At 41.9% G+C, this 72,089-nt stretch overlaps 1 protein-coding gene and 2 long non-coding RNA genes across 3 annotated transcripts; 1 reads left to right on the top strand and 2 right to left on the bottom strand.

Moving 5' to 3' along the window:
- Positions 1-14,049: 14,049 nt before the first annotated feature.
- Positions 14,050-20,156, bottom strand: LOC121064534. Its single transcript, XR_005816536.1, has 3 exons — positions 17,670-20,156; positions 14,731-14,807; positions 14,050-14,280 (listed from the first exon to the last, which is right to left on the bottom strand). It is a non-coding gene; the product is annotated as an uncharacterized LOC121064534 (long non-coding RNA).
- Positions 20,157-20,238: 82 nt separating this feature from the next.
- Positions 20,239-48,613, bottom strand: ZBTB10 (zinc finger and BTB domain containing 10). The gene is made up of 5 exons (XM_040546143.1): positions 47,322-48,613; positions 39,562-40,459; positions 27,468-27,641; positions 25,152-25,327; positions 20,239-22,358 (listed from the first exon to the last, which is right to left on the bottom strand). Exons 1-5 carry the CDS (start codon positions 48,318-48,320, stop codon positions 22,053-22,055), a joined length of 2,553 nt encoding a protein of 850 aa, XP_040402077.1. The 5' UTR covers positions 48,321-48,613; the 3' UTR covers positions 20,239-22,052.
- A 1,055-nt stretch (positions 48,614-49,668) lies between these two features.
- LOC121064535 lies at positions 49,669-59,640 on the top strand. Its single transcript, XR_005816537.1, has 3 exons — positions 49,669-55,171; positions 58,934-59,043; positions 59,514-59,640. It is a non-coding gene; the product is annotated as an uncharacterized LOC121064535 (long non-coding RNA).
- Positions 59,641-72,089: the final 12,449 nt, after the last annotated feature.

Genomic DNA, 72,089 nt, shown 5'->3' with positions numbered 1-72,089 from the left:
CTTTGAACTTTAAGTATATCTCTAGTGGAGACTTAAGGCACCATCAGACTGGTTCTGTAGCATCTTGGTGGGTACAGCAGAAGTGCCTTACCCTCATGTCTCCAAAAGTTACTGCCACCTCTTACCGGAACAAGCAGAGCAGTATAAACGGTGCATTCCTGTCTGAGCTGCTCCCATTCCCAGTTCCTTACATGAGCTTAAACTATTGACAAGAGCGAGCTGATGCTACACATCAGGAGGTGGTTCTGGCACAGCCATGAAGCTGTTGTGGCTTGATACCCTTTCTGCTTGCTCGGGCAATATCACCTCTCCACTGAACTTAGCTACGTCCTCCACCACCACCTGGGTGTGACTCAAGAGGACTCACCTCCAAGTCCCTTAGCATGGCCCGGGCAGATTGTGCCAGAGCCATGGTTAGAGCAGGGAGGCTCCTGGTTGCTAGTCTGATCTTGCTTATGCCCTGACCGGGTCTGCTGTGCCAAAGTGCACTGCGATACAGAACAGGGAAGCTCAAAAGGTTACAGTGTCATTTTACTGTGACACAGGTAAAGGCCTGGAGCACCACTTTTTAATTCCTTTGTTAAGAGATTGGTATTTGTTCTGCACAACATTCCACGAGGACCAACGTCAGTGTGCATTATAAACCTCAAGTGTTTCCCCTCCAGCAATTACAGCAATCCTCCTGTGGGCAAACAGAAGCCAGCAGGCCAAAGGTTCCTCGTTCTGGCCACCCAGAGCTGAAGTGTCACGGTGTAAGCAATGCAGCCTCATTTCTGAGTTCACTTGCCCATGCTTTCTAAATGCCAATCCACTTTTGTCAAACACCCAACTTTGACAAAAAACAGTTATCTTTTATAAACTTTAAGCTTTCTTCAAAAGCAAATTATTAGCTCATCAGCAGAATGGGTATTTGTCTTTGAGCTGGGGACAAGATCATTAGTGAACACAAATGCTGTGGTGAACACAAATAGCACACTGTTTTAAACGCACTGCTGGATTCTGTTTAACTCAGAAAAATAAATTACAAAGTTGGGGCTGAAGTTTAGAAGGAGTTTGTGGTGGAAATGATGACACTAGCCCTTTTTCAAAAAATATACATAGGAAGCGCCGGTAAGTCAGTCGACTTTTATGTGCATGATTAACACATGCATAAATACTAGGAGTATGGAGCCCTTCATCCTAACGTGGTGACAACCAGAGCCCTTTGTCACTGCTGATACATCTTTATATCTATGTGATTGGGAAGAGAGAACACCATCATTTCAGAGACCAATATTTAAGATTATATTGCTATTTATAGTACTGTAACTAAACCTTATAGAGAAAAGTGTCCTAATAGCTTTCAAACTCCTTTACTCCAATAAAGAAAGCATTGTTAAATGTTGAGAGAGCGTTTTTTTTTTTTTTTTTTAACAAGCACTTGGCAGGTCATAAATAAAGTATGAGAACAACAAAGGAAGTAAAATTGTGCCAGCCCCCAACACACCTTAAGGTTCATTTAATTGTTGGAAGGATTTTCCCAGTGAAGGGATCTTGCTTGTACAAAGCAAGAGGCAGAGCAATTGATATTGGCAACATTTGATTTTCCAATTTATCTTATTCTTTTTGCTTTATTCTAGTGTTTCATATTTTTTTAATAATATTAGCAGCTGCATACTGGTTAAATTCATATTAGGTTAGTAATGAACACATCCTCAGATATCCTACATTTTTTTCAGTTGGAGGGACTCACATGCATTATGATTGTAGATGTATTGGATAACTAAGCCCTTCTGATAAATACTAAAAAAAAAAAAAGATGTATATAATATACTTGGAGTTTGAAGTTGGGGAAACATTATTTTTTTTTTTTTTGTGAGAGGGACTTAATAATAAGAATAAGAACTATTAAGAAACAGTGCTTCCTCAGGAGGAAAAATTAAAATTAAAATAAAATTAAAATAAAATTAAAATAAAATTAAAATAAAATTAAAATTAAATTAAAATAAAATAAAATAAAATAAAATAACAAAACCAGCCTTGAGAAACATTTCATAACAGACAATTTAGCCATTTCTGCATCTGTTAAATGTCTGGTTTTTATCCATTTTAATTTTACATAAATTTATATATATCCATTTTAATTTTACATAAATTCCTCTGTTTAGTTTATTCAACCTTAAAGGGAAATAATCAATAAAAAAGATGCTTGTAATAGCCCATCTGTTGAATATCATAGAATAATCCAGACTGGAGAAGACCTTCAGGATCATGAGGTCCAACCATCAACCTGACCTACCGAGTCCCACCACTAAACCGTGTCCCTCAGTGCCACATCCACACGTCTCTTACATACCTCCAGGGATGGGGACTCCACCACTTCCCTGGGCAGCCTGTTCCAATGCTTCACCACCCTCTTCATGAAGAAATTCTTCCTAACATCCAATCTAAACCTCCCCTGGTTAAGACTGTTCTCCCACATCCTGTCACTTGTCTCCTGAGAAGAAACTGACCCCCCTCCTCACTGCAGCCTCCTTTCAGGTAGTTGTAGAGAGGAAGGAGTTCTGCCCTCAGCCTCCTCTTCTCCAGGCTGAACAACCCCAGTTCCCCCAGTTGCTCCTCATAAGTCTTGTTTTCTAGTGCCTTCACCAGCTTTGTTCCCATTCTCTGCACATCCTTGGGCACCTCAATGTCCTTCTTATAGTGAGGGGCCCAAAACTGAGCACAGTACTCGAGGTGCGGCCTTCACCCAGTGAACCACGCACCAGTTCAAGCCATGAGCAGCCAGTTTCTCTGGGAGAATGACGTAGGAAATAGCAGTAGTGTCAAACACTTCACTAAAAAACAGGTAAACAACATCCACAGACCTTCCTTCATCTAGTAAGCAGGTCATCCTGTTGTAGAAGGAGACCAAGTTAGTCAGGCATTTCATAACCCCATGCCAGCTGCTTCTGGTCACTTGATTGTCCTGTACGTGCTGTGTCGTGACATTCAAAATGATCTGCTCCACATCCTCCCCTGGTACCAAGGTTATGACAGGCCTGTAACTCCCTGGAGCCTTCCTTACTGAAGCCTGAAATCACATTCACTAACCTCCAGCCAACTGAGGCCTTCCCAGTTAGCCAGGGCTGCTGGTAAACTGCACCTTGTAAAGCCCGATTCAGCAAAAATATCAATCTATTGAAAGCAGGCAAAGAACCCTCCATCATTAGTCCCTGAAACAGTGCAAAATGCTTTTGGAGAGTTAGTTTGCACATTTATTCATTTTACAGATTTTTTCACCCTGGATCCTCTGGACAGAGAATTGGAAATTCAGATATATAGACCTAAAATCTATCCTCAGCCTACAGTACAAAATTTAGTGGATTTCAAGAGCAAATGAGAGTTAAACTAAACATCCTAGCTTTAAGTCTGTTCTGTAGGCTTGTATTCTGAACATCTTTCTTGTGAATCTGTTGCTGTGCCTTCATTCATGATCAGCTCCTCCAAGTCTGCTGCGAGATATCTGTGTGTTGTGTACCATATCTACTTGTGCAAGATCCAAAACAAAAAACGTGGTGGGGCTTGATAACTACTAATATCTATTTTCCCTGTGAAGCTGTGTGATTTGTTTTTCTGATACTGGAACAGAAATTAAACTCAGAAAGAAATCTGAATCCCAGTAACCGAGAGTTTTAGTTTCCAGTCTAGATCTCCTGCACACAAAACCTGAATTTTTTGCACAGTCTTGGCAAAATCAGTGGGATTAGCTTAATAGACCAAGTGCCTTCCTGCCTTTGAAAGACTGAAAGCGTAATAACAATTTCAATTTGAAAAGGAACGAAGAGCAAAAAATTGTATGTATTTTAACAGTGTAATTTGTTTTTATGACCGCACTGTTACAGACTGCAGTTTCTAGAAGAAATGTATGAGACTGTACATGTATAAGCTTCTTCATTAAGCATTTTATGAGCAGGTATGACAGACTTGACAAGAAATTAATGGCTAAATATAATTTTATAGCTACATGTATTTTTATAGTTTCCTGAAAGTTAAGGTTTGTACGGACTTGCTTTAATTACATAATTATAAGACAATTCATAATGCCAACCAGCTATCAGTTGACATTATCTGTGTATGTCAGCATCAGTTTGTTTTGCTGAGCTTTTGCTTGACTCATGACTCCCTTTAATTATTATACTCTGTGACTCTATCAAAGGTGAGTACAGCTTCTCACACTTGATAGATATTCTGATATTTTCTGCACATTATGATGTTAAGAATATAGTTATAAGAAGCAGCCACTTCTAAAGAAATTCTTATCTAAAGAATTGGATTCCAATCTGAGGATTTCCTTGGCAGATTTAAGATCGCCCAGCTTTCTGTGGCTCTGTTTGCCATGGCTGACTCATACACTTGATACTTGAAAGTTGCCATACCACTTTGTTTTGTGAAATGAAGAATAAAGGACAGATAGTCTTACCCTTTGGCCCAAGTGGCTAACAAAAACCTGGAGTTCTCTGGATTGCTGAAGATGACCGTCAACTGTCTTCTCCGTGCATCCCTGTGCACTTGACAAATCCCATTTCCCTCAACAGAGAACCAGAGGAAGCATCGCAGTACATGCCAACATTTAGCTAACAAAACACTTTTTCCAGGCCATTTTCATGTTCACACACATTTTCATGTTGCTCTAGGTTTTGACCAGGCTTCTCTTTTAGCTTTCAGCCTCTCTGCTGTTCTGCCTCATGAACTTTCAAAAAGGAATAGACATGTCAAATGGAATTGTTACCTGTGCAAATAAAAGGTAGGCATTTGCTCCAGATCAACACACCTAAATACGTGTCTACCTGTCTAAATTGGGTCAATAAGCCTATAGAGTGATTCTGTTTACCCTAAAAAAGACTCAATAACGTGTCAGCTAGATGGCTTCTAGCCTACATCTCAGCCTGAGCTTCCAATGCAGTTGGGGTAGTGACTAGCTCTGTACTGACTCTAATGGACAGATACCTCAGATGTAGACACCTGCATTTGGTTTCTTGATGTCAAACCAAACTACAGCCTATGGTATTAATTCAGTACTTAGGGTCTCCAAAACACCCACGTAGGACTGGCAAATATGATGTGGGATCTTTGAGTCACACATGCTTCTTGACCAGCAGCTGAAGATCAAGTCAGATACCCTAAAACATAAGAAATACCCCTGTTTGGACAGCTGAACTGAGCAGTAGCTCTACTTGAAAGGGTTTTCTTTTGTAGTCATTAAACAAAGTCTAAGTGCTTCCTGGGTTAAGTTCATCTTGTTCTACAGCGGATGTATGGAACAGATGAGATGAACGTAGACAACCAAGGTGAGGTGAGTCTCTGATGCTACCATAAATCCTGCACGTGCCTTTGTTTAGGTGGGAAAGCATGCCTGTGTTAAGGCTAGAGATTATTTATGAATGTTTCATATACGTCATCATAAATTAAAACTAGGAGCTACATTCCCCAGTTCTGATTAAACTTCACTATTTCAGTGAAGAGCATACTAGAGCATGAAATTAGGTTTCTCTTCTTTTAATTAAACATGTTGCCTGCATACTTTTGCTTTGTTCATTTCACTTAAGCTGTTAAGAAGCTTGGTCTCCTCCCAGAAGCAAGTTTTGATGCCTCTTCTGACTGCACAATTCAGAAAAAAAAAACACAGATTTTTTTTTTTTTTTTTTTTTTTTTTTTAGCAGCAGCAGGCAGAAATAAATAACATCCAGCTGAAACTTGGAAAGGGTGACAGCCACACTAAGGTTTTAGGTACAGAAAATCAAACTCTGAAAACATTTGCAAACTCTGTCAAGTATTTAAATATAACCCTGCAGATAGCACCTACCTATGACTGTCACAAAGGCATTTTAAAGGCATTGTTTAAGGATAAGGTTTTTTTGTTTTGTTGTTAATATGTGAATATTAAGATCATTAAGTACAGAGAGGTGAAACTGTTTGAAAATAGTCTATCACAAGGCAAAATTTCAGAAGGCACTCAAAATTCTCTGGGTATTATAAGACTAAGGCATGCCCTACTGGCTCAGATTGAAGCCGTACTCCGTAGTGTCGTGCTCCCCAATGGTGACCAAAGACAGTTGCATAGATAGGAGTGCTAGAGCAATACAGTGTACGCAATACAACCCTGAAATCAAATAGCATCTCGGGGACTGGAGAATTAGAGAAAACACTGAACACTACAGTGTGATTCAACAACATAGTTTGCTTTAAAATCAATACTGGCACTTGGTAAAAAATGTAGATTAAAGGTAAATGTAATCTTGCCAAGGTCTTTTATTGAAAAAAAAAAAAAAGGAAGAAAAAAAAGTGAAGGACAAAGTATTGGGTCTTGCTGCTACTTGACTTTGGTCAAGATTCCATGCAAATCAAATCACATGTGCTTACATCACTTCTCGACAAGGATAAAAAATTCCGAGGCAATACTTGAAGGGGAATGGTGGGCCTACAGGAAGATATTTCCTCTCTAAGAAAGAACTAATTGTTCACTGAAAACTCACTCTTAAAAGTGACTTAAAAAGAAGACTAACATTCTTTGACACATTCTAATTCAACTACAAACACCATTGTGTTTTTATTCTTCTCCCTCTGATTTTCCAAAAGTGTTACTCAATATATAAATTAAAAAAGAGAATACTTTGTGCCAATCTAAAGAATACAGATTAAAATCCACGCAACAGCTATCTGGATGATTGACTATTTTACACAAATGCAAATGGTAAGAAAGTTGTTATTAATGGAAGATGTTACAAGGCTGAAGGTGGCTGATATTTCCATTGAAGACATTTCGTAAAGAAAACAAATACCAGAGGCCCAGCAAGGACTACACAAAACCACTGACATCTTTTGGAAAAAGAAGTGAAGTGATATAAGCTCTTTACCAGAATTTAATTCCTAACTTTGGCTTTCATAGCCTTTTATGAGTTGAAAATAGGATGCTCAATTTGAGGTTTACCAGCCAACCTAATTAGAAAGCACGTGGAGAGCAATGGCTTTCACTGCCGTGCTGGGTCTGGCTGGGATGGAGTTAACTTTCCCTGCAGCCGCCCATACAGTGCTGTGCTCTGCACTTGTAGCTAGAACAGCAGTGGTATCGCACCAGTGTTGTGTCTGCTGCTGCATAGTGCTGGCACCGCATCAGGGCTCCCTCCAACCCCCCCAGAGCCAGCAGGCTGGGGGTGGGCAAGAGGTGGGGAGGGGACATCACCAGGGCAGCTGACCTAAACCAACCAAAGGGATATTCTGTAACACATGATGCTACACTCATCAATAAAAGGTGGAAAAGGGGAAGGAGGGGGGGGGCTCTTGTTATGAAGACGTCTGTCCTCCCAGACAAATGTTATGCGTATCGAGGCCCTGCTTCCCAGGATGTGGCCAAACACCACTTGTTGATGGGAAGTAGAGAATTTTTTTTTTCTCTCTGTGCTTCCACATAGCCTTTGCTTTTTTTTTTCCCCTCTTCCTTCTCCCTTTAATTAAATTATCCTTATCTCAACCCATGAGCTTTTTTTTTTTTTTTTCTTTTTTTTCCAGCATACTTTCTCTTCTCCCCCTCTTCTTTTGAGGAGGGGGAGTGAGAGCGCGGTGGTGGTGGAGCTCAGCTGCCCAACAAGGTAAAGCTGCCACCTTTGACTGATTTCTTTAGCTACTTTTTTCCCACACTAGATTTGCTGTTGTTGTGCATTTGTTTTGTATTAAGGCCATTGCAAACTCTTAAGACTGTCAAGAAACACCCAAAGCTCCAGATGACTTGAAGTAATAAGTGTTTAATTAGGAGTTCAGCATTTATGTTTATACGGTAGATTTCTTTTGAATTGGCCATTATTTTAGCATACTTAGAGTGATGAGTAGGAATGCATCAGACCCCACATATTTACATGAATTAAGACCTAGATTTGTGAAAGTGCTCAAGATAAACATTCTGAAATATTTAGGGCCTAAATGAATCGGGGCCTATAAACTGAACTCAAAATTCAGGAAACATTTGATTAAGCTTCTTCAAATGAAAGAAGTAGCATTTTAAGAGGTTAAAATGAATGAACCAGAATTAAATATTTGTTCTGGATAGTTTGTTTTGAAATCCCCAACTCTGAATTGCAATTGCTAAGAGCAGCAGGTCTGTGTAGGAGCGTACATAGCCAAACAAACTAACAATGGCATGTAATGAAGGGCTACCTGGTCAGAGGCCAAGGCATATCTAATTACATTAATTTGGAGTAAACTGTTGCAAAATCTTACAGGTCTATTAAAAAGCACTTGGACTTAAGTGTTAGAATGCCATTACTAAGTGAAACAGCTCAATATCAGGGTTGCTTTTTCAGAGCATCTCTTTGTAGGCCCTGCACCTGGCCCTTGCTGCTTTAAGGTGATAGCTGCCTTTCCCTGGCTTACATGGGGATCACAAATTAAATTCTGTATGATTTAAAAAAAAAAAAAAGTTAATGCTTTTCCATATTAACTTGGGGTAGTCTTTAAGACAGTCCCATCACACCCGGAGCTGCACACCTAACCCAAGCCACAGGTGCCTGACTGTGCAGGTTTTGCTGGAGAAAGCTTAGGTACAGGTGCTATGAAAAGCCACGCCACTCCTGACGGGAAACTGATCAGCAACAGGACCCTCACCGAGGGTGCAAGCTGAATATGGGACTGAAATTAATCTCCTGCATTCATAGCAGGGTCCATCGCCAAGAAACAAAAGTACTGGCTGCCCTGTTTAAGCAGGGTTCAGTCTCAGCCCCGTGTCTTTGGGAGGGCGAAGGCTTGTGATCCGCTGTGTGAGGGGCGCTCCCACAATTACTTTCTGCTTGCGCTTTCAGTCAAACCTGACAGATGGTGCACGTCAGCTGGGGGGAAGACACCTCAAAAATACACCAAGTGAAGCATTTTATGTTATATCACAAGTGGCTATAAAAGTCTCCACCCATAACTGTTGTTTTTTTCTTTAAATTGCACCAGCTGATGCTGCGCAGGTAGGAATAAACTCGGACGTTGTCTGTTTTGAATCTTAGGCCCCAAAGTTGTCTCTTCCCCCCTTCATTCTCCCGCCCTCACTAAACCTGGCAGCCTGGCCGAAGGCACCGACTTGCTTCTTGCAGCTGGAGGCGTTCCGCCCCCTGTGAGAGGGGTGCGATCGCTCCCTGCTTTGCGTTATCACAGCACAATCAGCATCAGCTCCAGAAGGTGGCTGAGTTGTTGCCACACATTTAGAATACGTTTATAAAACTTGGTTGATGAAGTTGCACACTTTGCATGATCAAGCTTTGATTCGCGATTTTGTGAATGCTGGAGTCATTACGACTGGTTTCCAATCTAACCCTAGCTACGAGCATGTACAATTACTTTTTAAGAAATTGTGTGCAAGAAAAATCAAGTATAGCTTAGTTTTTCATATTTGTTTTCCACTCTGAATAGGCTTCATAAATTTTGTCAGGCTCTCATTAATGTTTAACTTTTACAAACTTGATGAAGATTTGATCAGACTGAAGTAAGATTGCATTCGATGTTACTATGAACACAGTGTGATAGAAGGATGGATAGGAGAATGTTTCTGAACAAGCTTTACTGTATTTAAACATACTCTATTATGCCAGGTGACAATTTATCAGAATACCTACCATAGTTTATTTGTTCTAGGACACCACCTTGCAACTCCCAGAACAGTAAGGAAAGCGTCTGCACTGGAGTAATGATACCTTTCCCAGGGGAAAGGATATAAAAGCCAATGGCAACTTGGGTTTTCTTCAAGAGAAGAAAAAAAAAAAGTGGATCCTGTGCAGGTTCAAATTCAGGGGCCTGAAAAGCTGCTGAGTTTCGGCACAGAGCTAAAGCTGAATGAGATTTACCATGCCATAGTTTCTGCCCACCTGCCCCAAACCGGTCTGCGACAAAAAGTAGGCACTCGGGTCGTGTCTGACAGCTCATGTGTGTGCAAATCTCACCTGGGAGTTTCTTGCACAGCCAACAGAAGGAAAAGAAAAAAAAACAAAACAACATGGTTTGTACCAAAATTAGGATAGCAGGGTATAAGGAAGTCGTATCAAGATTTGGTCCAACGTTCAGTCTCCACAAATTCAAAAAGTATTTAATACACAGTAACAAACGATGGCTAAATAAGTATTTCCAGCATGGCGATAGCTGTTGCCTAGTCAGCCTTCTTCAGTAAGACGCTAACACTGAACATTCATCAGCAGACAGTTTTGTGCCTCAAGATTTTCAGAGGAATATTCTGCCCTAAGAGAGCAGAAGTATCACAATACCCTATGCATAGGAATGAATCTGGAAAGCTCTAGGGCAGTGGTTGTCAGTTTTCCTCTTCTATGATGTTAGAAAGAAGTCACATTAATCACATCCACAATTTCAGAGAGCTAACCTTGCTATAACCACTGCCACTTGCTTCCCCACCCCCCCAAAACCTCCCCCCCCCCAGCTCTCCATCCCCCTCCAGTTTCTGTCTCCACTTCTGGTAGAAACGTTACACACCAGAAAAAAACCTTTTAACAAGGAATTTTTAAAGATACAGTAAACATACTTAATTGTTATTTTGTTGGTTTCAGCTTCATAAAAAAAAAAAAAAAAAAAGAGCAACAGTAGGATATTGAAGCAAAACAAAGAAAATAGGTGAGAACATATGAGACTGCAGGGAGGAGAAATACCCTGCTCATTCACAGCCCGTGCAACATCTCTTTGCTTGTCGTCTACAGCCTCAAGTACTGCCAGCCAGGAGGAAACTCAGAGTTCTTTCTTAAAGCACATTCATTCAGAGTAAGCTGGAAAAAAAAAAAAAAAAAGAGGACTAAAAAAATGGGTTAGGATTGTTTTATGGTTTGCTGAGTCACAGCTATGTGAGAAAATGGGCATGGGTAAGTTTTCAGAAAATTGTTGTTATTCTGAAAATAATGTCTGAGTACAGTAAGTTATAAACAAGCTAGAGCTGGGAGTAAAAGCAGACGTCCTTTTCACAGCATACGTGCTGATTCTCTCATTATTTCTTTTAAACCATGATGACCTAACAAGGTTGATTTGTACTTCACTTAGATTTAACAACAGTAGTAGCAAACTGATAAAGCTTAAGAGTAAAGTAGCTTATTAGCACTGGGAGCTTAGCAGGCAAACATCATAAAAAGGATTTAAATCAGAAATTTAATCCCCGACCCTTGCTCTTTAGCTGATAACAGCAGAAGATATGGGATGTCAATAAATCTATCATATCAGTCACCAACTCCACTAATAGCGACGAGACGCAGTAGTACAGGCTTGACATAAAATCTGTAAAGGTGCAATCTGTCATCCATATCACCTACATAACGTGATCTCTATTAAAAAGAGAAAGCTCGGTATCAAACGTGGACAGCTGAGCATACACCACCTCTCACGACGTAGAGCTTACTGAATAACTCAAGTCTCAACGCTGTCATACTCCTCCCCACATTATTTCAGGAAGGGTGAGAATTAAGGAACAGGGAGAGCTCTCTCTCCTGGAGAGAAAGCGAGACACCTGATGTGCATGTGGGTTTGCTCCTCAGAGGGAACGCTACGGAGAAAATGAGGCTCTATAGGAGGGACACATTACTGCCTCCTGGCAAAGAGCCCTTCATGCCGCAAGGCCGTTTGACAGTGCTTTCCATCTCAGTACCTCGAGCTTTCCTGGTACCTCCATTTCCTCCACTTCACCTGCCCAAAAGATCTGCTGCACTTCTGCAAGACAAGTACATTGTGTGTCATGTTTTATTCATAATTGCAGTTGTGCCTAAAGGCACACATTTTGGCACGGAACCACCGGAGATTGCTTTCAGGCACAGCTGATATTACATTAATATTAAACGCATTAATAAGATATTGCTGGGGCCATCCTGAACACTGAGAGGTCAAATGTCCAGCAACAACCTTTTAGCACCTAAAAGTGTGGCTTTTTTTTTTTTTTCCTCTCTAAGAAATTATTTACAGCATAAAAGTTACCAAGTTTCAAACTGTACTTATCAAATAAGCCAAATGTGGTACGAGGAGACTGATGGTTGATTTGGGACAGGAAAGGCAGCTGAGAGGTGGAAAGCAGCCGCATTTCAAATTGAGTTTCTCAGCTAGCCTCTGGACAGGAACAAAGGACAGCAACTTAAGGTTAAGCTTGCTTATCTGAAGAAACAACTGCAGGATGAAAGCCCCTGTTGCATGTGAGAAGGTACTGAGTATTTTTTCTTTTTTTTTTTTTTTTTTGTATCAATTGCATTAAATACAGACTTCATCCAGGATGTCTTTCATTTGAGCGGATTCTCAAAAGCAGAGTGGAAGCGGGTTTTCTTTTTTTTTTTTTTTTGTTCATTTGCTTTCAAAGTTTTAAATCTGGGATTTAAGTCGGGTGGTTTAAAAACAAAATCTGCGCCTCTCATTGCAACACCAGGTTGCAGACAGAGCTACAGCACAGTAACAAAGCTCTCGTATACTGTTAGAAGCAGAGATGTGGGGTAAGCTCAGACTTGAAATATCTAAGCGCCCTAGCACAAAAGTTCAAATTCCAGCAGGGCTGACTCAGTCCTTCCGCCTTCCAAAGTACATAAATCTAATTCCATGCAGTTTTACTGTGAAAGGAATTCTTAAAAGCAGGGGTTCTCCTCCCCGCTGTGTAGAAGTGAAGGATTCCCCCTCCTATGATATTTTCAGTTGCTTCCTGCCGTTCTCAGGCGAGCTGACTGGCAGGCTCTGGGTCAGGTCTGGCAATCACGTGCTCACTTGCTGTTATTAAACACGTTGCTCTGAGAGCTCTGTATCAAGTTATAGAAACACAAACGACTTGCAGAAATTCACAATTAGTGCAATATGGTTCTAAATGCTGTCTACACATAACCCCCAAACTACATTAAGATATTTTCCCTAAAATGTTTTAAGAGTTGCTCAAGAAGCCCAGCATCAAATCTAAAACTAAAAGGTATCGTTTCCTTCCAAGTTATTTATTAAGAATTGCACCACGTTAGCCATCTTCAGCATTCAAAAGATTTGTGGATGATTTTCAGTGAGAGTTGTTTGGCCAATGTTCAAGACCACTATAAATATTTACTCTAACTTTTACTTTTGGTAGATATGGGGAAAGCAAATCATATTCATTAACATGAGTAAAAGCAAGGCAAAAATCATACGCACACAAAACCAGCCCAAAACAAAAACACCCATCTAGCCCAGTAGGAGATATATATGTCAAAGAATATTATAATTCTATTGTTTAATTCTTCCTCAAAATAATCATACTAATTAAAGCAACCAAGTTTTGCAGCTATCAGCTCACGTCAAGCATTACAGCCCCAGTTCTCCCTAATTCCACTTCGGGTTCATCCTACAGAACTCCTTTCCAGGGCATTTGTGTCTCCATCTCCAGCGAGAAAGGAAGTATGTGGATCTAAATGGGCAATCGCTTTAGAGATAGATAACAGAACTAGAAAAAAAGAGATGGCTAGGAGTAAAACGGGAGAATTCCAACCTGTGAACAGAAATAAGTCTCTAGTGCAAGATAAACACGTAGAAGTGTTTCTTAGAGAACAGTTGGTTGAGATTTTAGCCTGTGATGATAAAGAAATGAGTCATCATCCATCACAATGATGAGACTCTACAGTTAAACCATTTGATGTGGTAACATAAAACCACATTTAGTTTTAGATTCTTTTCAAAGTGTACATCAAAGAGAAGGAACCTCCAATAATTCTCATTAGACACCACAGATTTGCACTGGTGCTCCAATACTTCGGTTCTTAAGCAGTGCTCCTCTCAGCACTTCGGAGAGCTTTATGAACAGAGATGGCAGACACCGACAGAACTGCAGAAAGACGTACGCAGGAGTGAAATAACTTCCCCAAGACTACCCAGCAGGCTACAGCACAAATGGACAATAAATGGGCTTTTAAAAAGCTCTGTCGAATACCGTAATCGGATCATACCATTTAGGTAGCTAATATTATTAAGGCAGTGCAAACAATGATAACTACAGTTAAGACCTGTGTAGCACTGCAATGAGATCCTATTTTTATTTACTTAAGTGGTGTACAAGCACCAAAATCAGCGTATCAGCTCAGACTGACTAGTGGTTTCTTTATACTACTATTTAGGGTCCAAAACTAAAACGCTTCAGAGGAATGTACAAAAACAATTCCAGTAGGAAAGTCTGTTTCTAGTCTGAATACATGCCTTTCCTACAAGCTAACAATTTTTTCCCCATGCACGCATACACTGTGTACCATATCCCTTTCCATGTCTTCCAGAAAGGGAAAAACAGCATTCCAGGAAGAATCCGGGGCAGAAAAATACCTTTGAACAGAAAAAAAGTTATTCCCAGCTGCTTTGTGAACTTTATATATTCATAACATGCCAGTTCTAAAATGTGAGTAGATGCTATGAAGTTGCAGATTATGTTAGAGGAATGAAGGCAAAAATGACCTTGAGGTTAAAACTCCAGTAGATTTGGAATAAATACAGTTAAATATGGCAATGGTAACTTTTGCAAACTTCCTCGTTAATGTTATATATACCATGCAGTTTATAAATATCTTGGCATAACAAGTCTAATTAAGCTTTAAAAGCAAGCGTCTCCCTAAATTACAGTTACTCAGAAATTAAAGATAAACCTTCCACCCCCTTTTCCAATTACCTACATTTCTGGGCAAGAAGATGACATCCGCTGTCTGCATAGACATATTAATATTATAACCTATGACCTCAATAGTCTAATTTTTCAAGTGGATGCAGGGAACAACTTACAGAGAAGAGTTATGACAACACTCAAAAGAGCACATGCAGGTCACTCATCAAATCAGCATTCCATAACAAAATAGTTCCTTAAAGTAAAAAAAAGAGTCTTTCAATTAAAGTAGCACTTCAGAAACATTCTTCCTAAATTTCAGCAATTAGAAACAAGAAAAAACATCCCCAGGTAGGGTTTCTTTCATGACACATCTATTCACTGATAATATTTTCCGATCTATTCCCAGAAGAAGGAACTTTAGGTGTGTTCAAATGCTCCGGAACCTCAGGAGACAGTATCTTGGGAGGATGCAGCACACACTGCCTGGTAACAAGCAAGCCTTCCAAGCTGGAGGCATTTCAAGGATAAGAGACATTAATCACACCTCACTCCTCTTATGAGGTTTTCTGGTTCTAACAAATCACAGAAATGACAAAATGCTTCTTGCATCTGAACATGAAAATTATACTTTTTCCGTTTCATTCTGCGTGTATAAAGACTAAGTTCTCTGAAATGTTTTCTCCGTACAAATAGTACCTTGAAGCAAATGCAGCTCCAATATTAACGCTACAACTTTTCTTTGAAAAACATAAGGTTTAGAAGTTGACAGTTTTGACATTCAGTATCAATAAAAATCTTAAGAGTGAATCTTTGAATGAACAGTATTATGCCTCTACGGTATGAATTTGGAAAATAAAGACTTTAAGATGACATAATCACTCACATTCTCAAAAAAACCACACCTCTTAGTTTGATTTGAAAATAAGTTGGGCTGTTTCTCAGCACAAGTTTTAGTAACTCTTAGCAGCCAGTCCTTTAGGTGTTTCCAAGGTAGAGGGCTAAAACAAGGTCGACTGCTTGTAAATTTCACGCAAAAATCTATCCTTTTCAAAGGTCAGCATTTGACAAGTTAAGAGTTTTACAGCAACATTAATCCAACCATGCTGCAAAGATACGCATCTTTTCCTGCCCTTGATGAATGCAGCTAGACTTTATGTCCATTAAGAAAGCTGCTAGAGACCATTTCACTCAGCACCGACTCGTTCCATGATCTTATTACAAACTTTGCAGTTCATCTTCTACTGGTGCTCACTATCCTTATTTTAATTCCTATAAAATGTGATTGAATTTGCTGAATTTTCACATATGTATTTTCCTGATACTCCTTTCTAGCTAGAACTACGAAGTTAATGTTATTGTGTTGAATCTGAAGCTCTTTTCACACAATCACAGGATGCCTGAGGTTGGAAGGGACCTCTGGAGATCATCTGGTCCAAGCCCCTGCCAGGCAGGGTCACCTAGCACACAAAGGTCACCTAGTATATTTTCCTAACATGCAAAACAACAGTTTACATAAATTTAACAAGAAAACTTCACATTATTACATAGTTTCACATTATTACATAGCACTTAATTCAAAAGTTGAAAATATATTCAAAGCTTAAAGCAATTCCCTGAAAAACACCATTCAGACTTCAAAAGTAATGCAGAAGTTTAACGGCCTACAAGTTACTTTCCAGTAACCCAAACCAAATCCCCAAACCAGAGCTATTCTTTCCCATAATTTCCTTATACATCTTCTCTGCATATCAGATAGAAAGCTGTGCAGAGCTACCGAATAGGAAAAGCTCATCAGGGAGCCCTCACAAAACCCCAGCATCCAAGTCAAGAGGTACAAGCAGACATCTATCGAGGACACAGAACTTAACACTTTCTCTAGAGGGCAAACAAAACGCTGAAATTCTCAAGTCCTTGACAGAACTGACAAAGGGCTGATCACTTTTTGAACAACTGAAGGAATCCACTTGTGCATAACCCCATGAAGGTAACGTTCATTTAGGAAGATGACAGAAGGGTAAGTATCAGTTTAAACACATCCAGCATCAATCAGCCTAGAAGTTTTTGAGAAATGTAGGTGAAAATACCTTTTCCAATCACCTGAGCTTCATGAGGCTGGAAAAAAGGAAAAAAAAAACACCATGGCAAAGGTTTGGGGCTCACACGGAATGACCATTTCTGAAGGGGGCCAATCTCTTCAGTATGCATCAGGCTACGTCTAAGCCACCCATTAAGTGATCTTCTCAACATTGAGCTGAAATTTGTCTAAAATCCAGTTTTAGGTAGATATTTTTTAGGATTCTGGTACATGTCTATTAGTTACCTTAAAATGATTTGCCTTATTATGAATGAAGTTTAATCTATAACCTTAAATTCTATACATCAGAAGCAGAGATTAAGTCATTTGCAGGAAATAATTGTATGTTAACACACATCTGAAGAAGTCTCTCTGCATCTACTTATGGAGGGTGAATAGGCACGGCACAGAAAAAACAGATGGAATGGATTTTTTTTTTTTTAAATTCATTTGCAGTATAAATTAAAAACTGGTGCACAAACTATCATAATTCTTGGAATTGTTTATGTATGAATATGTAGGAAGTTATTTATGTCTGTATTCTGAAGTGGCTTATCCAAAGCAATTCAGGTAAGCAAAACATTATGTCTAGCTTAATTTAAACATTTGATTCCAATTCCAATAATGCTAAATACAAAGTACTTAAGCTAATTTTATTTTCTAGTGTTTTTTTTTTTTGTCATATTATCCTTCTGATAATATATAAACACGAAGCATTTAAAAAAAAACAGTGAATTACATACATGATCTTCAACACCTCAAAGTCTTCGGCTCACCAATGCTCCTTCCCCTGTATTTCAAGCCTATGTCGTCTTTGTTACAGAAAGGCTTATTTTATTGCAGGTTTGTTGAAAGTTATATGAAAATCAACTTATTTCTTTTTATCCATTGTGTCAATATTTAACCTTTACCGTACTATTTAGTGCAACTCAGTAATGTGCTATTAAATCACATATAACTCAAATCTCTCAAATAAAGAACTGGTAACAGATTACACCTACAGTGAGGAAGGATACTAGGACTAGAGTATATGGTAAGTACCTCCAGAAAAACTGCTCAATGGTACTATTGCTGCAGAGCCTAAACCACAATCTGGAGAAGACAAATAAAATCAAAATTGGGTTTCTTTCTTCATCAGAAGGCTGTCACCAAATTGTGCATCTTAAATACTCCTTAAAATAACTGAATGATACTACTCAACTCAAATCCAAGAGTCTTTTTCTTATCACATTGCGTTCAACATCTCTCTCCTTTTTCACTTTCTTTTGGCATGGCAAGTTTTTCAAAGGGGACGAGGAGGTAGGTGTCAATTTTCTTCTTTTCATTTCTCACATTAGTTTCCACAGCCATTTAAATATAAAAATGTAAAAAGGACCACCCAATAATGTACAGTCTTGTGAAGAGAACTCTGCATCTGCATGGAGTCAGCACACTACACAAATATTATAGAATAGATGGGAAACTTGTGTTACCAAGCTGCAAAAACAGGAAAAGTGAGGAAAAAAAACTTCAAGAAAGCAAACCAGAGAGACTGTCCATATTAAAGAATTAAATTAAAAGACTTATCAACTTAAAGCTAGGCAAAGAAAGCATCTTCTGCTAACCAGAATTACTGTGGTGAACCACACAACTAAAAGCCATTCAGATTCCACTGTTCTGGTCCCAAAGTTTTCTTCACCTGATAATGCTCATTCTTTTCAGAAGGAATGGGGACAGACAATAAGGAACTCAAAACTGTGCATTGGCAGAAGTATATGCATCTGCAAAGTAACAACGCACTTATTAGGACCAATAATTCTAACCCCTATTTCTTAGGGTGCATCATGGTACTGGCAACCAAGCATCATCTTCAGCTTTCAAAACTGTTTTCACTTCAGATTTTTTTTTTTTTTACTAGAAGATCTGCTTGTTAGTTTAAATACACAAACGTTACATGCAATTGAAAAAAAACCATTTTGCCTGCAAGCTGCGTCTGACATTACAACTGGAAAACGCTTGTAGTAACTAATTCCACATAGGCGTAAGGCACATTTTTAAGTTGTTTGTCTTCCTTCAATTACACTTACTTTGACAGGGACTTCTAATCAAGGTGAATTTACTTAGTGATTTCATTCGGTCTTGCATCACAGCTTCCTGCCAGAAAGTGCTCTGCGCATTTCTTTCTAGAAGACAATCACCAGAACACAACCGAGAAGACCCACCTTCTCCACAGCATTTCTTTACAACAGAACAGCCACAGAAAGGGGGGAATCCTAACACCAGAATTCTGCATTTGTCTGTCTTTAACATGCGGGATTCTTTTCAGAAACCTGCTCTTGCATGGCATTGCCCCAAACAAGCAACTCTCGTGTTTGGTTTGAAAAGTATTTCATCAGAAGACAAAAAGCAAAACTAGATACATTTCTAGATGGTTTAATTTGATACAGGAGACACTATCAGGGCAGTACCCTTTTTCTTCTAATTTTAAAATTGGCATATTTACTACAGCATAGCTCCAGCATTTCTTAAGAGGAAGATGATTTCGAGTGCAAACAAATTTCTTCCTACTTTTTACACCAGTAAAGAAATTTGAGCTATCCCCTTTAAGGTAATTATTAGGAAATTCATCTATTAATTTAGAGCTCCCCAATCAAAGTAATATATTTAAAATAGCATCTGAACAAACCAATCAGAAAATAAAGACAGCAGATAGCAACCGAATTTTTTTCTCCAGCATGAGAAGAGTGGATCTCCATTAAACTATTTCACACCATTTCCTAAAGAGCTAGCATCACATTTCAGTAGTCATCCCTCTCCCTCCAACCCTACCAAGAGCAATTACATGCAGCTTCTGAAGGCAAGCAGTTAAATATTACCAAGGAAACAATGATTGTCACAATGCAACAGTATATTAAGGCCAGTGAACAAAATACTTATAAATTACACTGATTTCTAATAAATCCTGCTTTTGCAAAGGTAACCAGAATAAAAGCACAACAATTCTGTAGTGTACCAAGTGTATATTTCAATTTACTGTATGCAGTCTAACAACAAATTTGGTCATAATTTACCAGATATACATAAATGATTTAAGTAGTAAAAGAAGATTCAGTTCCAAGAGAAAAAGTTCATACCTCAAGGGAAAAAAATAAAAAAAACAAATGAAAACAAACAAAATAAACAAAAAACAAAAGGAAGATACATTAAGAGTGTAGAGCCAGGTCCAGTTTCTAAGCATTAAGTGAGCGGTATTCTAATAAAGCAGATTTAGGTGAATTTCATATATATATATATATTTATATATATAGACAGATCTACCAATTGTAAACTATGGTTTTAAAGGGGATAAATGGGATGGAAAAATCTTTATGCTATACTTACATATTCACAAAGCAGAACATTACTTAAACGTTTAAAATACTTTTTCATTCATATCATCTTTGCCCAACTAATTTCTACTTTGGACCCCACCAGAATTACACATTACTCATTTCAGTCTAGAACAATGAGAATAAGATGTGTTCTTCAGTGTAAAAGAAAAAAAAGCACCCCACCCGCCCACCCCGCCCCCAAAAAACTAATCATTTGTCAGGTTTACAATAATGTGGAAACTAACAATGAAACAAATTGATGATAAAAAAGTATTTTAATTCCCATATAACTGTAGTTCAAACTTATCTCAGCTTCAATCAGCAAAAACAATGTCTTAACATTATGTTACTGTTCTACTGATGTAAAGGACAACAGTAAAGCTTGTCTCTTTAAATACATACCAACTTTGATCAGATGGAGCACCATTAAGATTCTGTCCGTCAAAGCATAGTTCAAAGTTATCCACACAACTAGCATAATTTAGTTACCTGATATAAAATAGGAAAAAAATATACTCATTTTAAAATTAAACAAAGCTGAAGAATATGGTGACCCTTGATTGGTTTTTATACAGTACTGTCACACTGGCCTAGCTATGTGTTATGATAAATGCTCTGCATATTTACTCATTGTGACATAACAGCACATCAGATGTATTGTTCCAATGATTGCCTGAATTCATTTGCCTTACTCTAGACAACACCGAAGAGTTTAAGATAAAGATGTAATGCCCTCCCCTCCCTGTGAAAGAGGCCTGAAATCATTGGTACAATATTACAAGCTTAAGAAAAAAAAATCCACATGGCTACAAAAATTCAAGTTTAAATGCCTCATAGAAAATTTGAAACAAAGAGTATAGGGAGCATATCATCCTGAAAAAGACAACTCAAAGAGCATTATTTTGCTTTGGACTTTGTTTTGTTTTCTTTAAAAAAAATCCAGCAAATTAAGTCAACAAGTTAAATGTAATTGATTTATATTAAACGCTAGCAATATCCCATTAAATACAAAAGAATAAAAAATAGTTTGTGTTCATTTTAATGACAGACGATGGGCACAATAGCCTAGTGTCCAATTCATATCACATAAACTAGCCAAAAAGCGGACAAGAAATTATATACCAAAAAGTTGTTTAATATGACACTTTCTCCATTTCTTGTATTTTCATTTTGTGGGACTGAGGTATACAGCAGGGGAGTCAAAAAGTTTGGGGAGTGAGGGGAACCTTAGAGGGAAAAGGAAGCTTTATTACATCAGATACTTTTTAGCATGACTATCTCTTTTGACTAAGTGGCAGAAGAGTTACCCATGCTCTGATCAGTCTATTAAATTAATAATTGGTCATTTCTTCTGCAAGATTATTTTGGAACTGATAAGTCAATAGCAACTTTCTCGAAAATTCAAAATTGTGAAGAAACAGACTCTAAATTAATGCCATCATTAACATCTCCAGTGCTTATCACCTGTACCACCTGCTGGCTTAGAGCCAAAAGTTTTAAAACCAAATTTCAATAAGGTGTTGGCATTATCTGTGATGCATATTTAAGTAATTGGCTTTCACCTATCAGAGTACGGGAGAGGTAAGGTTTGTATGGCAAAGACATGCTTGTGGGAACAAAGCCACTATCCCAAATTAGCTTCACTGGTTCATTAATAAAGTATGAGTGGATTTGGGGAAGCTGTCTTTGTATTTCCATACCAAGTTGCAATTTTCTCCATTCATGTTAACAGATACATGAATGTGTAACGTAAGTACAGTTACTACTATGTCTGAATAGGACCCAAGTAGCTATATCCTATAAATAATAAAAAATACATTTTTCTTTTGATAACTGACTGTAGATGTGAGGACTCTGTATAATTCAACCAAATGGTTGTATGCTGTACAGTCCTGTGCAAATATCATAAAAAAATTAATAATCCTTTTTTGCTATAAGGCTTTGACCCTACATTTTTCACAGCAACATAACTACCATCCAGCCTGTACCATATTTCGCAAGCCTTCAGTCCAGAAATTCAAATAGTCAATCCGTATAGCGTCCATTTCCGGCACCCTGAAGCCATATGCTCTTGTCAGTCATCTAAAGGCATACAAACTTCCCCAGATTCATCCCATCGAGACTGGTCATTCTGTTCTTCTACATCATCACCAAGCTCCTCATCACCTTCTCCCACTTCATTTTCCTCGTATTCTTCATCCCTAGGGAAATCTGTGTCCTGCACCTGGTCTGCTCCCTCTTGCCCTCCAGGTTGAGATTTATCTGCACAGTCTACACAAACTCCATAGCGTCGAGATCCATGTCTTATTCCAACGCTGGCTGCTAGCATAAAGATCTTCTTACACACCATACATTTATACTTTTTATCCTTTTTATGCACCTAAGGAAGAGAAAGATTACAAGGTGAAAATACGTACATCAGATTGTGCTTGTACATATTAACAGTAGTATTCTAGTACTAATTACTAACAAAAAACATTTTTTTTTTTTTTACCTCAACACTGTTCAGAGGAAGAGCAGTGCTAGAGCTCCATACTCACTACATCAGCTATTCCCACAACTAAGCCACCTCCTTACTGTGCAGTGGGTAGCTGAATAGCTGCCTGTCCAGTAAGTAGGTGAGCATTCATTTTACAACTGCTCACAGTTCAGACCAAGACACCAAATGGCACTAAGAACAAGTACAAGCGCTTATGTTGTGCTCAGTATCATAACAGACATGCTGCTCATTTAGAAAATTGCCATTACAATTTTAAGCCCAAAAAAATTATAAACAAGCAGGAGTTTAAATTCTGTTTGAGTTGAAAGATCAAGATCCCCCTTTTACACCCCCCAGCCCCAAGCCAGCCAAGCAAAACCAAAGGCGACAACACCTTTTCACTCCCGTTTGAATTTTCTGTCCTTGACGTTGAGTGAGCCTGTGTGCAAAGTTAGAAGACCACTGTTGACTACCTTGACTAAACATAAATTTTAATATTTAGCCAATAATGCAATTCTAACAGAGTAGTTGCTGTTATACATTTTAAGAACAGGGAGAAATGAATTCAAGAGTACGTTACTCTTACAAGTAATTCAACTGGGCAACAATAAACAATAGTTGTTGTCTTGGAAAAAAATGAAGTTGAAGGCTTTTTTCTTGTCTGGAGTCCACACAGCAGGTTACAATTATGTGCTTAAATACCCCATTTGAGGTCACCTTGAAAAAGTTGCTCTTTCAGATAAAAGAGAAAGTACCACCCACATGAGGAAAAAAAGCAAGGTCAAGATACAAATAGTTACTTCAGTCCCTCTTAATCTGTACAATTGATACAACTTGTTTTCTTTTTTTTCCCTTTTCCCCAGCATCTAGGCTTGTTATGATACTGTTTCACATAAAGCAAAAAATGCCTGAGGCGTTCCTTGAATGGCAAAAAAAAAAAAGTTCCGAATCCTTCAGCGGAGCTCAACTGAGTTCATTTTATAGTGATTTTCGCTTTGTCTGACTTCACCTCCTTTCCTGGATGTAAAACTTCCTTAGCTTAAAAAAACTGGTCAGATATGACAGGACAGAAACCTAAAGTCCAACTCTACTTATCCTTGTACAACAACTACAACCTACTGTTACTATCTTCTGGAGGAAGAAGCAGATTAGCTCCTGGGACACACGGTATCACCAACAATAAGGCAATAACAACCTTACTTCCTCTGCCCAGCCAAAAAAAGCCACATACCATCACCACATCCATCACTGCAGTCACCTACACATGCTACAGAACAGTGTCCTTCAGGCTCAATAACATCATAGGTACTCCTGTCCCTTCAAGCATCTAAGCCTTCACGCAGTGGCCCATACCAGCAGGACGAGAGGGAGCAGATTCAGACTGGAAAGGTGTATTTAAGGTGAGAGAAGTGAAGCAGAATGTAAGAAAGATGGCAGTTCTAAAATTTACTTGGGAACTATTAACATATGCCTTGTCACATATGCCTTGTCTACCTGTACGACAGTTTAAGGAAAACTGTAGATTACTACAGTGGTCTTAAGCATCATCTAGAATTATATTCTTATGACTCCCATTATCATTTACTTTTGAAAATATTACTGGCTAACAGAAAGTCTATTTTATGACAGCACAGGACAGAAAGGAAAGTTAAGACGACTTGCACCAACAGCTCTTTACTGCATCCACATGAAAACCTGAAAGCTCACAACCACATTTTCTACTCATTTGGGAACCACAGGGCAAAAGCAAGGAGGCTACACAGACTTCGTGGAAAACCTTCATAAGCTGACTCACTGATTCTCAAAGGACTGAGGAAAGACATCAAAATGGAGAAAAAGCTCAAATTACTCTATTCCACGTAGTAGCCTATTTTGAGTATGTGCAAAATGAGTTTTTTGTTGTTTTTTGTTTTATTTTTGAGATCACAGCTTGGAGAAATGCTACCACCTTCCCACTACCAATATCATCTTACTTCTGTTACTCCCCTAAAACACACCTTAGATGCTATACAGTAAATATAATAATGAAATCTCACCTGTTTCCTTACAGACTAGAAAGTACCTGCTAAATACCCAAGACAGATAATAGGCTCTCTGAACCTTCAGATAAGTAGTACTCAAATTGATTCCCAATTATGCAACAGGTAAGCTCAACTGTTGAGTATATGGTACTTGTAGAATGTCAATTCAGAGGGGTATTTATTTACTGTCTGTATCTCACATACTTTTCATTCTAACCCAAATCTTAAAGCACATCATACACTATAGCATTGTCTAGTTGTGAAGTAAGTATTTCAGAACTACCCCAAGATGTGCAATTCTTGATTAACAGGGTGTCCTCACAGAAAATGGTGGTGCAACATCACAGAATATGCAGATGTGCTATTCTACTGCTGTAACATTACAGCAAAATTTCCTTTCGTTATCTACAGGATACTTGCATATCCTGCAACTCTCACGATCCTTTCAAAGTAATCATGAAATTATCTATCAGAATTCCAGAGACTGTCTTAATTGGTACTGCATTCTACTGTATGCACTTACTGCATGGAGTAAGAATATGAGGCAGTTATGACAGAGGCATTTATCTTCATCCATTTCAGATTAATATAAAACAGTTTTACATTTGTCACAATGTAATGACGACCCCGCTTGTACATGTGCATCACACACACACACACAGATGTTACCTACCAAGGAATGTCTCTTTACGTGCTCTCTCCGAGTAAACAGCTTCCCACAGATGTCACAACTGAATGATCTCACGCCTGTGTGAATGAGCAAGTGTCTCTTTAGTGTTCTTCTGTATTTGGCTACATAATTACAGTGTGGACACTTCAACTTGTTCATGATTAAAGCAGAGGAATCGCCTACAAGAAAATAAGCCATCAGGAGAAAAGATGATGAAACACAAGATTATTTCATTATGTTCTGCCTGGTGCACAAAAATAAGCAGGTGCCAAAACAATAAAGCACCCACGTGACTTTTCATCAGCCAAATCAGAACAATGCCTGCCTGCAGAAAACCACAACTACCGGTGGGTCCAGCACGTATGATCTTGCTAGAAAAATACCTTATTGTAAACAAGGAATTTTAAGCACAGGAGTACAGATCAATTCTTTGAAAAAGTAGTGTTATTTCATGAGTCAGAGTGAGTTAACTACAGATTAACAGTATTACACTTCCCAGAAGTCATCTATACCAGAAAACACTTTATTCAAGATTAGAAACACTGTAACTGTGACATTTAGAAAGTTATGATCTTCTCTCCCAATAATTTATTTAGAACTAAGTGCAAGAAGTGCCTGCCCTAAGATCTGAATCTATATGAAAGGAAAAACAAATATAACCAAGCAAGAATGAATATTGAAAAAAAAAAAAAGAGGATAGTAAAAGGTAGCATAATTCTGGAATAGCTAAAAGGGTAAGGTATTGGTTTAGATTACTCTGTTAGAACTTACTTAGCCTCTCCCTAAAATCTAACTTGGTCTAACGGCAGAAGAAATAGTGAGAGCATAAAAAACTTCTGGAATTAGCAATATCCCAGTTCTTTCTTCTGAAAAAGAGAGCTATTAACATTGCTTGGACCAGGGACAACACAGCTTGCTCAAAGGTTATCTGCAAAACCAAGGTTTACTACAGCTACCTCTTGCTATATGACATAGAAAGGTACAGGATGCTGTGACAGTTATGAAGATGGCCACACAGGAATACAAAGGTTTTGAGAAAGGTGAGATAAGAATTTACGAACGTGATTGTAACCATCTACAAAGGAAGCATCCGAAAAGCTCTATTGCCACGTGACTATGTACGAGAGTTTCTAACTTGCAAGCTGGCAGGAAGAAAGCAAAACTAGTCTGTTACGTGCACACCTCTATCTAAGATAATGCCTTCCATTTAAAAAGCTTCAAAAATTAATTTCCATCATAATGTGGAAGTTAAATTTTGCTAGCATTCAAAAATCTGTCTTGGTGTATCTGAGCACCCATGCAAGCTGCATGTCACCATGATGTCATGTAAGGGGTTACATGGAAAAAAAAGAAGTTCAAAAAGGGGTTTGAATTGTAGTTTTATATACTTCTGTTGAAGTATGACAGACAGACACACAGACATCAGGGCTGTAAGATGTATGGGAACTTAACAGCCTAATAACAGGCGGACCTCAAAAGACCTGAGTTTGAATCCTTTACCCACTAGTGAGTTTCACCTTCTGATGACCCAATTTCTTCCATTGTAAAACCAAAAATATCTGAAGTAAACCATAAACCACATACCAGTGATATCTCAAAGTCGTACAGAGGCAGGAATTACTGTTACCCGATCTTATGCATCCTCAAGGTCCTCTTTTTTTTTTTTTTTTTTTAAAGCAAGACTGCATATTTTGATGATCTAGCAATAACAGTTTAACATGGTGTTTTTTTGGTACATTCCAAATGTTTTCAGACAGAAAATAATTACAGATAATTGCTCACTTGAATAAATAAGACACACAAGCTGCAAAAGGGTAGGCTACACACCACAAAGTTGACTGAAGAGGGCTTTAGTTATGTCTGTATTGTATTTAAAGCCGATACTGTGACTAAGTTTTTTTTTTTTTTTTTTTTTTTAATATTAGGAAGTATGCTGAGATCTGCTTTTAAAATTATATACAAAGATACAAAGTTAAATAAGCGTTCAATTTTAAAGCCTATTTAATCTGTAGCTAGCTTACAAAAAAGCTATCAGACAACTAAAGACTTCAGGTACCTTCATATTCAGGCACAATACAAGAGTCAATATAGGTCACGTTCTGTTTTAACTTTCCCTTATGTTTGAATTCCTCTCTCTCTCTCACTCCAAAGAAGTAGCCTTATTTACATTATGCAAAAGGGCAAATGAAGTGGGAGAAGATTATGTAAACACACAATCTAATAAATCTCTGTGGAAGTTAATCAAATATTACCTGCAGTGACACACAAGAACTCCTATCAGCGACAAAAAACAACCTGCTCTGTATCAGATATACTTGCCATTTTCCCAAGCTTCTTTTGGCCAAGATTCTGGCAGCAGTCCATACTTGAAGTCACTTGAAGTACCCGGCAGCAATCCGTACTTGAAGTCACTTGAAGTACCCGGCAGCAATCCGTACTTGAAGTCACTTGAAGTACCCGGCAGCAGTCCATACTTGAAGTCACTTGAAGTACCTATTACAGACACAGTATTACTTCAGCTTCCCTCCTTCTAATCAGTCAGTTTGTATCTTAAAATATGCATCTTTCTTCAACTGCGACAAAAAAGTTTAAAACCTTAAAATCGTAATGGTTATAATCCTCTTTCACATAATCTTCAGCACTGAAATGAAGGAAGCTGTGTTCCTGTTTTAAATGAAATTAGATCTTTGCGCCTTGCTCTCCATGGCATCATTTTTTCAACCCCAACCTGAAAAAAATTCAAAGCCTTTTTCAGACCACAGGAACTTTTATGGTAAGGATAGTTATTCCCTCGCTATCATCACGCCAGTGCTAAAAAGTTTTCCAGTGGTTTCTCTTTAGAACTACTAAGTGCAGTGACTTCATCTGGCCTACCACAGGCAGTCTACTAGTTGGTACAAATGTACATGTTTTCTACTACAGGCGTGATTTGCTTTATTGCTTTAAACTATCTCAGTGGTATACAAAGTGTTTTACATACCTTTATTTATACAAAGTATCCTACAGCTATGTCTAAACCCTTTTTTGAATAATCACCCCCATTGCTCTATAACCACATCAATTCAAGAGACCATAATTACTAGAAATATACCAGCTTGAAACACCAGTTTGTGGGTTTACATTTGGTCTTTAGACGAGCTCTTCCTGCAGTTTGTATGGCCTTTGTAGGCTTTTTACCCCCTTTAAAAGAACAAAATTAGTCAGAAGCAAACAATGCCTTGAAAAGAAAAAGATATTCGCTTGTTTTAATTCCACACTTTTGTAACAAGTAATATTTGCATGAGTGAATACAGAATCACTATTATATATCACACAGAAAAGGACTATAAATAGTACACCAAAAACTGCACTAGGCATTTGACAGAATTGTATTTGTAGGTCAAAGACTCTCCTGGCAAGAGAGCAAATCAATCTTCCCCCCCAAGACAGGAGTTTGCTGGAAAACATGAACTCATAAATCCATTACTTTCCTCACAGGCACATAACTGTTAAATAAACAAACTGCAATGGAAACTGGCAGATTTCCTTTTATTTGTCTGGATGGTGCTGAGATCCTCACCACACTGGATTCCCAACATCACTCCTGTCAGAAACCTCGAGAAGGACTTCACAGCAAATGTATCTATTTTTACTTTCCACCCTGAGACTGTAGGTCTTCATGGTCCAAAGACTTTTTCACTTGTCCCCATACTGCTCATTCCAAGGATTTTTCTGGGAAAGGAACTTCTCTCAGTGTAAACTACAGTTTCATAACAGCCAGCAGTATAAGCAGCACACTGAAACACTCATAACTTACCGTTTTATTGGAGAAAAGTACAAATTATCTATCCTTACAGCATTAGGCATAGATATCAGCTTTATTTAACACTCAAGCAGTATTACAGTTGGCAGCAGCAATTGCAGCTGCAACATGAGAAGACGACAGTTCAAAAGGACATAAATTAACAAATAGGAAACCTAGAATTCTGCCATGTCCTTTACACAACGGCAAATGATAAGCAAGGCTGTACTGTGACTGCCAAACCACAGAGTGAGCAAAAAGCTATTCCACCCATCTGAGCTTTTAAAAATCACAGCTTGAATGGACGAGGTAAGAGAAATGTCAGTATTTTAACTTACCCACCTAGCTATTTTGGCATGGAGAGAGAAGGGGAGTTGGGGGGAGAAAGGGCCAGGGAAGACTAAGCTTCCCTGCACCTTAGAAGAAAACAATGAGGACAACATTTTAACAAAAACCTTTTAAACTACAAACTCCAATAGCTGTCATTACGTCCAAAAGAGGCAAGAAGTCCTTACGCTAACCTGAAGCTATATACTCCCGCAGCGCCATCTCAACAGCTCAAGCAATAGAACAGATACCCCATAGGCATGCCAACTACACATTCCTTTGAGGTGAGCACTAAACCTTCCTTCTGTAATATGCGAGACAGGATTAGTGAGGAAGCAGCGCTGTACAGCTCCAGGCAAAAGCTAGGATGATGACTTCAAGGCTAAAAGCCTCCAAATTAAAGCAGACTTCAGGAGCTAATAGAAAGGCAAAACGCCTTTTATAATTTGTTTAAAACGTTAGAACTTTTCTTCATGGTTTTATCCCTCCCTCCCCCAAACTGTCCTGTCTCTAGCTGTACAGTGGAAGAGCAACAATTAAAGTATTTTAATCAGTCCTCGTCCCCTCCCGTTTTAGGAGGACCTGCAAGATCAGCAGACCAAGGCCTTGACTGCTCGCAGGTGTAACGCATATGCTGTGTACAGGCAGTATCACACAACCTCCTTCAAAATAAGCATACAAAGACTGGCCATAAGTAAAAGGTCTACCAAGCCAAGCACATGTATAACACTGTCACTTTGATGGTTCTTATGGATCTAGGAGAACACACGGGGAATTTCACGAGGAACATCTGCGCTCGCAGCTGGTATCGAACTTTGAGGGAAGTTAGGACCTCAAACCCCTCGGGAGACCTAGATCTTAGCATGAGGCCCGGCACAGAGCCAAAGAGACTTCAGAGCTGTAGTCTAGTACAGATAAAAAGCTATTAAGTCTGTCTACCTCCAATTTGAAGAGAAGACCTGCTATAACATGAAAGAACACTGGTATAGATACCACAAGAGATAAGAGGTTGCTACAGACATCTCAGCCTCTGCGGAACACAGGATTAAGCCGATCATAATTAAACCTAATGCTTATTCCTTCTCAAAATAATTTGTTGACCCAGAAAACCTACTTTCTAGATTGAGCACACATCTAACAGGCTTAAAACACTAAAAAGGCATTTTTAACATCTCATGGCTCGTCCACACAGGGAAGACATGAATTACACGTAACGAAGCGCAGCGCCTAGGCTCCAGTAGTTGCCCCAAGGTGGACGCGCGGCCGACAGCCCCATCAGCTCCCGACTGCTGCTGAGCCACGTGCGGGATGCCACAAACCCCAGGGGCTCGCAGCGCCCTCTCCCAGTCCTCCCACCCAGGCTGCGGCTCCTCTCAAACCTGCAGCTGTAGTCACCACCCAAGTTGTTCCTGTCAAGTTAACACAACCCCAGATGATTTTGACAGGAGACTGAAAGCAACTCCATATGCAGCTGTGGGGGCAGACCAGGTGGGAGGGGTGGGGGGCACAGCAGAATCCACACAGTAGTGAGAAAGGCCAAAAAACAGGGTAATTAGAAGCAATAATCTGTATCTTCAGACCAGTTCATCTGACCACAGCCTTCCCCTAATCTAAGGACAGCTTTTTACAGCTTTGTTCATTCCTAAAATAAGCGTAGGTTAATCATTCAAATGTCAGCTAGCCTCCAACATCCACCCATGCTTCCACCCTGCGTGGAGAAGAGGCTTCTATTAGCAACCTGACCTTAAAAAAAAAAAAAAAAAAAAGCAAACCACAAACCAAAATAATACCAATAATAAAACAGAACACAAACTGATTAACTATCAGCATTAAAACTCTCATCGTGTCAGTCTGAGAAGAGATTAAGGCTGTTCCAAATACCATGAAGTGGTCGTGTGGGCTTTTACACAACGGAAGAACTTCATGGAAGGCTTTTACATTTTAACTTCTCAGGCAAAAGGATAACTTCAAGTCAGATGCTGAATTTCAGTTTTCAGGGCAACAGGTAGGGGAATATCACCATGAAGAACACGTGAGCAGGAACATCCTTAGTTGGACATAGTTTTGTTTTTTTCTATAAGCAGAAATAAGCTGAACTTTTGGGAAGCAAAGGAGACTCCTCAAGAAAGGAGCGGGAAAAGATCGAGAAGCTCAGTGATTTGAGCTGTTGAACAGGTCGCTCTAGAAAGGGGTACGGCGGCAGGGTGCATGAGTGGAAAGGATACAAAACTGCACAGTAGACAGTTACCTGTAATGAATTCAGCTTCTGTTTTCTTCATACATATTACCACCAAAAGCAGTGCCAAAGGAAGAAGAAAAGCAATAGGACTGCTTTCTCCCCCAACTTTTCTGACACTGACTGCTTATTCAGATCAATTCAAAAAAAAGCCAGAAAGTAGATCAGATAAGCGATTAGGCCAGAGCTTTCAAGGATCGTAAAGAGAGCACTGGTAATCTACTGATACAATCTGGTTTGCTCTTAGAGCTGGATTTGTTGCTTATGTTAAGTAATGTGACAGGAAAAAAAAACAGTACTGCCAAGAGTTACGTACTGGCAAGGTAGAGGAAAGAAAATATATTGTACTGCTTGTTCCCAGAGCATTACTCACATCTTTAACCTTGCTTCTGAAAAGGGGTCAAGGCAGATTACTTCTCAACTGCCTCTTGCAACACAAGTCTCAGACAAACTTAAGATATTTTGCCAGTGCAATCTTACAAATACTCCATGTACCACTCCCAATTGCTCTTAATTTTTGCTAGCTCCCATTCATGAAAACTGGTTTAGTGCCTTGACTATGGAGGCAGAACAGTCATCAACTAACCCTGCCAGATAACCAGCAATTGTTGCCAAATAAATAACCTGCTTTTACAGCTTGCTTATCATTATTCCCTCGAAATACTCCTCCCCCCCCAAGAAAGGGGTGCCATTCAGTCTGTCACTGCTTACAAAGCCAGTTTGCTGGTATCCCCATAAAGGCAACAACAGTGAAACATGAGAGGGTGAGAACTATCCTCATCCACACCATTTATGTGGGGCGAGCTACTGGTCTCAGGGAACAGACTCAAGGAAGAGCTGAGATCAGAAGGAACCTCTGAAGGTCACCTAGTTCAACCTAGCTCACAGCAGGGCTAGCTTCAAAGCTAGATTATATGTTGCTTTGAACCTTACCAAGTGTTAAATATACACGAGGATGGAGATTCAATAAACCCTCTAAGCAATCTGCTCCAACCCAACTGCTTTCACGGTCAACAGCTTGGACATGTGGAATTTCTCCTGCTGCAACTTGTGACAAGACTCTCGCCCTTTCACTGTGCACCTCTGAAAAGCAGCTGGACTCATTTTCTCTAGAATCCCTTTAAGGTGGTCAAAGACTGCAGGTAGATCCCCCTCGGGCTTCTTCATGCTGAACTAATTCAGTTTCTCAGCCTCTCCTTGAACACGTTCTCCAACCCCCTAACCACGTTAAGTGCCCCTTCACTGGACTCCCTCCAGTTTGCTGACTGACCTGGGCTGCCCTAAACTGGGCACAATATTTCAGGTGTTGCCTTGCCAGTCACGAGCACAGGGGACTTGCTAGTTCTGCCAGTTCTGCTGCTTAATTCTGCTAGTTCTTGCTAGTTCTGCCAGTACGAGGCCAGCCTTCACTGCTGCTAGGCTGCGCTAACTGATCACAGCGTCGCTTGTAGTCAAGACAAGTACACCAAGGACCCACATGTATTCATTTGTGTTTATTCTTACGTAAGGACATAAGCACAGGTACCATTGCTATGCAGACTGTTTTGAACAGAACAGCTTTGAATGCTAAGTAGTTGAAAGGAAATATTAAGGAAGGAGTGTTTCAATTTATGCTAGCTTCTCTAACTGCAGGCAACCTGAGAAGCAGCAGCACCACAACTGACCCAAACTCTTGTGCTAAACGAGTTATCTCAGTATCATTCATTCCAGACGGATTTTGCCGAAGTCTGACTTTGTCCAAGAATATTGAGAGATTTTGTCTTTACACAGAGCTTTGAAGAAACACAAGGTACAAGATCGAGGCACAGATCTGTAAAAACACCGATCTGTTTAAAAAAAAAAAAACAGGAAAACCCTCCCAAACAAGCATAATATAAACTTGCTACGCCATAGTATTCTACTCATAGCATAAAGTTTCTACAATATGAACACATTTCTGGTTGGATATATTTACTGATACCTGCCAGAAACTGGCACAAGTAAGAAATGCTGCCTACTTCTCCTCCACCCCACAAAACTACTCCAAGTCCTCTACAGTTCCAGAACCCCCCCAGCACACAGAGCATGAGCAGCTGGGCAGCCAGAACTCAACAGTAAAGAGAAACTGAAAACAGAGCTGAAAGGAGTGGTTTTAGTCACTAAACATCACTTGAAACTTGCAACCTATTACACTACAGCTACCAACACTGAGGGTGACCTACACCTTCCCTCAAACAGCAAACAACAACAAACAACCACCCAAGGAACTGAACAGCAATTGGTCAACTCACACTTCTACAAACTCTTACGTGACAAGGTCACACTAGCACAAAAAGCTCTCAGGGGGCATTATGGTATTTTAACTGAATTGAACAGGCCCATCAAGGCAGAAAACCTGCAGGTTAAATAAGGAACTTATTGCTTTTCTGTACCACGTCAGCAAAGACAGCCATTACTAAGAGTCCTTTGCCTATCCTTTAGCTTCATAAATGTCATCTGGGAACGGGTATACATGTGAAGACAAGAACGCAGGAAATAAAGTCTTGTTTTTATCCACGGTCTCCTTATTTTTTTTAGGGTAATGGTTATCTGGAGGAAAAGAAAGCGCTTTTTAAGGGAAGTTGTACTCTTATCTTCATGATAGTTCAGAAAAAAGCACCACACTGAAGTCATCTACGATCAAAGAGGATCTGAAACATCTGGATCAAAAACACTTTCAGTGCTCAGCATATGATTAAATGAATTTGGTGTGACTTACTGAGCTACATCTTTGAGGTGCAGGAGGGAATGCAGTTGAAGGAACAGCACAGCTCACTTCTACAGCTGGAGCTGTGTCCCCTAAATGAATCAAGAAGATATGCAGCCCCTGTTTTTCTTTATTTATGTCGTCGCTCCCAGCATCGTCACTATTTATTTCATAAATAGCAGAGGTAGTGGAAAGATTAAGTCAACTCTTCAGACCGATAACTTCTTAGAAGTAAATGTATTGCCTATGCTTCAATTGCACTGAGACAAAAAGTAGTTCTACAGCAGATGGTAAAAGCAAAAAGCAGAACTTGAACAGTCTGTGTAATCAGATGACAAAGTGCAAATCTTGATCTGGAATCCAAGTGCCCATGGACACCATATAACCTTCTTCCCCAACCCATCTGCCCTTTTTTTTTAATTAAAAAACCCAACATATGAATACACAAAACATTCCTTAAAGTTATGAGGTCAGCGGTTGTCCATTCCATGAGAATCTACTCGTCTTCAGGATCATCCCGAGGAGAGGTAAGTTTACAGGGTAGGGAAGCAGTTGACTCCCAGGCGTTGTATTCTCTTTAGGTGCCTTTCAAAACCCCCGGGGCCTTCATTTCCAGCTTAGACAAGAAATGAAGCACATAGAGAGGTTAAATGTCCATTAAGCGACTTAAATCTTTCAATCAGGGTGTCAGCCGGCTGTCTGAGGAAGATCTGACAGAGTCATAGAATCAAAAAAGAGGGGGAGAAAAATAAGCTTAGTTTTCTATTAGTATATTTGTTTTCTTTCTAAATGGGACAGTCAAATGGGACTTACCTCTACAAAAAGTAATCCATCAGTCTCCATTTCTTTAAATACAAAGTTACCTGTTCTTATTGCAAAGTCCTGATCGAGTCATGACTTGAGGCAGCAGCATATGACAAGAACTGTGACTAGCACTACCTTTTTGTAAGCAGCTTGAGACACTGCTTGTAACATACTGGAAAAATAGTTGCTTTTATAGCAAACTGAATTCAAATCCTTAAGAACTCCTACGAAACTATCCAGAAAACTCCTGTTCCACAGAAGGCTGTTTTCATCCTGTCCTTGTTACCTTTGCCTTGAGCCCCCTCCGATCCAACACATAACACAGCATTACATGGCCTGAAAATCATGCTAACAAGTGATCCAGCGTTAGCGTCATAAAGCTACTGGAATACTCCGTTAAAGTGTCCGTAAGAATCAACAGGGTCAGCTCTGGAAAGCATAAGCAATACTTCAGTTGTGTTCTGAAGCCTAAGAATAGGACACACACTCCAAAAACCAAGCCCAAATGAAAAACAGATTCAAGAAGTGGTAATAATCTTACAAACAGACACTAAAAATACCACTTGGAATCACTGAGCTTTTAAGAACTGCAAACTGACCGAGAGGTACTGACTGATTGCACGGTTATTTCCACCACGGTAAATGGTTAATTGTAGGATGCACCGCGGCTGTAACCAGTGCAGACGTTTTTAACAGATTATCAACTAGAACAGAAAATAGTGAGATGGATGGTACCTTCAGCGGGGAGAAGCTCAGCTATTTTAATTAATGTAGCTAAAACGGGAGAATGCTTGAAGGCTTCAGTAAAAGCAGATAAATGAAGTACAATGTCACGCTGAATTTAAAACCCATCTGAGCTTTATGGAGTTATCTGAAGCCCAAAGTGCTACTTCTTGCAGGAAAGGTGTTAAATACAAACTCACTGGCAACGCAGGGTGAGAGGAAGGAGAAGCTGACATACCCTTACGGATGGATGTCTGCAGGAAAACTCACATTCAGCAAGTAGCAGTTTAGCACGTTTGCTTTACTGGGACAAGAGGTGACAGCTCAGAAAACTTTTCTTGTTGTTTATCTAATACTTACCTGTAGTACCCAACTGGAAAGTCCATTTACTACAGAATTCAAGGTAGTGGCTTTTGTTTTTTATCCTGTTTTGGTTTTTGTTTTTAAGTTTTCGTAATGAGCGGAATGTTCTTATACTGGCTTCCCTTCCACTATGCCTGTGGTATTTCTCTCCCCTCACAGAAAAGCCAAACAACCTAAAACCACAACCAAGGACAGGGCAACTCACTTTGCATGTAATCAGACATCTAATAACCACAGCTGGTGTTAGTTATCCCCAGCAGCACACTACAAAGTGTAACAGAAGAAGCTCATTTTCTCTTTTAGCAGCCAAAAAGGGACAGCGAGAGTGTATTGCTTAGCTTGCATCACAAGAATTTACCATTCATTCTTTTTCTTCTAACTGCATTGTTTTAAATCTGTTCCAGAAAACATTTTTTGTGGATTTTTAACTCCCAGTGCCTTTGTTTTTTTCGTAGATTTTCATCTCCACAGGAAATTTAATCCACAACTGAGAAGTTATCATATAACCTGCAGGTTATTCTACAACCCATTCCTGACATTCTTCCAATTCTCCGTTCTTTATCCCTCTTCCTCCTCCCTCCTGCACCTTTACTTGGGGTTGGAGGGAGCCATTAAAGAAGAGAGTGTTTTACAGAACAAATGCACTTATCACACACACAGAGCAAAGAAAAAGCTAGCAAGCAGTGGAGGAGAAAGAACACTGGTTGCTGAAGCACTGAGAACAGCTGAAAGTAAGCTGTACCGAGCTCTACTTCCAGCATCTCCTCGTTCCAAACCACACGCATACACAAAAGGCCTTCATAAAAGTAAAGGTCTTAATATAAGAGTATTAGACATGGCTTCCGAAATAGTTCTAGAACTAATAGAAAAGATGTAATTATGTACTTGGGATCACTTCCGTTGCAGTCAAAGTACCAAGGAGATCATTAATTGACACTGTTTTATAGTTTAATAAAAAAAAATAAACTTATCCCCTACAATCACAGAGCTTTCAATGATTTTGGACAGACACCTCAGCACAAATTCACCGTGACCCATGCCTCCAACACAGTTCTTTCCATCAAGATGTTGCATGGAATATATTTTGTAATTTAATGCTTCAGCACAATGAATGACTGGAAACCTTGGTGTTTCTGTCCAAAAAAAAAACCTGAGCAAGTTCAGAACTTGTTCGATCGTTATTGCACTGCCCCCATCATCCCTTATTCCTACGTGGAAGGTCCAAAACAGCTATTCAAATTCTGTAGAATGTGTACAAGCATTTATTTTTGTTGCAGGAGACACCATTTGTTAGATGCATACTTATTCTCTGTGATATTTCCAACAGTAAAAAGAAGAGTTGACTGTCTACCCCAAATAAATCAGAAGTAAAAAACATGCTAAATTGTGTCAGGAACTTGGTATTTGTGCAATTTACAGCACCTCAGGTCCCCCACTCCTGCTCCAGCCTTTCTGCTGCCCTTCCTCATGCCATTCCAGCTAAACATGTTTCAGCAAGCAGTGCGGCCCAGCACAGGCAGATGTGCTATGTGGGTGCTGAAGACCCAACATCCCCACTACGCACAGCTCGAGCTGTTTTACTTCAGGCTGTATCTAACCTGGTGCTGCAGACCCAACAGCTGTTTGTGGTTGACACACAATAGGCACGTTTCTCAAACACAGCTTTCATTTTCATTTCACGCAGAAGAAACCCTGTGCAGCCCAAGAATGCTCCACAATGTGAATCAAAGTACGCTAAGATCGGGAAATTCTCCTCACAAGTGTGTTCCCAAGCCGAACTGAACAGCTATTGAGGACCTGCCCCGAGTTCAGAGACGAAGGCTGCAGAAAAGCAACCCCCCTTTACACTCACAGAGCCAGTGTTAGCTCCCCAGCACAGCTGCTTCTCGGGATCTGCTCCCGTAGTGCCACTTGCTGACAACGGACGTCTCCTGAACTGCCCGCTCCTGCTCCCACCAGATAGAGCTATCCATAGCTCCCGTCTGCACCGCTCCACTGTCACATGCCGTCGCGGTGCTCACGTATATACGATCCACGAATCTGTTCTGGTACAACACAGCACAGGCACCACGTGCCCTCTGCTGGACTGCTACCCACCCACTGCCTCTTCACACCTCGGCAGCTGCCAGCAACAGAGAAAGGCTCCACAGCACCACGAGCTGAGGAGCTTCAGGGCCCCAGAAGAACTGATCTGGATTTCTTTCAGCCTTGTTTTTCAGCAAGACTGGGTGCACAGGAAGAAGCTAAGGTCATCCCTCCTTCCGCCAAAATGAATGTAGGTTTCTAGGCCTTCCTGAGAACTCAGGTTGCTTTCAACTCTGTCTCGTCGCTGGCTTACAAAAATAGCCTATGCCCACAGGTCTGAGTGACTTTGTTTTTCCTTAAGTTATTCTCCTCTTAATTCTACCATGTGAGCCTGGGAGGCAGAGGACACCTACAGTCTCTTGAGATGCTTGAAGGGGCCATTCATTTTAAAAGGCTTTAGAAACAGACACGTCTAAAGAACTTTGTTCCAGCTGTCTTACATCTACCTTTAATTTAACTCTATTTGGGAGTCAGCTCTGAAATTCAAGGTTCAGAGTCACACTTTCAAAGTCGCCGATCCGCCTGGAAGTGATACAGGTAAACAGCAGTATTTTAAGTATGTGTTTCAGCTACTCATATGATGTAATAATAATTAAAAACTACACTACCCTGAATTCTAAATACACTGTGAACTGTCTGCTTAGAACTTTGTGACTGTATTTATCTTTAAATACATTTAATTTTATTCTAGCACTTACATTAACCAATATTCTTTGAAAAAAACAAAACGCTGTGAATCAAGCCACATTTCAAGATTTGCTTGCAAAACAGTTCAACAATAAGATATGCTCTCTCCTGTAAGTCATCGTGGCATCTCTTTCCCATCTGCTTCTCAAATCTACCTGCTGTGAGAGTCAATATTATACTAGCCAGGATTACTCCTTGTGCATTTTCCCAGATATCCTTACAACAAGCAGCAGTGGAAAGGTCATTTCTGTTTCTTGTTGAGACTCAGGGAGACGGCCCCAAAAATCTTTTGCCAGTGAAAGAAAATTATAAAGACAGTCTCCATGCAACCAGCTAGCATTATTACCCATCAGCTATTGCTCCTTGATTTTGTGCCTAATTGTAGCTACAGATCCAACAGAGACGTGAAGATTTTAGCTTCCACTGGTTGGTAAGGAGCCGCAACCCAAGAGTCAGTTGTAAAAAGTATGTTACGTACCACATGGCATAGGCTAAGGCAAATCTTTTTTCTAGCTGAAGACACATTGCTGCAGCCCAAGAGAGAGAATCAGATTGCTGAATTATCCTCGGTGTGCTAATTTTCAGTAAAAGACCCTAACGTAGCCTTATAAAAATTACATTGTTGTGTACTTTATTCAAAAAATCAGTTTTCAAATAATGACTGATGCTACGCGATATTTACCTGCTTCTTCTTTAATAAATGACAAATCTTCTTCTGGATATGGGACTGATGGTTGCAACACTGAGCAATCTTCCGAGTTCTCTTCAGTATTAGGTGGTATATTATAAATAAATCTCTTTGCGGTTTGGTTTTTCCTTCTTGCTTTTCCGGGTTCTTGAACTGATTGTCCCTGTGAGCCCATGTCGTTCCACACGAAAACTTTTCCCTCGCCTTGAGATTCGTTTTCAGCCATTTCAGGTGAGCTGTCCTGGACCCAACTGCAGTCATTCATTTGGTAGCTTTCAATTTGGGCCTCATCAATAGAGTAACCATCGTTCTCAGTTTTTATGCTGCTTGCCAAGTTGGTAAGGTTTCGTGTTGCCCAGAAACTGGCAACTTTCTGATCCCTTGGAGACATACCATCCCTGCTAACAGATCTTCTGTTATAATCCACCACAACGGTCTCGGGAGCTTCTGATTTTATACTTATGTTTAAGGCATCTTTAATGAAATTGCGGCAAGACTGGACAACCTCCGTCATCTGAAGGTAGCTGGCCACTGACATCACTTCAATGGCATTTTGGCTCGTAAGCACGAGGTTCCCGGAATACAAGAAGTCCAAGATGACAGAAAAACCTTGAACAGCAACAACATCTAAATAGGTAACAGTGGTTTGGTTACGGCTTTCTTTGTTTGTAAAGCAATACAGAGTCTTAAAGAAGCGGCTGCCTGCAACCAGGATGTTCTTGTGAGCTCTGAAGACCCTCCCACTCACCACAATATTGACATCACAAAGAATGCCTTTCTTCCTCTGTTCATTTAGTTCTTGCAGGAGCTGATAGCAGTAAGAGTTCTCATTTGGCCTGCTGTTAAAATCACAGTATCCTTCATTATTCAGTTCTGACGGTAACTCTGACTCCTGGAATTAGAAAAAAAAGCCATAATTAGCTCTTAACGAATGTTCTCCTTAATCATACAATGCTATTATAAGGATATGGAACTAAACTTAGATTTTTTTTTTTTTAATAATCTTGGTCATAAAGACAGGCTGGAATATATAATTAAAAAAATACTTCTGTAAACTAAGAGTCACGTTCTCATTCCGCCCCCCACTCTCCCATATGGAACAAAGACTGAACTAGCAGAAGTGCCCTAAGGACAAAGGAAGTAAAATTTGGGCCAAAAGTAAGGTAAGATTTAGTTGAGCACTAAGTACTTGTCTTTGTTAAGCCATATACATTAAAGATGTGGAGTCCCTTTCCTAAGATTTAACTACATGGTTCTCCCATATCCAGTTCTTTGTTGTTCCTTAGAACTCTCCACTTTAACAGGTCAAAAGGCAACCCTGATAATGGATTCAACATTTGCTCAGGCTGAGAGATGAATATATGATGTCTTATCTCCCAACCTCTACCTGTTTTATATGTTCCAAGAAAACATATTGTCAGAGTAGTTATAACAACAGCTACATTTCTTCTACAGTTCTACAAATTAGGGTGCTTTTTAAAATTATTTTCTGACTGTGCAGGTTTACTATTAAATAGCTGTATTAGAAGACAAGCGGACAGAATATTGCAAACAAAAGTTAAGCGACATTATCTAAGGCTTTCTTGAATCAAACTTCACTGAAACTTCCCAGCAGCGACATCTTTAAATGCTAAATATTTAATCATACAGACAATATGTACTTATGTGTCTCTCTACAACCTTTCCAAGGAGAGATCTCAAAAGTGACTTCAAAAATCTCCTAACGGTAGCATCAAACAATCCAACACCAAGAAATGAGTTATTAAAGATTAGTTCAGGCAGAGGCTGATGAGTAACAAGAGGTCTTTACAGCACTGGGGCAATTTGTAACTGATGTTTAGACAGTGATGATTCAGATGTGGTACAAAGCAGCAGCTAGAAGCAAGCAGAAGGTAACACAGACTGGCATGTTTGAGACCATACTTATACTGATTGATTGGTGCTGCCATCAAGAGCACTGACGATGACAGGGTCGTTTTTGTGCTGGATCTCTACGACTCTTCTAGCAAATAAGAACAGTTCAAAACTGGCTGGCTCCAAAGTGATTTTGAATGAGAGAGGAGTATATTTTGCCAATTATGCCTTTTGTTTGTTTGTTTCCTCTGTTTAAAAAACAAAACCAAACAGAGACTCACAGGTATTAGAAAAGGTAGAGGTATTAAAAGCTCCACTGCCTCAGCATTACAGGTCAGATACAGGTAATGGGCTTTTGAGAACCCATAATGTATACTGGGGCTAAAATATATCGTAAAGCAAAGTACTCCCCTTATTTTGGGACTACAGCAGCTATATCAAACAGCCACTTTCCACTACACAGGAATTAGTGCATTAAATGAGTACTCGCCTCAAGATACAGTCCCAGTGTTGATCACTGGGATGCCAACCGAACAACTGAGGTTGTAACTACCCCCTCCAAAAAGGGATTTTACATCTATAAGCAGCAAATAATGCCCAACATAACCAAGGCAAAGTTTTAAGCATCTCGTGCAGACAAAGTTCAGTTTGTTGTCACATTCGAGTTACTTCTAAATCTCTTCTCAGAAAGCACCCAGTAGCAATTAGGTTTTTACATGAAAAGAAGCAACAGATCTTTGTCCAGCCTCAGCTTTTTTTTTTTTAATATATATACATTTTTACACTTTTTTTTTTAATGCATTTTAGTACATGCTCTCTGACAAAAGCAAGTACTCTCCCAGATCAGGCCGCTGAAACGGGAATGACATCCCAGATGCGCAACAACTAAGTGTGACATTAAGTTCTGAGGATTTCAGATCTGGACCAAGTTGCTGTCGCCCAGCAGTGGAGCACTGTGTAGTTTCAAAGGGCAATCACCCTGATTTTGCGTCAGATTAAAACAAAAATGATGGTACCAAAGTGTTGTCACTCTAGTCCAAATCAAACATCAGTGACTTGCGTCGTAGACAGCACATGTCGGGTACAGGCTACAACAGCTGATGGAATTTCATTATCTGGAAACATGTTAAACACCACATAAAGCTTAAACATAACCTGCAGGAGGCAGATTACAGTGTCTTTTTTACAGTGTCTGATTACAGAGAAGTGATAGAGTACGTTTTAAGTGACGATGTGTATGCAACCAAATCCAGCTGGAAAGTGAGATTTACAATGCATCTTTTCTTTAAGAAAACGACAAGCCAGCATGGTAAAAAGGACCTGCAGATTTATGTGCTACAGAAAGAAGGCTGAAGTCTTCATTATGAAAACGGGAGGCAGAGTGGAATTAAGAGACATAGTGTAACTAACATCTGAAATACAGATGGGGGGTGTTGGGGCAAAGAGAGATGCTTACCACAGGCACCCAGAGCTTTACAGAATGGGGCGCATAAAGATTTTTTTTTAAGCTGATTGTAATACTGAACACAACTGGCTAACTGCTGCTACGGGAGCAGCCAACCTTAATGCTGCACCTCAAACAAAATGAAAGCCCTAACATCCCAACAGCTAACAAGTCTATGGAAACCAAGCGTTAGCATTTACCATGAGAAAAATGGAAGAAATGTAATAACCCCCTTGGAGAGTTTCAAACATCTCCCCTCAGTACAGAAGAGGTACAACACAATCTACTAGATTAGAGTTAAGAAGATAATTACAGAAAAATCAAAGAAAAGTTAACTTCAAGCTTCTATTACCCCTGTTATGCTCATAGCAATCATCATACGGGTAATGTTTTTCTGGTAAGAAACACAAACTAGTATTTCCTTAGATGTCAAATTATATTTTCAGAATACAGACAAAAATATTCCCCTGGCTTAAGCTACCTCAACGACTTTACCTTCAAAAACTCGTTAGACATCTAGAAAATGAAGAATCGTGTTCTCCTGCGTGGAATTTACAGAGTAAGTTTGAGAAGCTTCACTCTGCGTGCAACACGAAGTGGTCTAACAGAACACAAACTGCTCAGAGAAACTAATATTGAGCTCAGTTCCAGTTAACCAGTCTCTGAATATACACAAAGATAAATGACTCTTTCATATGTATAACTCACTAATTAAACCTGCCTACAAGCTAATAGTAGCTGAAAGAGCCGACCAAGAACTGCTACTAGAAACCGGCTTTTCTTTCCCTCCTGTGCATCAGCATGCTCTGCCTCCTGGGAACAAGAGCGGGGGGAGGTTAGCAAAAACAACCCAAGCACAGATTCCACCCCAGCCGTACATATACCAAAAGTAGTTTTGCCACATTTTTGTAATCCCTTCCCCATTACCACACCTTGCTCTACAGAATCTTTTCTATACCCCCAAATCAATTCGCAACCTGAAAGACGGACCTTGTAACAAAAATGAGCTGCCAGGAATTTCTCCAGCACATGCAGCTACAGAGGAAAATTATCTCGTAAAACGGTCTTATCAGCTCCACCGCTGTCTGACGTGCTGCAGCATCACTCGAAACCCAGCGACTCGGAGTTGCTACGCCCCTGCCCGACAGCCAGTCGAGGGGCTCCATGTCGGGTGGGAGCACTGTGCAAAGCTAGGGCAGGCGGGAGTCCCTGCCCCGCGGTCCTGACTTCCTCCTTGCTGCTCTGCTCTGCTGCGAGTAACTCAAGAAGTTAACTTCGACCACTACAATGCCACTTTCGCATCTGAAGCACGACTTCTATTCATCACTGCTCACACAAAGCAAACAATTACAGTTCACATGGAAAAAATAACACATCAAAGGCCTTCCTCCTTTCGGAGAGCTTCTGCTTTAAACCAACATGCCTGTTAGGCTGGAGAAAGCTTTTCTGGCAGTATTTCCAAAGCTTAGCTTCAAATTATGTCCAGAGAAAAAAAAAAAAAAAGGTTTAAGAAACAGCTTTAAAGAGAAGAACCAACAACTGCCAATAAATCTGCAACTCATGGATCTAAATTCATCACAGAATTAGAATATTTTACAGTCATTTCCCAGTAAGTGTCATTGTTTCATTTTTAGTTAAAAAAAAAAAAAAAGGCCGTTTTCTAAAAAATCTGAAGGTTTTTTTTGCTGAATTTTATCTCTCTCTAAACTTTAACACGGAGAGAGATTATTTTAAAAACTAGATGAGAAAGAAAGGAGTTATGATTTTGGTCTTAGGAAGAAGCACCAACCCCTGACAGCCCCATACCCTTGAATTACAGCAGCTGCAACCACTTGTGATGTATTTTGGCATTCCAAATTAAACGTATCCCAAAAATAAACTGAAATCATCACTCACTTCTTCATGTGTAATATCCAACAGACCTATAGAAATTTCCACTGCTTTACTGTCTCAACACCTACAATTTCCTTCCCGCTCTCCAACAGTGGCACTCTGCCATATGTTTATTAGCAGCTGCTAAACATGCCCTGCAGTTGGAGCTTGTCAAGTCAAGAATACATATGTGTTGTCTCTAAGACAAAGACTAAAAGATCTCTCCCAAATTTCATTAAATTTAAAAGGCTTTGCTGCCTCATTATGCGCGCTGGAAATACAGTCAGGGTACGCATTACCCACTTTCGTTCCGAGTATCTGGCATCGTGGCATTAAGATAAAAATATGGCTATTGTTTTGGTATTAGATTAAACATATGGATCAAGATAAGCGGAAGTGCTATTAAAAATGTGAAAGGAAATGAAAACTAAACAAAAAGTGCAAAGAAAACAGTTATTCTTAATCACATTTGCAATAAGGCAAGTGTAACCCAGAAGCGCACCACAAAAAAACCCTACAGGAACTCTTGAAAAACTGCAATTCCTTCCTCGTAGCAAGTTTTTAACTGAAGTGTGATTGCACGGGGACGCATCCAGCCCTGTTTTCTACTCAAAATCACCACTCCTTTTCTAGAGCTACTGAAAGCTTACTTTGTCCAAACCTTATCATCAGTAAGTACAAAAGAACCACTGACACATCTTACCTATCCTACCGTTTTCATTCATTATTACAGTTACTACAATTATTTTTTCTCGAGTTATCAGTGGTATAAAGGCAGAGGCTCATTTTTATGAGGATTCCCATGATAGTAAAAGGTTAATCTTCAAGTACAAACAATACATTAACTTTTAGGCTACTGTGTGATGTGCGAGATAAGATTCCACCCGCTCCTCCCTCCTCCCCAATATTAGTGTTGTGACACAACGGGGATAGAAGGTCAGAAGGAAAGAGCATTAAGCCTAGTAGGGAAAAAAAACAACACCTGGAATATGTTTTATTTGCACATAGCTAAGGACTGTAAGAGAAACCTCCAACTGTGCCACCAAGTAGCATTATCCAGTGAGATGGAGGCTGCGCAGTGACAGGACATACCTTTGCAGGGTAATCAATCATTCACAACAGGATGGCACAGAACATACCATGCTAACACTGACCAAAAAGAATGTTTTCGAAATGTTAAGAGATAAAAGAAATCACAACTGAGAGCTTCAAAATAGAAGCTGAAGATATTTAAGGCAAGTCAGGCCAAAATACTGCAGAGAATAGCAGAACTCAGATTGCAGGAAACTGATAAAGCGACCTCCTGCCATGGGACGTGCGTAACAACAGGGGCCCTAGAATTTCAGTCCGTGAATGCACTTACTGTAGAGGCAGCATTACTCATCTTAAACATGAACGCTGCACTTCTGGACCCAAAATACTGTTTTGGATAACTGGTACTACTTCATAACTTTTTTTTTTTTAAAGTCCTGCAGGAGTTTTAAATTAAACCCGTATCCCTTTTCCGATCGGCTCTAAGAAAACCTGTGCTCACCTAACATTTATCCGTCATTCTGATATCCTACTCAAACCACTAGAATAGCAGCTCTTGTCCAAGGTACCCTGAGCTCCTTAAAGTGCTCGAGCGACAAGCTCAATTTAAGTGCTACGCTGTGAGTTGGAGTCCAGATGCATCACTGCAGCCGCGACAGGCATTTTAATGAAAACTCAGCTCTAAACAGTGAGAGCAGAGCAGTCGAGGATTAATTCCACCTAACAGCTCGGGTTCGATCTGACAGGTCAAGCAGTAACCTAACCTGGAGCTCAGCAGCTTGTCCCTGCTGGCAACTTTACTGCCAGTTAGCCAATCTGAGCGAACTTCTGCAGTGCAGACATCCTTCGGGAGAAAGGCTGCAGGAGGCCAGTGATTCGGCAAGGCTATTCTTTGGAGCATATGCGGATGAAAAGCTCTCAGTTAGTCCCTGCCTGACATGTAAGGGATGCGAAGAAATGCAGTGATTTTGAATTCGGCAGGGAGCACGAAGAGTTTCACTAGTCCGAAAGCACTGGAGGAGAGCTGGCATATTACCGTGGCTTTCAGGAAACCACATGTTTATCTCAAACAAACACCAAGTTGCGACTGCAGATTTCTGGCAAAGTAAATTAATCTAAAGCACCGCGTTCGGCGGAAAGATTTAAACGGGGAGGCGCAGCCCGGAGCCACCCGAGCAAGGCACCAAGAGCAGGGCGCTGGAAGGGCCCCGAAGGAGCGGGATTTCGTGCTGCCGAGCTCCGGCCGCTGCCCTCCTCCCCCGGGACCGCAGGAGGAAGCGGTGCCCGGCGCCTTCAATCAGTGCAGCGCCGCGGGCTGCCCTCCGCTGCTGCGCCGGCTTACCTCGGCGGCACGAAGGACGGACAGACGGGCGGGCGGGCTCGGCAAGGGGCACTCGCTGCCCCCATGCGCCGAGGCCGGCCGCAGCCGCCACAAACACAGGAAGCCGCGTAAAGGAGCCCGTACACGTGGGCAAGCGTGGATTAAAAAAAAAAAAAAAAAAACCACAAAACTGGGCGAAAGGGGAGGCCGTCCCCCCCCCGCGTCCCCTACCTGCTCGGCGCTGCCCGGCTCGTTGAGGCGATGCTCGGCGGAGAGGTGGTGCCGCAGCAGCAGGGCCCGCTTGTAGTTGCGGGTGCCCTTGCAGAGCTCGTCGTGCCCCCCGGGGACGGGGCCGCCGGCCAGGATCAGCTCGGGGGGGGCGGCGGCGGCCGCGGCGGCGGTGCACCAGGCGCAGGACATGAGGCCGGTCTCCTGGCAGTAGTAGAGCCATGGGAACTCCTTGAGCCAGGAGCCCTGGAAGGAGATGTGCAGCTTCTGCAGCAGGGACTTGGGCCGGGCCAGCGGGAAGTGCTTGATGCTCTCCCCCTCCCCCGCGCCCACGCTGCTGCCCTCCGCCTCGTCCCCTCCGTCGCCCCCGGACCGCCTGCTGCTGCTGCAGCTGCCGCCCTCGGCGCCGCTGCCGTCGCCCAGGCTGCCCCCTTCGCCGTCCTCCTCGTCGTCGCTGCTGTCGCTCAGCGAGCCGCCGTCCTGCACCAGCTCCTTGCCCTCCAGCAGCCCCTCCGGCTCCAGGCCCTCGGCGCCCTCCAGCTCCAGCTCCTCGTCCGCCCCCCGCCCGTTGAAGTGCTTCCGCGGCCAGGCCGAGGCCTCGCAGCCATTGTTAGCGGCGGGGGGGCCGCCGAGGAGCCCCCCGCCGCCCCGAAAGGCCAGCGTCCGGCGGTTCCGCTCGGCGAACATGGGGCCGGCGGCGGCGGCGGGGGGCGGCGAGGAGGCGGCGGCGGCGGACTGCGGCGGCAGCAGCAGCAGCTCCTTCTCGTCGCCGGCCGCCTCCAGCTCCTCGGCCTCCAGCCCCTCCAGCTCCACTTCCTCGTCCGCCCCGCGCCCGTTCAGCGCCTCGGGGGCTTGCGGCTCCCAGGCCTCGCCCGCTCCGGCCCCTCCTCCTCCTCCTCCTCCGCCCGCCGCTGCCGCCGCCGCCGCCGCAGCCGCCGCCGCCGCGGTGAGCAGGCCGCCGCCCCGGAACGCCAGCGTCCGCCGGTTCATCTCCGCGAACATGGCGCGCGCCCCCCGCCCGTCGTCGCAGCCGCCGCCGTGAGGGAGCGGGGAGGAGGGAGCGGAGGGAGGGAGGGAGCGAGGGGGGCGGCGGCCGAGGGAAACAAAGTCCGGCCCCCCCCCGGCTCCGGCCTAGCTGGGCGCCGCCGCGGGCTGCCCACAATGGATCCGGCTCGGCGGCGCTTCCGTCCCGACAGGCCCCGGATCAGGTCGAATGGCAAAGCGAACAACGGACCGCTCCCACAATGCACCGGGGGGCCCGCCGCAGGGGAGGGGGAGCGCGAGCGGGGGGCGGCGGCGGCGGCGGCGGGAGGGGGGGGGGAGTGGGGCGGGAGGGGGGGCGGGCGCGCGACAGCTGGGGCGCGTCACGCGACCCCGCCCCGCCCCTCCTGAGCCCCCCCCCTCCTCCTCCTGCTCTCCACCCGAGCCCCCCTCCCCAAGCCCCCCCTCCTCCTACTGCGCACGCGCAGGGGGCTCCCCGCTCCCCCCCCCCACCCCCCGTCCCTTTTTTCTTCTACCCCCCCGCCCCGTCCCGTGTTAACGGCAGCGGCTCGGCCGCTCCGTGCTCCGCTGCCGCCAGCCCAGCCCAGCCCGGTGCGAGCGGGGAGCACCCGGCCGCCGGTCCCGCCCGCCCCGCCGCTGCCGCCGCCGCCGCCTGACGGAGCGGCCGTTGCGCCCGTTGCGCCCGTTGGACCGTTGGGCGCGTGCGGGACCGTTAGGCGCCGGGCACGTGCGGCGCCTCGCAGCCGCCGCGCGCGCGGGGAGCCCGCCCCGCCCACAGCCCCGCCCGGCCCGGCCCGGCGGCGCCGAAGGGGTTAAAGTTGATAATAAAATAATAAAGTAAAATAAAACTGAAATCGGTGAAAGGAAGCACCGGGAAGGGCGGGGAGGGTGGTGGGGGCTTCACACAGACGGTAGCCGAGCGCCCCACGGAGAGGGGGGAGTGAATGTGTGAAGAAAGGCGTTTTGGGGCAAAACCAAGCGGGTTTGTGAGGGGAGTTGGGGCAAAACCAAGTGGTTCTGGGGCAAACACAAGTGGAGGAGTGAGAGGAGCCAGCAACAGGACAGCAGCAGAGGCGCCAAGGCCATCACCGGGCGCCCGACCTTGTGGGAGGCGTCCCACCCATGGCAGGGCGTTGTAATTAAATGATCTGTAGGGCCCTTCCCACCCAAACCATCCCATGGTTTTATGGCACCATTTGTGGGCAGACCCATGGCCGGCCGGTTGCCTGGACAGGCCGGCCGAGCCCCCTGCTCCCTGTCCCACTCATGGTGTTTCGGGGCCTGCAGTGCCCTTTTGGCTGGCTCATGTGTGCAGCCTCCCCTCCTGGCACCCTCCAGCCCTGGTGCCGCAGGTTTTGTGTCTGCAAGTGTTCGGTAACAAAAAAGATAATCCTCCGCCTCAAAGCACTTGGAGAGCTCACTCTTTTCAGTATCGTGAAAGACACGGGGAGGGAAATAACCTAAACCTCTGAGGAGAGTTTGCTGTAAATGCTGTAAATGCTGTAGGTAGTGCCATATAGTATCACTTTCCTTCCAAATAATTATTTGAGAAAAGGAGACTTTAGGTGGAAAATTAGTTTCCACTGGTTAAGAAAATCGTCCTACAATTCCAGGGGTGAGGGGAGAGTCACCCATGGATAAACACAGAAGCCGTCAAAGGCAGTGTCGGATTTCCAGGAGGGATGCTCTAAATTTAGGCGAGGGGTGAGAGGAGGGACGGGAGATAAAGCATGATGAAATTTGCTGTGCCTCAGCGGGGCACAGGGTGGAGATAGCGATTCAAACCTGGGTCCACCGAAGCAAAAGCTTCCCGTGGTGCAGCGTCCATAAAGCGCAGACGGGACTGGTAGCTCGTCCACTTTTAGGCTGTGCGATGTGTCAGTGCTCCTACGTCCCTGCAGCTCATGGTCCTTGTCTACGCGTCCGTCCACTGACGTCTGCCTCAGCACATGCCTACATTTGAATTTCTTAGTCGTTTGAAAATTGTATTGCTATGGATTATTTCTTACTGAATGTTTAAACCAGTGCAGGTTGCCGTGAGCTTACATGAAGAATCCCTGCGGGACTCATGCGTGAGGTAAAGGCGTTGCAGTCAGGGAACGTACCCTGCATCCAGGAGGGGCGTGCTTGAAATGGACATCTCGGAGTGAACTGGGATGCTCAGGCAGCACAGGAGGAGCTGGAGGATAACAAGCTATAGGTCCCGACGCTGGAGTGCAAGGATAATTTGCATTTAAGTGCAGTGGGTAATCTAGAATGCTAATAAAATTGATAGAGAATCATAAAATAATTTAGATTGGAAGAAACCTCTGGAGTTCAAAGCGGGGCCGACCCCAGCGATACATGAGGCTGCTCAGGGACAACGTCTCAGAGTCTCCGGGACTCTTTGCACAGAAAACGTTTAGTAGCACAGCTCCTCCCAAATCACCTCACCACTCTCTTGCTTTGCCAGCTCCCTCCAAGGGGTTCCTCCTCCATTCAGAGTGCTCAACGTGGGGAACTCAAACCATTGTGGCTAATTTAATTGGTCATTAATGGCCTTGTGACAACAGAACTTAGATTGTATTGGTGAATTTGATACTTTTACTCTATGGACACAGGTCTCACCAGGTAATCTTAACTTTTGCATAGCACTCTTGTCACTGAGTAAGTCACAAAAATAAAATTAAATTGCTTATCTTTGCTGCAGAAGTTTTTATTTTTAGACTGCTTTGTTGCAAATGCAGTTTTATGTTATATTCATGATGGGACTAAATATTTCAAAAAGCGTCCTGAGATGCTGTAGCAAGAATGCATTTATTTTGTAGTAAAGTTAATTCACTGTTTCTTCATCAACAGTTTTTCAGTTCCCCTGTCAAACCCACATGCTACTAAGGTTCCTAGGTAGAAATGATCACTGATGTGCAGCTCCTGGTGATTTTTAGCACACCTTTTTTCCTTGTAGTCTCTTGAGAGTCAGTGGTGTTTACTACCAAAGTTCATCAGTTTGGACAACAACTAGAACCTCTTTCCTGTTCCATTTTTTGATGAGACAGTATAGGAAAGAACTCTTTAGTGGTTAAGTGCCCTAGTCCTGCAGACAGCAAAACTGGTTTGTTCAGTCGCAAATCTAATCCTACGGATAAAACTTGCAGCTTTCTTATTTCTCTGATAGCCCCATGGTTCTTTCCGCTTCTTTCTCCTATACCACAGACAGGCATGCAAGTCTCCCATGGTTCATTAGTTAAAAAAAAAAATCATAAACTGATTCAGCTTCCTGTAAATGAAGAGCTCTCACGCCTCACATGGGAGAGCGGAATTAACAATTGATGCATCGTGTTGCATATGCTGCTGCTGCAGTGTGCTGTCTTGCACCAAATCTAGAATAACCCAAATCTAAACTATGCCATTGCCAGTCACTGGCGTTGCTATGTTTAAAAATAATTAAGTGGGCATAATGCTATGGAAGGGAGTGAATAGCGCATACAATCCTGTTTAGCATTCCAACTGCATATATATATCTGGGGAGAAAGGTTTATAGAGCTACTTAGTGGATGAATGTCATGGCTGATAAATTCCATATGTAATAATACTTAAAGTCCATTCCATCAAAATATTTAAAAGCATGTTTGTATGTTCTGCTGAATTAGGGTTTCAGTGAACAAATGGCAAGCTCCTACACAAAGAATAGGATCTTTTGCTCTTAGAGGATAAAATTCATTCTATGAGACCCTGAGAATTAAATTCTCATACTTGTGTAACCCACGATGTAGAATATCATGCTGACTGGGGACAGTATGCAAGCCACAGGGGGAGTGAGCTTCATACACACATCCAGTGTTTCCTTTGGTCACAGCTGAGGAGAATATTTAACTTCTGAGTCAACTCTTACAGAAATCAGTGACAAGCAGATCATGCCATGGGAAACATCATGCGGTTCCAGGGTATACCAATCGTGGCATTTTCAGCAAAATGCTACTCATACTAACAGCATGTTATTTCTGGGGAGATTTGTGTCCCAAAGTTCCTGCCAAGACCTAACAACCGCTTTCACGATGAGGCTGGCTCCTCCAAGATATCTTCAAAGACCGATGGGATGTTATCTGATTCCTAGAGCACATTTCTGCCACAGATATCCATACAACAAAGAAGATTCAAGATTTTTTTTTTTTTAGAGTTGAAACTCCACTAACATGTCTTTTGTATTATTGGAAATCTATGTTCCCAGGCACATGAAAGTTTCAATTCAAATACTTCTGCATGTTAAGGGATTTTTGAAGCTAGAAATTCACTAATAGGAGAGGCGCTTTTGTCTCACAAATAAAAGCATTACTCTAGAGAATGGGATTATTTGCTGTGGGGATCACACAACACAGTGAGCATGGCTGAATTGGAGCCTTATTACTGTGGCAGAAGTGAATGCACATTTGTCCTGATATGCCAAAAGTGGAAAAATAGATTATAGCTGAAAATAGATAGCATAAGCAGTCACCCTGTAGTATGAGCAGCACTACGCCACAGAACAAGTACCAGGAAGAGAAAATAATGCTTGAAGACGGGGAAGAAAGGACTCACAAACCTCGATGCCATCACTGGTCTGAGGTTCTGTCTGTGCTGCACGTCCAGGTGCAGCTGAAGTAGATGTACCCGAGTGGATTTGGGTGGCACGGGTTCAGCTGTCTTGGGAAGGAGCCTGTGCTGAATTTTCACTGCGGTTCAACCTGACACGGGTGCATCTGCTTGTGCTGCAATCCTTGCTTCCAGAGTACCATCAGAGAAGACTTTTGGAAGTGTAAGCCCCATTCCCAATAACAGAACTTGTAAACTCCCAGAAGACCCAGAGGGGTTACAGTCAGTAGCAGTTTCTGAGTAAACTGAACTCAAATTGAGTTTGTGCAGTTATTCCTCTTGGAATACCTTGTAAGTGATACTGGGAAAAGTAATTTACAACCTTAATCAGGACATGCAGTGAAGTACTTAATTTTGCACAATCACACCTTGTGATCGCAGACAGGTCAGGAAGGTATCGTGAATTAAAACTCACCATCCACCACTTGATAACTGTTGCCTTGCACTTTTAGCACGGAGCAAGCAGGAGATAATGTGAGTCAACCTAGTCCACAACACCAGAACTTTAAGTATATTTGCATTACTTTGTGTTACGTTTGCTGCAGAACAAAACATACACATGGACGAGTATTATGCATATCAGATGCTATAACTTGTGAATACTCGTGAGCCCGTGGACAGACACTCTGCTCCAGATCTAACTGTGCCATTTTCCATCTCAGATGCCGTGGTTACTGCTGACATAGCTCTGCTGGTAAAAGGGTTTGTTTAAGAGGTCTTTAATTTGCTCCAGGCCAAGTGAGCAGGTTAGTTTATACCCTCTCATCGGCTAATCCATCTGACTTGTTGGAAGCTGGTGAGGGAGCACTCACATCATTGCTTTTGCCAACAGAGCTGTGGGGGTGGAAGCTCTCGGCAGAGGGCTGTTCAGGAACAACTGGAAGAATGATAATGTCACCAACTGGCACACCTGTCTGCAAACTCAATGCCAGTGCATGACTTAGTCCTGCATACGCTGCTGGATATTTTAACTCTTCCAAACATGTTCATGCCTTTTCTGTTACACATTCTTGGCTTAGTTCCCTTTTATACTAAGTGCTTTTGTATTGGCCTGGCACTATAGAACAATTTGAAAGTGTTCAGTGATGTAATTTATACACCCCCTCCCCTCTTCTTTTTTTTTTTTTTTTTTTAAGTGTTCAAAGATGGAATTTATAACCCTTTTAAAGCCTTCTTATTCTTCAAAACAGTGTGAAAAGGGTCTGACGGGTGAATATCAATAACTGTAGTCCTGCAGAATTAAATCCATAATGTTTTATCCAGAACCTCAGCCCCGAATGCAGGGCATCTGTCAGCCGAGTGACAGTCCATTTGGGGCTTGGTGTCTCACAGGTTTTATACCACTGGAGAGAAGCTCACGTTGCAGCGCAGAGTCCAGCATTTTTTCCTGGTTTTCACGTTTTCTCATGCTTGCTGTGTACATGACTCCTGTTACTCTTAAACCCAGAGGGGCCCAGTGGCACACAGGCCTCCACAAAGAGTTTTGTCTGGCTGGCTGCAAGCAGCTGTCCTCATCGCTGTCTTTCCAGGTTCGTCCGTCCTGTCGCAGAGCCTTCCCCTCTGGCTGCACCCTCACCTTGACAGAGCCAGAGGACACATGGCAGCTCCACTCCTTCTGCAGATTCCCCTGCTGTCTTTGGCGAACGGTCGCTGTATGGCAGATATATTGCAGAGTCTATTTTCCACTTTCTGTTTTCTTCTCCTTTTCAGTATTATCCTAATCTCCACAGCTTTCACGAACACATTTTCCTTGTATTTTCAGGCTAGGGCTTTTAGACAGCCTTACCAACAGTTTAGCCTTAGCAAATGCAATGAACTTCCTCTTAGTTTCAGTCCTCTTTTAAAGTGATGTATCCTTTTTTTAATCTAACATATATTGATTCTTTCTTATTAAGATCTGATCCTTTTTGTCTGTCTTCAGGTCAGGCCTCTACTCTGAATGTAAGTCAGCTCCTAAAGCCATAGGATCTCACGTTCTGCCTCACTGAAAAAATAGTCCATTCTTGGTATTTCATGTCTTGTGTTTCTTTGATGGTTCTCCTTCACAGTCCTGCGTTTTGCAGTCTGCAGCTCGGACAGATGTGCTTTATCAGCGAGTGAATGGGCTGTGAAAGATGCACTCTAATCAAGAGCGCAAGCTCCTGTTCTGGGTGTTTAGACAACGGCACCTTCCCCGTGGCTTTGATCAGTGCTTGTTCAATCAGGGCACAGCCTCCTCCTAACTTTCTGACTGCTGACTTCAGGTAATCCAATTTAGCCATCTCTTTGTTACAATATCTGCTTTCCGTCTCTTGTTTGTCTAGATAACCTTATTCATTTTCGCTGATTTCTAAATCTGCCAGCAGGTCAGTGGTACTCTGTCTTATGTTACCAAAGTTCCTAGAAAACATCTCTCTGCCTCCATTAATTTGTCCTCGTATTAATTAGTGAGCAGTTATTACAGGTATCATGGGCTGCAGAACCTCAGCTGGGTGGATTTAGTCCATGCAGTAATGGACAGGAATGAAATTTGGAAATTTTGCTTATTAAAATGTCCTTGTAGGATGATCCTTATGAATCCATGTCTAGGGAGAAGATAAGAAAACAACACTAAGCAAACACATTTGTTATGGCACACTTTGTTAATTCTGCAATTCGATACAACAGCTGTAATTATATTTGCTGGGGGGAATTCAAGTAGTTCTTAAAAATGTTTTTACAGGATATTTTTTATCACTCAGAAAATCAAATTTATAACAAAGTTCCTCAAACTGAGTGAAATCTGTCAGCGAGGATGCTAATGCCAGGTCAGTAAGGAACAAGGACAACACTCCCAAATGTGATTAATGATCTACTACTCATTATAGGATGTTGCAGTTTCTACCGTTGCAAGTTTATGGCCACTGCCAACGCCAGACATGGACACACAATTTTCTTCTCAGAATCTTTTGCAGGCGATGCGCAGGCTTGACCGCAGTGCAGCTGCAACACAACTCGGGCAGTGACTGAGGGAAGTCTCCACTTAAAAACAGGTCCTAAGGAAGGAGTAAGGAAGGAGGGGAAAGAGGGACAGCCCTTGCTGAGGCCTCCCGGCAGAGCTTTCGGGAAGAGCTTTCCCCAGGGTCACCAGCTGCACTGTCCCTAGAGCTGGCCCCGAGCCCAGGCAGCCAAACCCCCAGGAGGATGGGAGTGGGCTCAGGGCCCTGAGGCTCAGTTTTGTCCTTACTTAAGTCCCCTTTCCACTTCACCAGTCATTCTCCGACCCAGTGCTGCCTTTTCTCTTTTCCCAAAGCACGCTAGTGCAAGAGAAGCAGCCCACAGCAAAGCCTGGGCACTCTCCTCGTGCCATCCCTCTCCCTCATGTACATTTCCAACCCCATCAAAGCCGTCAGCCATACCACCGTGCTGAAGCGTGTACCAACAGAGTGCTGCATGGGCTCCCACAAAGCAGCGTTGATGACCTTACGCCCCCTGAATTCCCCTGTTTAATTCATAATTATAGTAATAATACCCATGGCTTTCTTGGAGTGTCCCCTTTAGTGCCTGGCAAGGTGTTGCCCAAATGTTTGTGCCTGTTCCCTTCACTATGGCGTGGATCTGGAGCATGTCACGGGAGCTCCGGGTGCTGATATCCTTTTCTCTATCATATCCTGCTGCCAGCAGACAGCTTCTGTGAGCTATTGCTGGTGCCTGCCTGAAGTATTCTTGTTTAACGTCTTATTTCCCTCCTCCCTGTGGTATGGACAGGCTATTAATTAGTAATCAATTAATCTGTGCACCTGAGGTTGCAACTTTATGTTGCCACCAGGAACGCAGTTGTTTCCAGAGGATGTTTCAGAAAGCCATGCCTGCTTTTACTAGGAAGAAAATCTGTTTTTATAATACTGCTAAAACGTGAAATCTAATGCTTGGAAAATTCTGGCTCAGTCAGGAAGACTTCAGGCTTACCTCCGTGTAACTAGTCAGGCGTTTCTGGATGTTGTAAGTAAACTAGAAAGCATTTCATTGTTTTTGTGTGTGAGGGAGTGGGTGAATTTACAGTACGACCTGCATTAAATCAGAGTGCCTACTTGGCTTTCCGTAAGTTTATTTTGTAAGTGTTCTTAGGGATTAGGCATATGGCATAACTGAACTAATTGTGTCAAAGTAGAGTAAATAAAAGAGCCCTGCAGGCACACACACACACAAGGATTTTAAGGATTTTTTACAACTGGCACCTCAGAAATACTTTGATTTGATTTTGGAAGGCAACATTTTCAAAAGTAGGTGCTAATGCCAGATCACTTAGCACTGGTCACCCGATGGCATTCACATGCGCATTTAGGCAATTGACTTGGGTTTTTAAGGACACGACATGATGGCATCAACTCTTGGGTCAAAAATCTCAGCAAGTTGGAGGTGGTGCTCACAGAAAACTTCTCAGAGAATTTACACATCCACTCTAGCTTAATTTGTGTGAATGCATAACCCCACAGTTAGCTCAGTCCACAGTTTGTGAGAATTTTTATTTATTTTTTTTTCCCTGATACCCAAATAGGAGCTCATAAAGCAATCAGCGTTTAATTATCTCTATTTGAGTGGGAGACTCTTGTACTGGCAGATCTGTATTGCCATCTTCTCATATTCCTACCACCCCTTGGTTAGACAACAGTCCCACAATGTATCTGCATGAGATTCCTGGCACCAGGAAAATCCATGTAGCATGGGAAGGCCACAGCAACTCTCCACAACAACAGCGCTTCTTTTAAGTACGCTTGACAACTATCTTTGGTTTTGCATTGATTCACAGAGTATCGACAGAAACTCAAGATCTTAGTTTGTGTTGTTAGGGTGTGGTATCATCAGGGAACCGTGATCTAGATAGAGGTATCCAAACTTTTTTGATCGAACACCCCTATCAACAAAAAATGTTGAGCACGTGCTCCCCATTATATGTATATTTAATTATGAATTATATACATGCATTACTGTACTAATATACTATGTACATTATAAAACATAAGTAGAAATAGAAATTATAAAAGGATGCAATAAGGATGGAATAAACACAATGTTTAAAACTTATTTTATTTATTAATGGCACAAAAGGTGTTTTCTTCACAAACCCCAGTGGGTTGTCTTGCACACCCCGTGGGGGGCCTGCACCCTGCTTTGGAGACCGCTGATCCAAAGGATGGGCTAAAGCTCGAGACAGAAAAGCAAGGCAAAAATCAAGAAAAAAATGTTTACTCGTTGGCCTCAATGTACTCCACTCAGGAGGTTAAAGGCTTTCAAAGTCTGGTCCCAGAGTGTGGAATGAACTCCCTCAGGAGCTGAAGACTATCACAAAGATCATCGTATAAATGCAAACAGGATTTCTTTAACCAGCCTCTATGATATAAAGGCATTGCAACATATACATTAAAGAAAAGCACCCAAATTATCAAAGCAAATCATTCTGCAAACCTCTCCCCTGGGGCAGAGGAAGGGAGAACAAACAATGTGTTGCTTAATGCACTACTGAAAAGCAGTTGGGTAGTGCTGCAATGGAGAACGTGAATAGGCTAGCGTGTAAGAGAAAACTGTATTTGTTACTCTTTCTGCTCAAAATTAAATATCTACACCAATATGAATGAAATGTTTGTTTCAGGTCAACAGGCATTATACATTCATTTTTAAAAATTGTTTACTACTTATTTAGGATTATTCTATTGTTTTCTCTCTTCCGCAGTGAATGCGGGCTGCAGAATTGTGAGTGGTTTACTATAAATCGTTGACTCTAGCTGTGCCTGGCTGTAAAATAGGCTAATTTACCAAGCTCACTTTAAGAGCCTTTTTTGGGTCATATTTCAGTACAGCTGGATTGTGTTGTTGGCACAACTCTAAATATAGATCAATCTGCAAATTGCTTGCTCCTGAAATTGGTTCAAAGAAGTATTCCGAGCCAGATGTACAGCTAATACACAGGACGGTGAATCCCAGCCCTCCTGGAGTAAGGTAAGGTAGACTATTGTTTTACTTGAAGGGTGACGTTTATTTCATTTCAGGTGCCTGGCTGACTCCTACTTGCTGCATGAGTTGGGATGAACCTGGAGTCAAGACTTTCTTTGCCCTTTCTTTGCAAGTCATTCACCCAACATCTAGTTTGCAGATGCAGGTAGGAATGGGAAGAGCCTAACTTCATGCTGCATGCACCACTTTCCCAATTATGACAAGAAAGCAGTCTAGGGCTGGCCAGAAAATTGTTTTACATCAGAAGATGTACTTTCAAAAAAAAAAAACAATCTGAATTTGTACGTGATTTTTTAATTTATTTTTTTTCCACAATTTCTCCATTAGGCTGAAATTCCTGTGCTACAGCTCTCACTGTAGCATGATGCTTTCCCTCTGACTTCTCTGGCTGATATGTTACAGAAGATGTAGTGTGACCAGCTTGCCATGCCTGTGGCAAAGAACAGGGCATCTTTACTTGAACTGACAAGCTTTTTAAAACATGGAGCAGTGGGAAATGAAAGTTTAATGTTGAGATGACTGGAAACAAAGGTTTTTAGCATTGTTTCAACTTGATTCTCTACTGTGAAATTTCTTGATTAAAAGCTTTGGAATTTTTGTTCTGTGCTTTTTCAGGACCTGCCTTTAAACAGTAAAATGCATCTTCTGGTATCTTTGAGTGTGGGAGAGTAACCATTGGTGAAGAATACTAACAACTTGGTTGAATAGTGTAACAAGAAATAAAACTGCAGCAGAATTTGCATCTATTGCTGAAGTCTGATTCTTGGTGATGAATAAGTAGTGGTTAGTGCTGGTTTCATGCAGAAAATGTTGAAATGCCAGCTTTCTTTGGGATGATAAAACAGGACGAAAATGGAAACTGACACTTCTTAATTTCCCCGGGGAAGAGGGTTCTGAATTTAGCCTGATGTAAAACAAGATCTTCCTTGACAAGTTCTGCATAAACCTATCACCTAACTTTTCTCAGGTATTAAATGATCTTTCTGAAGCTGATCTGAGTTTGAGGTAGGGCATTTTAGTTAACATTTCTACAATATTTTGAGGAATAGCTCAGTAAGTATGCTAGCAACTTGCCCCTTGTCCAGTATTTCATAAATAATGCATGTTTTGTATCAAAGCCAATATTTTAAATCTACAACAGACACAGAAGTCACAAACAAATGTTCATGTGGGAAAACAAAAATGCAAGATTAATTCTGTTAGTGTGAACTATTTGAATCTTGAATGAATTAATCCTCATTTCTGAGCAACTGTTAACTTCGAAAGTAAAAAGCTATCAAATTATGATGTGATGGAAAGTATACTGAAACGCTTGTCATTAAAAGTATGACATTCTAGTATTTCTAGAAGTACATCTGAAGAAATTAGTAAATCTTATTTCAATATTGCTCAAATGTCTGTTTCGTATGTATTTATTTTTTATTATTTTCTGAAATTCTTGGCAAAAACATCACCAATAGCCTTCTTTGGTTATATTTCTCAATTAACAAATGCACTTAATGGTTTTTTCTACTGTTCTGAGTGAATTGATTAATTCTTGGCTGTGCAGTGCTTTGAAAACAGAACTATCAAATGTGAACTAGAGTGAATCATGACTGTTCCTGAAAATCTAATAGGAATTATATTTGGCATAACTAATCTGTAAGTGGCACTCCAGTGTAATATGTTTTTACACAGTGGAAATTTTGCTTCAGACTTCTGGAAAAGAATCATTGATGAATGTTTCTGCAAATCTAGTGTAATTTTGGTTTTATCCTCATCACAAATAAATAAATAAATAAATAAAAAATCATATTGTCAAGTTATAAAGGAAATTAAAATCACGCAAGGTTCCCCTACTCTTGCTCCCTCACCTACCAGCAAAGGTGGTTTCACACATTACCAGATGGCTTTTTGGCCAGTGTGCGCAAGCCGAAAAACACAGATGCAGACTCAGTCCTTTGAACAGAGGCTAAACGCAGCTGCTGTCTGTACTGGAAGCAGAGTCACAATAATGTTCTAGTATTACATGGCCTGGAGTGCATGTTAAACCAGATGATGCTAATGGGAAGAGGAGAACTACAGGCCCCTTAGGTGCTTCCTGCTTCCCTTCCCCTCCAAATATATATGTCCCTGGAATCATCTACTACTACTACTACTATTACTACTACACCACTAACACCACCACCGCCACTAGTAGTAGTAGTAGTAGTACACTACCACCACCACCACCACCACCACCACCACCACTACTACTACTACTACTAGTGGTGGTGGTGGTGTTAGTGTTAGCATTAGTATTATTACTATGGACCTACCAACATGTTCAGGAAAAATGAAAGTGTCCTGTTCCAATTAAGCATTCAGTGGCATGAAGCACAGACAGATGCTCCCGTTATTGCAAACAAGCTGGGATATAAGCTGGCAATGCCCCAGCTACGCTTTGATCCCCATGTGTATGTTCTTACTCTGAGGTGGATATGAAGCACTTTCATCACTTAGCATGTGGACTCACGTGGTAGGTTTGACATTCTTGCTCTATATTCCAGTCTGTATTATAGGTTAAACTATGTTTACATGGTTTGAATTTCATTTTTTCAGGTCTGTGTCTTTAAAAAGAGACTCTCTAGTACTCCTCCATAAACCCACAGCTGCCTTGCCCACACTGAGCTGGTCAGCCATGGAGCTGTGCCTGTCCAGCAAGCATCCAGGCAGCAGCAGCAACCTGCTTCTGAGTTGTGAGGGTGCTCCTCATGCCATGCCGTGATGAGTGGGTCACACATTTCACCTGCAGTTTCTGGAGATGCCACTGACTCTTTCAAGGCCGCAGGACAGTGGAGTTGCACTTCTTTGAGGTTATGACCCTGCATCGAAGCTGTGAGTTAACACGGACAAAAATCCCACAACCTGCATCAGCTGTCTTCAGTCTGTCACATCACCAACGAGCCTACATGACTGCATCATCAAAGCTTGCTTTCAGAGGTCATTTATCATGGATGATGTCTCCTCTTCAGCATCCTGTATGTGTGATTTAACACTTTATGAGTCAATGGGGTAGCTAAAGGCAGGAACAGAGCAGCCTCCTGTTCCAGATCATGTGGGGCATCAGGGAGAACAGAGAGATGGGGTGAGTCTGCAAAGCACTTGTAGACTGGGATCAGCAGAGGTAGACAAGCTCTCTCAGAACACGTAACATACACTGGTTTAGTGCTAGTGAGCATGGCTGTTTTCTCCATAAATCCCAGAAGATGCTGTGACTTGGGGCAGACACTAGCTGCTACGTGTTTCAGTGAGGGTAGGTGCCTGTCAGCCTGCCTCCTCCACAAAGAGGAGGTTCCCTCGGTCATATCCTACCAGAGAAGTCTGGAAAGGGATATTTCTATGTGGGAAGAAGGCAGGAGCTCAGCTGGAAAGAAAATCTCTTCCCCAACACTTTCTTTTTCTCACTGCAGGCTCTTGCAAAATGTTGGCAAAATACTTTTTACCTGTGGTATTCAGCTTATGGTCTGCACCAGGGTCATGTGGCCTGCAGCATCACAGACAGAATGCCAAATTTCTTTAGAAATTTATAGCTTTGGCCACTGGATCAAACCACATTTGGTTCAGCTTCTTTTAGGTTACACCACAGGCTGGAACTTCCCTGCGAAACACTCTATCAATTCCATCGCCATAGCACTTCCTGTGAATAACATGGTGATCTGAGGTAGGGAGTGTTTTCTCTGAGCTGGCTGCGGACCTTGTGTCTCTTACCTCTGTAATTCTTTGTCTTCACTCTTCTTGTTTCACGTTCTGGCATCTGGGACACTCCTTAGCATTGACTGGTTTCTGTTTTTCGTCTTGCTCACACCTTTGGCTGCTGAATGAAGCTGGAGAAAGTCCAGACTTCTCTCCAGTGCCTAATTCTTCAAATCAAACCCATCTTTGCAGGTTTGGTTTTGGCTTTTATTCTTGGCTAATGACTATAGTGATACCAGCCTTGCCCAATGGTGATACTTACCTTTGCAAGATTGTTTATTTTTATTTTTCTTTCTCTCTTTTCCAAGGTCTTTCTTTTGTTTTCACCCTCCTGTTGTGCAGATGCATTTTGCTGCATTTTTAACTGTTACTTCACTGTATGATCTCTCATCCAGTTTATGGCCTATGCCATAGAATTTGTCCTTTGTATTTCACTGCGTTGTCCTGGTCCCACGCCCAACATCACCGTGTGAATAAAGTAGTCAGGAAACAGCTATAGTTGCCTAAGAAATTCTTCTAACAAAGTCTTCAAGAGGCAGAGTCAGGACAGCACTCTCTGTAACAGTCTACCCCTTGCAAGGGATCCCGGCACAAAGACTTTGGTCAGGAAGAGGATCCTGCCTCCTAGAGCAGTGGAGGGACTCCCCAGTTACCTCCTAGTTTTTGTGGCAAGCTCAGATCAAATGCAAAGGTGAACTTGGCCATGTGTCTGGTGGCAGTTTTTCTTTGCCATGAACGGCATATATTTTTACACCTTTCATTTTTTTCACGCTTGCACTTTACAAAATTTATATTTTATTATACATGTATATCTGAATCTTTTCTGCCCTGAATTTAGTTCCTAACATAGTTGGATTATGAGTTCCTCCATTCTCCAAAAATCTGTCAAAGACTGAACATTGCTTAAACTCTCTCTCTCTCCCTCCCACTCTCTCCACCCCACCAACCCACTGCTCCCCATTCTTCTTTCCTCCCTCCCTTCCTTCCTTTTCAGGTTAGACACTTCAGAGTTTTCAATTTTTAATTTTTTTTCCATGCCATTTCCACTTGGAGATCACCCTTAGAAAAACTTTATTTTTATTTTTATTTTTTTTTACAAAACACTTTGCTAAAGATGTGATTGCATCTCCTTTACAGTTCTTCCTCAAATAAATTACCTAAATTACCTTCCTCATTTATTTATATCCTTCTCAACCTTTCAGCTGTCACCGTTTGTTATGGGTTGTTTATGTCCACCTTTACCTTAGCTAGATAATATTCCCTTCTCTTTTAGATCCCATCTTACATTTCTAACCAGTCCTGCATGGCCTGCACTGGCAAAGCTTTCTCTGTGTGGTTATGTTCCCTCTCTTTTCCTCCCTTCACACACATTCCTTTGGTATAACTCACTCCAGATTTTCCTTGGGCTATTTTATAGGCTGCTGGCACTTGAGTATTCCTTTCTTTTCTATCATTAATATGAGCTTTTCTACATCTTCTTAGTTATTCTTCAAACAACATCTGGCTTCCCTAAAATCTGCATACTATAATGCCCTTAGATGATTAGCTGTTTTAGCACCACTATACACAATGCATTTAAACTGTGAATATCCTACACTTGAAGTAAAATGTTTGAACGACTTGCAAAGGCTTTGTTTTTTAAGCTTGTAAGAATAAAGCTGTGGTCTACTGTTTACCACTACCATTACTGGTATACTATTTCTGGCAAATACCTTGACTATGACATCAATTATGTGCTCATCAGCTGTGTAATACAGTTTGGGAGAGGAGAAATAATAACTTAGAGACAGCATGTGGCTGTCTTCCACACACAGTCACAGAGCTGCTGAGGCTGGATGGCACCTCTGGAGATCGTCTGGTCCAAGTCCCTGCTCAAAGCAGGGCCAGTGAGCAAGCCTGCTCAGTATGCATACTTTTTCTACTACATCATTATACAAAATGTCATGAGTGCTCTGCTAATGACAGCCTGGGACCTGGGTAATTTTGCTGGACACCGGTAGCTGGTACTCCAGCGTGTCCTGACTGGCACTGTTGCACCAGGGGAGGTTTAGACTGGACATTAGAAGGAATTTCTTCATGAAGAGGGTGCTCTAGCATTGCAACAGGCGGCCCAGGGAAGTGGTGGAGTCCCCATCTTGGGGGTATTTATGAGACGTGTGGATGTGGCACCGAAGGACATGGTTTAGTGGTGGGACTTGTGAAGTCAGGTCAATGGTTGGACTTGATGACCCTGAAGGTCTTTTCCAACCTAGATGGTTCTACGATTCTCTGAGACATCCACATACACTCCTGGGTAAAGCAGAAGGCCTACAGAAGGCCCATGCCCTACCCGAGTAGTAAACGGGATCAGACTGGACTCTTTAGGGCACCCTGAGGACAGTAAATGTTTTCTTTAGGAAACTGAATCAAGCCCCTATTACTAAGCCCATGATTTTCAGCCCTTCCCACTAGCTGAACTGACTACGAACTTTTTTTATTTTCCCCCCTAAAATGACTTCGCCCCGTTCTAAAAGGTGAATATCACCTGCCTATATTCAGCTTAGATTTTCTTTGTGAAGTCCAGGCTGTAACTGCAGATACCACATCAACCCGACTGAAGTTTTTGCAGAAAACAATTTTAGTCTTGCAAATATAGCAGCTGTGTGGAGCTGGGTGCTCCTGGTCCCAGCTTCTTTCCAGGCTGCAGGCAAGTCTTTATCCTGCTCCTGGCAAAACTCAGGCCTGCCTCCTGAAGCCTCTCCCTCAGATTTCACTCTCGCTGTAGTGCTGCAGCTGATGCATGCTGTGCATCAATCTGCAGTTTCCTAATTTAAACCACTGTTTGTTTATCTTCTTTGTCCTTCAGAATTTGCTGCTGGTCTTTTTCCAGGCTGCAGAACACACATGGCTATTTCGTGGCGGGAAAAGGGAGAGGGTTAAAAAAATATATCCAAATTTAAGTTAAGATCTTTTTCTTTGTCTTGATTCCCTCCTAAGCATTCCCTAGATCTTCTGAGGCTACTTAAAAAGTAACAAGTCTGCTATAAATACCCTGGAAGTGTTTCCTTCTTGTATATTTCTATGTATATGTTATAGAAACGTACATATTTTTCACCCTCCAGGCACTTCTCCCACTAGGGAATGGATGGGATATGATGGCCTACTTCCAGCTGGACCTAGGAATGGCATGAAAGCCCTCACTGGCCAGAAAAGCAAAAATCAAAATAATAAAATGTGGTAAGTCTCTGGTCCCCTCCTTTTCTTACTGCAGGTATCGGCCACGGAGTACAGCCCTGTCTCAGATCATACAGGAAGTTACAGTCGCATTTTGCTGCGAAAAATCTTTGCTGTGAAAACACAGCACTGATGGGCTCACAAGAACTGCTTCGATAGGAAACAAGTTAACATAAGCCTGAAGCTGACACCCGGCTCTCAACAAAAATCAAGCGATCCAGAAGTTTTTTGCTTATTTGTGTCAGAGGACTCATGTAGCCAAAATGAAAAGAAAAAAAAAAAAAGCTTGCGTGACCAGCATCCCCTTCTGTAAATAGAGAAGGTGACTGCTTATATAATTAGAACTGAATACAGGATATATGTTGGCATATGCAGTGCAATATGTCTGAGGGAAATAATACACATTTAGTCTAAACCTCTGTTAATGAGAGGGGATTGGGGCACAGGCTTTGCAAGGTCTGAAGTGAATGCTAACAGATCGGTAGGGCACAAGCGTTTTGTTACCACCCATAGCCACATGTTTTTGTGCCCCAAAGCAGGTGTTGCCCAGTGTTTCTGTAGGCAAAGTTTCCTGATCTCTCCCTGGAAGAGGCACTGTGTAAGGCCCTCCAGCCTGATTTTTCCTTCAAGGCCCTGTAACTCCCTCCACATGGAGGGAGGAGAGGAGCAGGGAGCCAGGCCCACCCTGCTGAACAGGCCCAATGGTGACACAGTTTTGTATAGCAATTGCACACGACTCATTCCCTTTGTCAGCAGCAGCCTTTCTGCTGCCTCGAGCTGTGTCTGAGAGTTTCAGGTTGTGGGCTGGTGTTTCAAACCCCCGTCTGTGTTGCTTTCTCCTGGCACAAAACACACGCTGGGGATGAAAGGCCGCTCCCCTGTGCCACCACAGGTTTTTGGCTAGAAAGACGTGAGCTGAGCTGGCTGAAGCGCTGAGGTGACCTTCCTCTGCCGTTCCCTCGAGCAAGCTGTCCTGCCTCTTCGCCAGGATACGGCGAGGTGTCGGTCATTGAGACCAGGGCTGCATGAATGCTTCTCAAGACAGGAAAAAATGACTTTGATATTTGGGCTCGACAGCTGAGTGAAAGCACCCCTGTGCCTCTCTTACCTCAGCTTGCCCAGCAGCCCAGAGCAGGCCCTGCGCCTGTCCCACATAGCGCAGCGCTTTGCCCTCACTCCCATCGAAGGCAGATGCTAAGAGAGAAGCCAAGCACCAGCATCCAGCTCCGTGGAGAGAAGGCACAGGGCTGTGTGTTATTGCTTTGCTCCCGAGATGACAGCAGAGCCTGGAACATCTCAGTTTCTCCCTGTGTATACACCACATGGGTGCCAGCTGGAGACAAAATGCTCTTTATAAGGCAAGGATTTGAAGCTTGCTGTCCTCTGCCCTTAGCCTTTGCTGTGGCTACGTACCTAGTGGGCAGTGCAGGGCATTAATGGAGCCATTTTTGTCCTGGGTGGAGCTGGACTGGTCCCAGCAGTAACAGGCTGCAGTCTTTTCTCAAGTGTATTTGGTGCCTGTCACCCCAAGAGTTTGCCATCCCTGGTGCAGGGACATGTTTGCTCTCCATGCATCCATGCTCTGGAGCATCCTCATCCACCACATCCTGAGGGCTGCTTTCTGAGTTAGAGTCCAGAGCTACAGACTGCTTGGTTTATTCCCAGAAAATAGTATGTGCCTCAAACCTTAATAAATAGAAAAAAAAATGCATACTTTACACAAAGGTAGCAACATTTTCACTGAACCTCAGGCTGGGCTGGGAACCTGTGGAAGAGGAGTAAAAATGTTATAGAAGTCCAATTAGAGAATTTTCTTTATTTTGTGAGGTGACATGTAGTACACACACACACACACTGATCCATAAGCACTGGAAATCATGTGTATAAGATTTCCTCATATCATTGCTTTTCAGCTTTTTGAAATTGTTATTCAGCAATAGTTGAGTAAAATAGATACTGTATAAATAAGTGTCTGGATTTAATCAATGTGTGATCTTCACCCTTGCTACAGGTGGTGAAAGCTTCTTGTTGTGAAGTATCTGTCCATGGGAATTAAAAAATGAGCACACCAAGACTGGTGACCTAAGCTCTCCAGGTGAGAAAATCAAGTTGTTGACTTGGGAAAGAGATTGGGTTTGGAAGTGTTGGATCTGTGGGAGTCCCTGAAGGAAAACAAGGAGCAGAAGTGACTTTTGTCACAGGAGATTATAATGGTGTTGAAAGTAGCTGGAGAAAGTTCAGCTCCTGTGAGAGTGGGTCTGGGGTGTTTCATTACTGGGAAGGTTTGATTCTGCATTTACTCAGCCTGGCTTTGTTATTAACTTCAGGAGAGTTAATCCTCACCTACTCCTACATATGTGGCAGCAGAAGCAAGCATTTTTGCAACTCCTGAGACTAACAGGGTACTTCTAAGCAGATTAATAGATGTGAATTAACACTGAGGGGCTAAGACTTCTTTGGGTGATAGCAATCCTTCCCATTTGTCATCCATATCTCATTACACCAGCAAGTAATTATTGCTCCCGTTTTGCAGGTAAGAAAGGGGAGACAAAGAAATTCAGCGGCCTGCCAAAGGTGAAGTACACAACTATTGAAAAAGCTTGAAATCAGACCTTATTTCTTGTAACTTTTGAGCCATTTGCATTTACAAAGATTATTCTGTATATGAGGACATCGCTCCACTCCCATCAATGCTGGGTAACTACCCATTACAAACCTAACCTGGGTCTGATGTGAACTCACAATTTTGTTTCTGTTGAATTACGCAGAACTGTAATGTTAATGCCATCTGGAAGAGGATGGGTTGCACGTGACCAGAAAATAAATATATAAATAAAGTCTTCGGGGACAAAATTGCCCCTTCAAACTTCTCTTGAACACATTTGAACTGGCAGAAAGATTTTGCTCCACTTCAACACCCTTTGTCAAGTGGCTGTGATGCATTTGGGCTGACAGCAGGAGCCCTCCCGCTGGAATTGCCACCCCGCGGTGTCACTGCTGTGTGTGACACACCTGCAATCAGGAGGATTCAGGAGCAATCAAATGTGAAGCCTCTTTGATGCTGTTTTCCTTCTGTTTCTCTGCCAGGGTGCAACATACAACTCACCATCATTGCTAAGGAAGCAAAATTGTGTGCCCACCTTAATGTGTGTGTGTGTGTGTGTGTGTTCCTTGCATTAACATCTTTCAGTCCACGGGCAGCTTTGATAACAGTTAGTACAAGGGTCTATGTCTCAAAATAAAATTATGTACCTGCATGCCCCGTGTAAATAATTTACCAGGAAGAGCAGAGAGTTGAGTCTGACTGCACAAGATCTGTCCTAACAACTTCTGATCCTGACAGCTGGGCTGTACATCTGAACCTGGCAGAGGGCAAGCATATGGCTGACAAAATACTGTTCAGGAAAAGCATACCATGAACTATATTAAGTTTTTATCTACACAAACCAGCCAGTCACAAAACAACAATCCTTATGATAAGGGACTTCATTAATTACACTGCAAATGGAGCCTGTTGGGGAAGAAGTAGGATAACGAATGCAATGAGTAGTGGGTGGTGGGTGTTGGCTCCACATTTATTTTTTATCAAAAAATCATTAAAAATCATTTTATAAAACCACCAGATTTTGAGACAAGAAAGTGCTTAAGGTGCCCACTCGTACTAAATTGTAACTCAAACTAGTTAGCCTATTTACTCAGGAAAATAAGTTATCAAGAACCTCTTCACTGAGGAAAATCACTTGTCAACTGAATGTAAGTTTCTTCTCCAAATATAAAGCTTTGAATTTGTTTATGTAGAACAAAGACACCCAACCTGAGGGTGTCTTTTTGAGGGGAAAAAAAAATGGGGGGTTGAGAGAGAGATTTTGGGTTACCTCCCTCACATAGCACACATGCTCCAGGAACAACTTGGTACTGGAGCACCAATACTTCTCTTACTCTTCAGCTCCTAAGCAGAAAGAAATGAACAAACTAATGGTAAGCAGGCATGGCCCACATCCCAAGATCCTAATTACCCTGTGCAGCAGCATGTACAGCAGAAGTTGTCTAACTTTTGCACAAAGGAGAAAGATCACAAGGTCAGGAGCTACACTAACACTCCTTCAGACTTGAGCTTGGGCTCTGCATCCTCTCCATGGCTTAAAGAATACAGCTTTCCTTCTTCGTATATGGTGTTAGTCTTGAAGCTCAGTTCAATATGCAGTATGCAAGGTTCAGAGCTCCAAATTCTGGCAGTATTTCAATGGTGAGGGTTACTCTGGCTGGGAAGGAAGGAAGGAAGGAAGGAAGGAAGGAAGGAAGGAAGGAAGGAAGGAAGGAAGGAGGACTGGCTTACTGTTATTTAGGTTACGAAGGCTCCCCCCATGCATGCTTAGGATGGTGTTGACATTAATGTCAGATCTGTAATTAAAGTCAGTAGCTCTCACGCTCACTGACAGGACAGCCTGGGCAGTACAGAATGGATGAAAAGGGAACAAAGCTGAAATGTCTCAGTTAGCTAGCTAGTACTTCCTGGTTTTTGAATGCCTGAATTTGCAATCCAAATACCTTTTTTTTTTTTTTTTTTTTTTAAATAGCTCGGGTTTTACTGAGTCAGTGCAAGATATAAAGCTCGTGGGATCAGAAAAAGACAGAGAAGCCTCTGAATTGCAGAGCCAGGAAGCTTCACAGCCAAAGAACTGGCAGCTGGAGGTAGGGATTTGAGGCTGCTCTCAGTTTCTGAAAGATTGATGGGTTTGGAGAACAGGACATCATGTTGGCAGCAGAAGAGAAGCAAGCTTTTATCCCATGGCAGGTAGTCTGATGTTGAATGTAGGATCTGAACATCAATTCTGCTGTGCCATAAACAAAACAAGCCAGCTGCCAGCCTATCGTGAGGATTCCTCTCACCAGCTTACTACCTGGTCCCATGGGTTTTAATTGCTGCCTGGCTTCCAAAGGTCAGCCAAGAGCATGTTCACCCAGAGTGCCCTTACTGGGTGATAGCTAAAGTGCTCTTCTGACACAGCATTCAGGCTGTGGACTACACAGATGCTTCAAAACACAGCCTCTAGCTCCTAAACCTCGAGGGACAACTGTGAACACTGCAGAAACTCCGGTGATGGTTTTTCCAGCACCCGTCCTCCAAGGAGGCTCTGTGGCCAAGGTGCCAAATGGAGGAGGGAGCACAACTTTTCTCCTACTTCCACATGTTGCTAGTGGAAGAGGTAAACAACAAACTCGAGCAGACCGAATCGCTGCTGGGGTGCACATAGTCGCTGTGGTATGTTGCCAGAGGGGAGAAGTGTTTGAACTTGATTACTCTCCAGTGGTTGTATGGAGCATCTGAGCCATATGTCATATGGATTGGATTGCTTCCCAGGGACAAAATTATGATGAAGTGGCATCTATATTCCACCTCTTCTTATTTTATTTTATTTTATTTTATTTTATTTATTTTATTTTATTTTATTTAATTTTATTTTTTTCCTTCCCACAGAACCTTTCTTACATTGTTTGCCAAAAGGAAGGCATTTTTCTTTCCTGTATTTAAAAGACATATGGGCTTCTGTGTGAGTAGGAAAAGAAACGTAATTCAAAGAGCATATTCATCACGTCGTTCCTGAGGCTTGATTTCACAATGTGTTTGTAAAGAACAGTACTGCTGTCCCATCAGGCAATAATGCATCCAAATAACGTTAAGGGGAAGAGCAGTCCTGTGGAACTCAAATGAATCCTGGAGTTAGGGCCAGCATTTAGGAAGCCACCAAGGTCACCAAGAGAAAGCAAACAAATCTTGAGGACAGAAGGCTTTTGAGCAGAGGGGTATCTTTTCAATGTAGAGAAGTATCTTATGGGAGGGTGTAACAAAGATATAACAACAAGATATAAGACAGAATAATGTTTAATAACCACATAACAACATTATGACCTGGCAGTTGGACTCAGTGATCTTTGAAGGTCCCTTCCAACTGAACTATCCTAATTCTAATTCAAATCTGACACCAGATATAATAAAAAGACAAATAAACAATACATATACAGAATAAATAGATAACAATTAAAAAAGAAAGAACCAGACTCTTCTCAGTGGTATCCAATGAAATGACAAGAGGAAATAGGCACAAATTAAAATGCAAGAAATTCTGCTTAATTTTAAGAGAAAAAAAAATATATTATGAGGGTGATCAAACCCTGACACAGGATGCAAAGACAAGTTGTGGGATCTCTATCCTCAGAAACATTCAAAACCCAGGTGAGCATGATCCTGAGCAATTTTCTCTG

The sequence above is a fragment of the Cygnus olor genome, chromosome 2 (assembly GCF_009769625.2).
Source record: "Cygnus olor isolate bCygOlo1 chromosome 2, bCygOlo1.pri.v2, whole genome shotgun sequence".
Taxonomy (NCBI): Eukaryota; Metazoa; Chordata; class Aves; order Anseriformes; family Anatidae; genus Cygnus; species Cygnus olor.
Note: the sequence above shows the minus strand (reverse complement) of the source record. Positions and strands in the feature narration are given on the sequence as shown.

Coding starts and splice junctions, on each gene's coding strand:
- ZBTB10 (XM_040546143.1), bottom strand. CDS start 48,320: ATGTTCGCGGAGATGAACCGGCGGACGCTGGCGTTCCGGGGCGGCGGC. Junction 40,460..47,321: donor AGCCGGGCAGCGCCGAGCAG/GTAGGGGACGCG, acceptor TTCTAATTCCAG/GAGTCAGAGTTACCGTCAGA. Junction 27,642..39,561: donor ATTTATTAAAGAAGAAGCAG/GTAAATATCGCG, acceptor TGTCTGTAATAG/GTACTTCAAGTGACTTCAAG.